This window comes from Thunnus maccoyii, chromosome 18 (genome assembly GCF_910596095.1).
Source record: "Thunnus maccoyii chromosome 18, fThuMac1.1, whole genome shotgun sequence".
In the NCBI taxonomy this organism is placed as follows: domain Eukaryota; kingdom Metazoa; phylum Chordata; class Actinopteri; order Scombriformes; family Scombridae; genus Thunnus; species Thunnus maccoyii.
In genome coordinates, this window is record NC_056550.1 from 302,454 (window position 1) to 374,542 (window position 72,089).

At 39.7% G+C, this 72,089-nt stretch overlaps 2 protein-coding genes across 3 annotated transcripts; both read right to left on the bottom strand.

The window, feature by feature from the left end:
- Positions 1-3,872: 3,872 nt before the first annotated feature.
- On the bottom strand, positions 3,873-32,339 carry si:ch211-195b15.7 (synembryn-A). Its single transcript, XM_042393498.1, has 14 exons — positions 32,250-32,339; positions 30,883-30,930; positions 28,687-28,704; positions 28,236-28,325; positions 27,592-27,873; positions 27,335-27,540; positions 26,250-26,385; positions 23,804-23,992; positions 17,869-17,963; positions 17,503-17,653; positions 15,816-15,911; positions 5,090-5,234; positions 4,367-4,649; positions 3,873-4,273 (listed from the first exon to the last, which is right to left on the bottom strand). Exons 1-14 carry the CDS (start codon positions 32,337-32,339, stop codon positions 4,114-4,116), a joined length of 1,989 nt encoding a protein of 662 aa, XP_042249432.1. The 3' UTR covers positions 3,873-4,113.
- A 4,693-nt stretch (positions 32,340-37,032) lies between these two features.
- Positions 37,033-44,406, bottom strand: LOC121884840 (fructose-bisphosphate aldolase A-like). Of its 2 annotated transcripts, none has more exons than XM_042393875.1 (8): positions 44,299-44,406; positions 42,105-42,221; positions 40,809-41,075; positions 40,020-40,180; positions 39,586-39,669; positions 38,810-38,984; positions 38,513-38,712; positions 37,033-37,622 (listed from the first exon to the last, which is right to left on the bottom strand). In XM_042393875.1, exons 2-8 carry the CDS (start codon positions 42,214-42,216, stop codon positions 37,527-37,529), a joined length of 1,095 nt encoding a protein of 364 aa, XP_042249809.1. In that variant the 5' UTR covers positions 42,217-42,221; positions 44,299-44,406; the 3' UTR covers positions 37,033-37,526. The 2 variants fall into 2 exon arrangements, with proteins under 2 accessions (XP_042249809.1, XP_042249808.1); XM_042393874.1 differs by lacking the exon at positions 44,299-44,406 and adding an exon at positions 43,898-43,996.
- Positions 44,407-72,089: the final 27,683 nt, after the last annotated feature.

Below are 72,089 nucleotides of genomic sequence, written 5' to 3' on the forward strand. Positions count from 1 at the left end.
GTGTAAATAGTAGCTGATGCATAATGTCAAAAGCCTACTGGATATGCTCATATGCCTGGGCATTTTTGCAGCCTGGTTTCTTCCCTAAATGATAATTAAATCAAATAATTAAATTAATAATAATAAAAGTGATCATAACGCCTTATACGCTGATACTGTTTCATATTTGATAACATTTTGTAGACAAGTGGCCATTGTATAGGCAGAGTGGGATAATTAAGTTCATAATAATAAAAAATAATAAAAGTAAAGTTCATGCACAAATCATTCAGTGATACTGCCTGCTTTAGTTTATTCAGACACAATTATCAGTTACACACAAATCGTACATAAATATGGCCGTGGATCCTCGTGCTGCAGGATAACAGATAAATGTAGTATGTTGCTTATGAAAAAAGATGTAAGAAGTACGTATCTTAATTGCACATATTGTGTTCTTCTAGATGTTTATAAAAGTGTAGCCCCATAACTGAAGTTCCTCAGCCAATAAAGTAATGGCAGGTACTTCAGTTGTTTGTAATTTGTTTGCTCTGTGAGGTCACCTGAGCCAGACGGTCAAAGGAGCTTCCACGCATGCAGTATCCTGACATAACCAGAAATGATTTGGGTCATATGCATATTGCATGGCATTATTATTGTCATTACACATAAGGCTGACTTCTTGTTGCCAATAGGTAGTGCTACACAAGTGGGTCATTAATGCAGCAAAGTGGAGGTCACCCGACATTCATATGCATTTTCATGAATATCGGACGTTGCACAGTTAAATATCACTTCCTATGTCCACTAGAGAACACCCACTAATTATACATCATGTCGCCGTTTATCATGTATAGACCACACCATGTAAATTTCATGTAAACTGGATGATGTTTGTCACATAAGGCTGACTCTTATCGAAATACATCTCTTATAAAAGTACAGCACCTGTACCTTCCTGTTGTCAGTATGTGGCGCTATGACTATGAGTCAATATTGACATGTAGATGTGTGCAGACCTGGGCTCTTATCAAGCATGTGAAATTTGGGGCACATTGGACAAAGTTCAGTGGCATCGCAACTTCCTGTCTCTTGGTGAAACATGCAAATTGACTGGCAAGCCATGTCAAGGGCGTTCCATGAAAACCCAAGATTTTGATAATTTTGCATTGCAAAGGTCTTTAATTTGAAGTTTAATTTGAAGTTACTCTGGTTAATTCTCTAGGAGGAGTTTATTCATTTACAGGGCCTGCAAATGGCAAAACCCGTGCAAAAATTGCACAGTGAATTCAAAATGGCTGACTTCCTGTTGGGCTAATGATATGGCTCCAAGAGGCCTTTTTTAAGTTTGGAGATTAACATCTGCCTACCAAATTTTGTATGTCTAGGTCTACCTCGAGGGCTCCTCTGCTGAAATTTTTAGGGGGCACTATTGAGTCCCCTTGCGACACCCAACCAAGATTGTTAGTGAACATGTGAAATTTGGGAAATCTCTGATGTTGTGGAGTTGAGTTGTAATAGTTTCTTTTTTCATGTCAAAACATTGAAATTTGCTGTGTTGCCAGGGCAATGGCATTCAACTAAAACTCACAAGTTTCACAATATAACATCATGAAGGTCTTAAGGCTTCTCTAACCAAAAATTGATGTGGATCTGGTCAACCCGCTAGGCAGAGGTCGTAAAAGTACAGCACTTGTAACTTCCTGTTGCCAGTAGATGGTTCTATGCCAGTGACTCATTATTGACATGTAAATGTGTTCAAGATGTGACTCTTATCAAGCAAGAGATATTTGGGGCAGATTGGATGATGTACATTCGAGTTACATCAACGTCCTCTTTCATGGTGAAACATAAAAATTTGCACATTGCTGTGGCAAAGGCATTCCATGAAAAGTCACAACTTTAATAACTTTCATTGTAAAGGTCTTTAGATGACACTGACCAAATTTGAAGTTGTTCTGGTTCTAGGCTCTATGGCTCTATGAGTTTGTTTAAGTGCAACATCTCCAAATGGCAAAAACTGCACAAAAATTGCACAGTAAATTCAAAATGGTTGACTTCCTGTTGGGCTTAGGGTATGGCTCCAAGAGGCTTTTTTGTACATCTGCACATGATACATGTGCCTGCCAAATTTTGTACACATCGATGAAACCTAATCAAATTTTGCAAGGGCGCTATCAAGCCATTTTGCCACAGTCATGCCCAAGACCAATAAAACATATCACATCATTTTTACCACTTCTGATGCATGTGCAAAGTTTCTTGAGTTTTTGAGCACCTTTAACCCCTCAAAAATGAGATTTGTTTACAAGAAAAATAATAATTAAAGCTGCAAGCAGCGATGAATGGGCCCTCACACCTTTATGTATGTCAGGGTGCGCCACAGTTGAAGGTCTTTTATTGCAGGCATGTAAATGTCTTCAGGCCTGGACACTTATCGAATGTTTCATGGAGGAGTTAAATATCTCTTCCTGTTTTCATTATATGGCGCTAAAGAACACCCACTAATTATATGTCATGTAGCTATGTATTATGTGTAGACCACACCATGTAAATCTCCCGTTTGCCTAGAACAATGTTTAGTGAACTGTCCATCTTTTCTGCCCTTTCTGCTATATCTGACTGAATATTTGGCACTAGTATGAGAGACGGTTGTGGACTGAAAGGGCAGGCCAAGTTATGCCAATAAGTTTTTGATTATGGTCTCAACAGTTGTCTATTAGTGAGGGATTGATTATCTGATATACCCTAGTGTGAACCAGTGTAAGCAGCTCTTTTGTCCCACATTTACTGCCTAAATTATGGCAATATGTTGCAATTCTGCGTGTGCATGTCACAATTTATGGCATGTAAAATAGGATTTAAGAAGTTGCAATGCTGAATTTGAGTTTGATTTTTATTTGTGTTTGCATGTGAAAGAAGAATCTACACATATTTTTCTGACTCCAAATTCATTGATACATTAAAACTTAACAATGTAACTTTTAAATATGCAAAATGTACATTCTTTCTCACACAAAGAAAACAACAGCAATAAAAATAATTTTCCTCACCTACCATAACTTCTGTTTTTGCCCATTACAGCCTATTTTTCTATAGTGTTTGGATACAAGCACTTTCAAGGTATACTGGCTGAAAGAAGTCATATATGTGTTCCCAAGCAGCCAGGTGTAAGAGCAGAGGGAAAGAGGGAAAAGTAAAGACACATTCTATAGCAGTGGGTGGCAGTACTGAGTCACTTCATAGGTAATAGCACAATGGAAAGTTGCAACAGCAGACTCAGAGATGCAGTTTTCTCTAACATCTGCGATGCATTTGTTACTTTGTTTTGTGTCAGTTTTGTGTGGGAACTACATTTTTCTCTCATCATAGATTGTTCCTATGATTCAATATCTTAACGCAAATGTTCGGAGGCTGACTGCTAATGATAGAATTGGTTTTATCTCGTGGAGACATAGGTAACACTATGTTACACGAACCACATCTTAGTGTAGCATAACTGAGTGTATTTTTGTCATAATGACCACTAATAATAATTGCATTTGTGATATGTGGTTTCCTGTAATTATCACTTGTGGTGGCTGAGGCCACTGTTGCCGCTGCTTAGCCAAAGAAGTCTCACTTTAACACATTCTACAAATAAAAATTCCTTTGCAAAGGTGCTAAGGGGTTTTGTTACAAAAATGCCATAAATAACATAAATTCCGCTCACTGACAAAATAGTGTTTAAATATTTTGTCTTGACTGGCTCAGCCTCTCCCACCTTCCCACTCACACTCCTTCACATACCTCTCTCTTTGACATTACTCTTAACAAGTTAAATTAATTAAAATAATTGTTTTTTTACTCTTTTACAGTAAGCTGCAGTCGTTGGCTAATTTCTCTAAGGTCAATGCAAAGTGTATTCAAAGCTCAAACTTATTTGAACTTTGGTGTGACAGACAGTACAGGATGAGCATTCATGATAACAATAATAATAATGTCCATTTAAAACAATGTAACTGTGTCTCACTGTTGCTGTGTGAATATAGCAGGGAAAATTAAACGCACTACAATAAAGTAGTAAAAGAAGACTACTTTTCACCATATGACAAACAGGGAACAGTTATTGTACTGCTCCCTGTTTACATCATTCTATTCCATCTGTTTGTCTTTCCTCCCTTCTGGCATCAGATCCATATCCTCCTCCTCATCTTCCTCTTCCTCCTCCTCCAGTGTGCAGCCCCTCATTTGGCTCCAGAGTGGAGCCAGTCTCCCCTCTGCTGTCACACCCATTGGCTGAATGATCTGGTCTCTAGGTACAAGACAGGGAGGAAGAGTAGCAGTTCATTTGATTCTCCAGAGTATTTCTCACTAATTATGGGCAATACAATATTGACACACTTACTGTGATAGTCTGTTTATCATGCTGATTAGGCGGAAGGCCTCCACCTCCTTTTCTTCTTCTGTCATGCCCTCCATTGGATCAGGCTGCTCTGCTTCCACCCGGCCAGTCACCAGGTTAATCCTAGCTTTGGCCTCCCGGTATTCCTCTGTGTCTGAGTCTGAGTCACTTGAGTACTGGCAGGCATATTGGCTGTTGTCTGGTTTCCTTCTGCCATTCAGCAGTCCCCGAGCTGCCAGCAGCCCAGCGGCGTTGCCATAACCCGTATATTTGACAAAGCGGCTAACTGTGAAGGAACACAAGATGCAAACTTTTCTGTTTGGTACAGTGATTCCATTGTAATGCATTGATTTTACTCAGACATTTCACAGTTATAAATGCTGGTATGATCATGGGCCCCTCATAGAGTCCTTAAATATGCACTCACCTATCTGTTGTCATGGCGATGATATGACAATAGATCAGTGATAGTAGCAGTCTACTTGTTTATTTTATTAGATTTCATATTACGAAATCAAAGCAGTAGTCTGTCAGACATATCTTTTAAAACTGCAGTACTAGTCATAGTTGTCACAGTCTCCATGCCTTCCTTTGTTCATCTTTGTGTATTCATGTTTACAATGAATCCCCTCCAACACTAAGCACTTTAATCTGTCATCTATCATCTCTGCAGCACTCCATCACTTAGACCTTTTTGCTTCAGTCTGCGATGAACTGTGACAATACCATTCTCTTTGCAGAGCACGAACAGCAGCTCAGCAGCACAGTGCTTCACATCTGTGTCAACATGGGTCATCAGGCGGACCAGCTGGCCTCTCAGTGTGGTGTCCTGTTCGGGTCGGATGGCAACGTCCCTCAGCGGAGGTAAGATCTGGACCAGAAGTTGGGGTCAGATGAAAGGTAGTAGTCAGTGCTGTGTTAAGGGACTAGTAATTAGGCCATTATGACTGCATAGGGATCTACATCCGAGACAACTTGCCAGCCGACCTAACCACCTGCATATTCATCTGCTCATACTGGTTTGTTTACATGTGTGAGGCTGACTTTGTGGACTGTTATGAGGACGATAACGAGTCATTGCACTTACTATTTATTTGATCTGGAGTACAGAGACAAGGAGTACAAGGAAAAACTAATGATGAAGGCAGAGGCAGAGAGGCAACAAGACCATCATGAAAACCCTCTACCTCAGGAAATTGGTGGCATTCCTTCAGTCACCGCTCTCCTATGCTGACTGAGGAGGAGCACATTTGCTGCAGGATGGGATCTGTTGATGGTAGCCATGGGAAATCAAGATGTGAGAGCTATCTTAGCTGTGTTATTGCAACAAATGCAGTGCTTATCAAATGTTCATCCTGGTGACTGTGTCTCACCTATCCAAAATCAACTGGAAGAAAAGACAGAGGCCAGCTGGACCAAAGGCTCAGCTCTCCGCATGGTGAGAAAAAGCCATTTTATGTGGGGCTTTGCAATATTTATGACCCACCAGCAATAAACACTAGCATCTGGTGATACATTTTCCTTGACCCACTATGATCTGAAATTACAGTAGTAGCTGAGAGAAAAAGTCACAGTTGTGTTGGATAAGGAGCACCAGTTTAAAAAAAATGCAAATAATGTGACATCTTAGAGTTCATTGATATTATGAGTTCATGATTATAATACATTACAAAACAGTTTGGGTCAATTTACAGAGCAATTATAACTGGAGCCTCTCTTTATAGTCCAGCAGTAGTCAATAAAATCTGCAGTGTGCATCTTGTCATTTTATTCTTGCAGATCAGAAACTTTTCCAAACCATCTTATTTTCTCTAACACGAACACATGCAAAATAGGACAGTGGTCCACAGCCTCACACAAATGCAAACTGTTGTACAAGTTGCCCCAGATGTATATGCCAATGCAGTTAGCCATAATGGCCATTTCAGACTTTACTTTAGCTCAGAGTCAAAGACAAGCATTACAGTATATGTAAACATCCTGTTTTTTTTTTTGGAAAGCTGTAGGAGGCTTGCGTAGCTTGCCCCATATGTTGTATGTTGTCTTGCGTGATTTCTCATTTCCCTGGAATCTCTACAATGGAGGTGGTGAGTGCAAAGTTAGCATGGTAAATGTGCCAGGTTGAAATATACCAGAATTTTTCATTCATTTCCATTAGCTTTTATATATACTGATTGCACCTCCTGCTTTTCATGCATTAAACAGTATGTACAGCAGAACATTCTGTCCCCCTCTTTGACTGAACTGAACTGTTGTACAAGCTCACTTGTACTTCCACAGTTTGACAGGAACTGACCTTAGCCCACAAACTCCAAACTGAAATCCTGTGTCATTACTGGGTTTGGAGAAAGAGAACTATTTTGTACAAGCTTCACCCTCTACTAGGCTTCTCTGTTGGTTTACCATATTGAGGCTCCTCCTCAGCACCCAAAGACAGAACTTTGCAGTCACCACCTAATCAGGTAGAAGTATGCATGCCCTATAAAACAGTGGTACATCCACCACTTGGCTCTCTTTTTTCACTTTGCCATCTTGAGTAAGCACAGCCCACAGCAAAACCTAAGTGACCCTCAGGTGTTGCTGAGATGTTCTCTACAAGCTAGTCCTGTTGTAATTTCTTGTTACCTATATTAAGCCTGCTCACTCCCTCCACATTGCCCAGTGCTTGGGAGGGAGGCAGCGGTGGCTAACTAGCTGTTATACCACTACTATGAGGAAGATGCAAGGATCATCTGTGAGGGAGTTGCAATCCTACTGCCCCCTCAACAAATTACCACTACTTGATAACCTTTCCAGTTTGTTCCAGTTAGATGACACTTGGTTGATATACACTGCTGGCTTTGTTGCATCCAAAGCAGTGTCCTCATGTCGCCAGTGCCCAGATGTCAGAGCACACTTCTGCTGACTGATAGGCTATTTCTGCTCACTGTTAGGGTAGAGTTTATTTGCCTCCATCCGTGTGTGTTGTCCAAGTATTCGCAGGATGGTAACTGAGGGCAGCCCTGCTCTATCTCATCACTGGGGCAGCTGTGGCTCAGGAGGTAGAGTGGGTTGTCCACTAATTGGAAGATCAATCAATCAGTCATTCAATCCCTGGCTCCTCCAGTCCACAAGTGTTCTTGAGCAAGATGCTGAACCCCTAATTGCTCCCGAAGACTGTGCCATTGGTGTGTGAGTGTGTGTGTGAATGAGATATTAGCAAATCCTCCTGATGAGCTGGTTGGCATCTTGCATGGCAGCCTCTGTCATCAGTGTGTGAATGGGTTAATGTTTGCATGTTGTGTAAAGCACTTTGAATGGTCACTATATAAATGCAGCCCATTTACCATTTATTCAACAAGGTAATGAACATGGGCATGGATACAATTCAGCCTCTCCTTGGCTGGGCAGGACCATGAAGAGGGCATATGGTCTATTCTGCTGCCAACTTCCTTCATTCTGGGGCATCTAAGCTGGCTTAAAACTTGAAGGCATGTGGTTAGACTGTGGGACTCCAGGTAGGTGGTGCTCAGTGGTGTGGTCACTTTACTTCTTTTCTCCCAGTCAAAAGGGTTTGAGTTGGTTGTATGCATAGATTTGGACTCAGCTGGGAGTGCATCATATCCCTAATGGCCTTCACATCCAGTGTTTACTAATTGTGAAGCCTGTACAAAATAGAAATCATAGTTACGTGGATGTAACTTCAGTTCTGTGAGAGTGTGCGTAACCCTGTAACTGCATGCCCAACTGGCCCTTGTTGTCAGTTGCTGAGCGGATGTGCCAATACTGAAAATAACCAATACTAAACAAATACTGAAGCCTGCTAGTCTAGCCTTTAGGTGTCCTAAAGTGGTGGTATTGCTCAATTTGAACTGGACAAGCTTTTGTATCTCTACTAATAATAACAATAATAATTTTATTTATAGAGCATGTTTTAAGCAATAAGCACAGAGTTCTTTCCAAAGGTGAGGAAATTCAAAACAAGCAACGTTAAGGAAATTTGCAAGAGGAAAATAATGAAACATATGCATAAACATACAAACATACAGATTAAAGGAAAAACTAACATAAGGTGTCTTAGTAAGGTGTTGGGCCACCACGTACTGCCAGAACAGCTTCAACGTGTTTCGGCTTCAAAATTGAAAGCTTTGAAGAAATAGTGTCTACTTTAAGAGTTTGAATAATGCACTAATGTCTTTTTCTAAATCTGGTGGAAGTTTATACTGCCTGCCAGTTGGTGTAAGTGGGGCATCAATGATCAATAAACCTGACACTATAGGTGTCAATATTATTTTTTGCAGAATTTTTATAATTAAGAAAACTACAAGAGGAGAAATTGTGCTAATATTTCTTGGCACTAATACTAGGTCTAAATCAGTCATCTAAAACTGCTAAAAATTACAATATTTAAAGTCCTACAAAATCAGTATATAATGATAACAGGTGAAAAGGCTCTATGAAAAGTTAACTATATGTGTGATGTATTAGGTTGGGTGTTCTAGGCCACTTCCCCCGGGTGCCGCTGGAGGGTGACAGTGTTATTTTGGTTGTATTCGCTCGCTTGCTCTGGTCTGATTAAACAGTACAATGCAGCATGTTGAATTATTGTCTCACTTAGTTTTTCTCAGTGTGATCAGGCCGAAAACTTACGGTCTGTTGCGCAGCTTAATTGCCACAGATAAACCGGGAGAGAAAACTTGTGATTAGACTGTGGAAGTACTACAAGCCCATTTCTTCCCGAAGCCCATTGTGATTGCTGGAAGATATTGCTTCCACAAAAATAATCAAGCAGAGGGGGAGACAATAGTACAGTATATGGCGGACCTGAAAAAACTGTCAGAGCACTGTGAGTTTGGGGCTTACTTACAGGATGCACTGAGGGACAGGTTTGAACAGCAAGTCCAACCAGAAGAGACTACTAACAGAAGCTGCCCTCACCTACCAGAAAGTGGCGGAAATTGCCATCTCTATGGAGACGGTGGCAAGGAGTCCCAGCAGCTCCTTGAAGGTGAATGCTATTTCCCTCTTATCAACTCCGGGGAGGAAATGCACCCGGTGTGGTAGGACAAATCATAGTGAAAGTGACTGCTTCCACAAAGATTAGATCTGCCACCGCTGTAGTAGGAAAGGCCACATTTCACGCAACATGCAAAGAGAAGCAGGGAAATAAAGCAGGAAATACAGTGAGGGAGAAAAAAAGGAAAGAAATGGAAGAAAAATTCAAGGAGACAGGTTAATGAGCTGGACACTAGTGCTAAGCCAAGTGACACTGAAATGACTCAGACGCTGAATTAGCCCTGTACATGGTAGATGTAGCTAACGATGGGACACGGAGAGAAAATGTCATATAGCAGGACAATCTAGTTTCTTTAGTAATCTGGGTTAGGCCAAAAGAAGAGGGGCAAACAAAAGAGATGGAACTAGACACTAGTGCAGCAGTCTCCCTTATTTCAGAGAAGCTGTAGAAGGCAAGGTTCACCCACATTCATCTGCGCCACACCCACATCCTGCTGAAAACATATAGCGATCTCCGCAGTAGGTGTCATGAAGGTTAGGGTCCAGATAAACAAACAAAGAGCATGCCCCCACCCCCCATATGTGGTTAAAGGCAATGCACTCCCCTGTGTGGTTGTGAGTCTGAGAAAAGTGAGACTGAACTGGAGAGCAATAAACATTGTCAGATTCATACATCACATGCAGGGAGACACTTTGGAAACAGTGATTAACAGGCATGCAGATGTGTTCAAAGATGAAATGGGAACGCTGAAGGGCTTTGAGGTAGCACTGACATTCAAGCCAGGACAAGCCCTGTGAGGCTTGTGTGGTCCCCTATGCGCTCAGGCCCAAGGTGGAGGCAGAGCTGGAGTGCCTACAACAACTAGGGGTAATTTCCCCAGTTCAGTTCGGTGAATGGGCCACCCCCATTGTGCTAATCGCAAAGAAAAAGGGGGGTGTACATATTTGCACGAATTTTAAAGTAACCATCAACCCCACCCTCTGTACTGAACATTATCCCATCCCTCAGATAGAAGACCTGTTTGTGTTTCTAGTGGGGTCCAGCAAACTTGATATATCACATGCTTACCTGCAGGTGCCAGTCCAGGAGAGCTCCCACAAATACCTCACCATCACAACACACAAGGGAATGTTCTGTTACAACCGGCTACCTTTTGGAACAATGTCAGTGCCCTCTATCTTCCAGCAAGTCATGGACCAAGTTCTCAAGGGGCTCCCCAATGTACACTGTTTTCTGGGTGACATCTGTGGTGGAAAATTGTCTTTCTATGATCTAACGGATATGCCAGTGAGAGTGCAAAGATAGCCTTATGCCAATAAGAGACAGTTCCCATGGGCGTTAGCAATAAGGCTAATATGTGATATGGCAATTTGATTTTCTGTGTGAAATGATCAAAGGCCGTCAGGTCCATTTTTAGTGTGAGAAAAGGTGGAAGATGTTGAGACAGTAATTGCTAAGATAAGTCACACTTGTATTACCACCAAAGCATCAAGGTGATTTATGAATCTCAGAAATAATGACCAGATGGCTGAATTTAATTAGAAATGAGGTGGAGACTAGAAACTAAGCCCCACAAAAGGAGGAGTTGTGAAAAGTATATAATATGGGGTTTTATGATTTTGCATTAGGTTTTTTCTTTTGCCCCTGGACAAAAAGGCCTCGGTTTGCTCTGTATCTTTTCATATGCACAGTAAACCTATTCACATTGAACTTTACCAGCCTCCAGTGTATTTTTGAGTCTCTCTTTCTTTTTGAGTTTTGTGTTGAGTCGTGAGTAATCTGAAGAGTTATTGGCCCATCTGAGGATTCTCCACATCTGGCGAGCCGTGCCAGGAGGGTGTCAGAGGCTCATGACGCTCACATAGGGCATCTGTTGACCAGAACCAACAGGCCCACTAAGAGTAGTAAGCAGAACCTTTTACCAAATCTGCTAAATTGTTGTTTCTGGCTTCAGATTCTGGCTTCAGATTGTGTCTGCAATATATACACTCTTAACTGAGCTCAAGCAGGTCAGTATGTAGTGGGAGAGACAGCAGACAGTTTAGAGGGAATGTTAGATATCTGAGGGGAGTTAACAGGACAGATAAAAATACAAGTGACCAACAGAGAGGAACATTTATTAAGTGAACACCAGGCATCGCCTGCATCACCACTGAATGAACCAACAGTCTCTAGACAACAAACACCACAAACAATGTATGCAAATGCTGAGATTGCACCAGGAGCATCACAATGTATTTCAGCACCCTATGCAACACTGTTGGAGGAAGCCAGAAGAGTGGGAAGACTGACAGCTGAAAAGGGTAGTGTGACTTGAGGGAGCAAGTGGAGAGAGAAAAAGAAAAAGGAGCACATGGCAAAGGATTAACACATGCACTTGACCCTGCACACACACCTACACTTGGAGCAACGGGGATGAATGAAAAAGGGAGAAATAAGGAAAGCAAAGATCTTATGGCGTTTGATAACAGTGAAACAAGCAGCAGTGATGACACTGATGACATCGATGACACAGAAGCAAGCATAGAATTTGATGAAAGATTGGTTTCAGGTATGATGAGGATAAAAACCAAGAAAAAAGCCAGAAAAAGATGACAAGAAAATAAAGAAAGAAATAGAAGGGAACTGGCTGAAACACAAAGGATGTTGGATGAAACAGAGGCATGACTAAAAGAGTCTGCGAGGCAAGCTGAAAGAGCGTTGCAGGACTCAATGTTTGAAGAGGAGTTGGAGGAGTCAAGAAAGAAAATGACTGAAACAAAAGGGATAATGTTAAGAACAAAACAAAAGAAAGAATTACTCCAAAAAGAAGTTGACAAAGTGGAAAAAGAAAAGCAGGAAGCACACAAGCAACTGCAAGAGTTGCAGAGGTGCAAAGAAATGATGCCGGAGGGTCATGGCATTTATAAAGGGAGAACAAGAAGCCAGACTACAAGTGAGCGAAGAAGATGTCCGAGTCTATGTGAAATGGAAGGAGATCAAGAAGTGGAGGAGTTGACAAGACAAAAAGTCTGCAAAATCTGCATGAGCACCAAAAAGATGATAGGGTGACCAGAGCACCACAGATGCCCCTGATAGCAAGACATGGTATAGAACAATATATGCCATGGACTTTCATGGACATGGTAGGATTGGCAAACAGGTTGCCAGAACTCACTGAAGGAACTAATAAATGGATTTTAGCATTGGAAGAAAGCACAGTGGGGTACAAGCAAGCCCTTGGAGATATTAAAGCTCTGTTAATGCATGTGGTGGGAAAGCATGTTGCAGAGGACATTTTCAGAGCAGCAGGAATACAGGTAGTGTCTGATGGGAATGCAGCTGATCATTTGCCATTCGGACACTGGCAGAGCGATGTTTGGAGGGAACTCAGAAAACAATTTCCAGAAAAGATGGATGCATCAAAACTAGAAGGAGAAAAGCTGGAGAGCAATGAGTGCCCAGCCAAGTTCCTACGCAGCTTCCAGCGCAAATGGAGAGAAGAAACAGGAAGTGTCTGGGATGCTAATACAACAACAAAAAATTTCTTCAAAATTATGGTAAAAAAGGCCATGCCTCTGAAGGTGCAAAAGCGTCTGGACTCTGTGGTGGGATTCATGAAAATGGATTGGGGGCTGTTCTCAGAGTACATAGTACACTATATAGAGCAGTACAGAAAAGAGAATAAGCAGCAAGAAGAACAAAGCAAATAAGTGTCCCTGAAATTAGCCAGCTGCAATTAGGAGAATTGACTGACAAGAAAAAGAACAAAAACAAAATCCAAGCTCCTGTAATTGCAGCAGCAACACTTCCACAAGTGGATGAACCAACATACAACCAAATGATGCCTTTGCAGGCAGTTGCACCACAAATAACAGCACCTAATTATGGTGGTCAACCGCAAACTTACAGTCCACAGCTTGCTAATCCAGCAACACAAATGCTACCTATAAATGTGTATCTCAATCATCCAGGTGCAGCTAATCCTGCACCCCAAGGGGGTTATTACAGACAACAGCAGCAACCACAGGGGCGTGGAGAAGAAGCACGAAGAGGAGGCCAAGGTCCCATGAGGGGAGGAGGAGGCAGAGCGCGGAATGCCCAACACAGTGGACCACCCTGGACACTGCCTGAGCACCAGAGATGCTTTGGATGTGATCAGCTGGGACAAAGACGCAGGGATTGTCCAGTCAATCCCTGGGTTGGACCTGCTGTTGATTTTCAACAATAGGGGTGCCCAAAAGAGCCAAATAATGAGTCTCCTGCCTGCGTGTGGACCATTAGACTATTAAGTACACAACTATTCTATGTACACAACTCCTGTCTTTAAGTGGGTACTCATGCGACACATCTTTGGAAAGCAAAGATTCTTGTTTTTCAATTGATGCAAACCATTGTAAGATATAGTCACAACAGCAGGTACAATCAACGCCTCTGTCAGACGACCAGCAAACAAGCAATTACAAAATTCACACTGTGAGGCCTCATATTACTCCACTGACTGATACAACTCCAACAAAAATGGTCTTGTTACATTGGCAGAGGTCCAGTCGATCCAATCCAGTAAAATATTTAGTTCAAAACACATTATTGCATTATTATTAAATATCCACGAATTAGCCAGCAGATGTCCTACTCTGCCATGTATTTATACTCGAGTTAGCATGTAAATGTAGATGTAAAGGGGTGGCTGTGGCTCAGGAGGTAGAGCAGGTTGTCCACTAATCGGAAGAACGGTGGTTCGATTCTCAGCTCCTCCAGTCCACATGTTGATGTGGACTGGATGTCCCTAATTGCTCCTGATGGCTGTGCCATCAGTGTGAGAATATGTGTGAATGATTAGATGTCCTCTGATGGGCATGGTAGCCCCTGTACCCATTCAGCGTGTGAGTGTGATTTTTAGTGTAAAATCGCTTTCAGTGGTCGGAAGACTAGAAAGGTGCTATACAAGTACAGTCCATTTACCATTTAAATATTAGCCACATGTCAGTATCAAAATAGCGGCTGCACTGAACAGATTCTGCTGATGACTGGCACTTCAAAGCAAGAAAGATCTCTAATGGAGAAACTGTCTAGATTTAAACCAAGTATAAACACTAGGTCTAGTGTGTGTCCACAGTTGTTGGTCAGAACATGCACATGTTGAACAAAATTTTAGGCCTCAGTATTCAGCATGAAAAATGTTTGCAGGTAGGACATGAGTGCCCTGTGGACTGGGACGAATGCCATCTCTCTTAAAAAAAAATGCACACTCCTGGAATAGATTAAAATGATCAGTTAAAACTAAGTTGTGTGAGGAGCATTCTGACTGTAGCTATGTGTAGAGAGTGAGCAGCCTGCTAAAACCTACATGGGTAATAACATTTCTGGCGTGAGGTTGTTTACTTTAAAGAGATGGGATCTGTTGAACTATGTCCAAAACCTTGGCAGATGGATAGAAGATGGAGGTCTGAACCGGAGAGGGGATTACAGCTGCACACAGCTGGGTTGTGAAGAAGGGGTGTGTTGTTAGGTGCAACAGTCAACAGGAGAGACTGACTGCTGAAACATAGTTGTGGAGAGTGGAGGTGGTGACAGGGGGCCATCAGACTCCAGAAACAAAGTTGGGATGTTTACCCTTACGTGCAGCAGTCCATGGCTCCTTCTGGCTAGGAGTGGAGCTAAGCGGGGCCTATGGCTTAACTCCCAGTGGTCTGCAGCCTGGGCAGCAGGGACATCCAGATACGGGACAGTCCAGTTCTCTGGCAGTTTTGGTGGGGACAGTGCGGCCTATGATGATCAAAGAGTCAAGGATCCGTTCTTCATCTTTTATCTAGTGCAGGATGGATATTCTTCCTTCCATCTCTAAGATTTTCTGGGTCAGGCGGATTTGCATCCAGATGGTGAGGTGAGGCAAAAACCTGCGGAAGCGCTGCAATGCCTGATAATGGTGCCACAGCTGCTAAGTACATATCATATGTGTATCATGGGAGTAAGGTGTAAAAAAAAATTACTGTAGTTTTTGTAATTTTTTTCCCATATGTTTTCATGTATGAAAAGACCCAAATGAACACTGTAAGCGTACTACTCGATTACAATAAGCAAATGATTTAAACAGTATTTGTATAGGAATGATTCTGTCCCAAGCTTTTTGATCCATATTGGCGGTTGATCACTGTAACCGTGATCACGATAAGCGGTTTCCACTGTATTTTAAAACATATAGATAAAACAACCAGGATCTAAAAGTATAGCATAAAAATTTGGCTTAAAACTGGATAGAAGTCATATTTTGACAGAGCTTCTGATGGCCAAACAAAATCACTGATGCATCAATGTTATAACCACACCTATTTGTCAAGCAGCATAAAAATCACTGTGAAGTGCACACTGTTGCAGATAGAAGGGGATTCTTTCTGATGTTGATCTGAGTTGCAACACTGACTATAAAAATATTTGGCGCACTTTTGCCAAATAAAATTTGAAAAAATACATTACCTTCTGCCGTAAATAGTGACGAGTCTCTCTGTGTACCCGAGAACTCTCAGTCAGCAAATTCAGTACAGGGATTAGTTTCTCCTTTAGCTTCTGAGCCTGTAAAACATCACATTAAACCCCAGTTTCAGCATCAGTGCTTCCTTAAGACTGATATTTAGAAAGAATTTGTGTTACCACTTCAGTGTTTGGTTTGACATTGCCTTCTTTTTTGTCAGGAGGATTTGATTTTGTCGCTAATGACAATGATGATCCAAATCCCCTGATATCATTCCAGGTCCACAATTGTTGGATGTTGTTGCATAAACAACATTCAATATGTACTTATGTGTCTTAAAATGGCTCTAGGGGATATTTTTAGTGCTGATTAGAGATAATTATTGTGTGCAATTACATGAAGGAACAACCTGTGGCATGCATCAATTTCGGCAATACTTTTATCCAGGTATTTTGACATTTTAAAGTATGCAAGCTTTGTTCTAGGGTATTGTTGTAACCTTATTTGCTGTATCTTTTGCCTCGATGCTTCACCTGTTAAATGTCGCTCTGCACTCTGATTTGGGAGGCTAATCTAATTAAGCCAGTTATTGAACTGAACTGCCTGCTTGTATTTCACCTTTTTCCACACCACTGACATTTATTCTAAGACAACATTTGGTGTGGCCAGGAAAATTCTAATTTGAAAAGAGAGTACTATATGATTTGAGTCTATCCTAAAATTAATTAGTTAATTTAGATTGTAGGTACTGCTTTCAAGATCAGTTTTATTTAAATCAAATGGTCATGAGGTAGGCAGAAGTTATTATGGTCTATACTTTCATCTATCCTTAAATTGCTGGAAATTGGATTGAAGTTATTTATGTAATTTTGTTGTGTTTTGCTGCACGGAGCCAGTCTATGCTCTCCTTTAGCTGAGTTTCCCAAGGCAATGCCATGATAGCAGGCCAGCCACTCTGCCTCAGGGTCTGGCCAAAATATAAATTGTTAAGTTAAATCATCTCTGTTCTTGTGAACTAAATGCATGTCTTACGCTCTTTTTGAATTTATGAGTTATGGCAGGTAATCTGTAGTTGAAACTGATTTTCCACTGTATTAGGGTCACAAAAAATAAATAAGATTTGGAACCTCAATTCTGGTAGTCTTCAAAACACAATCACATAGACACATAGCAGATACCGTTTTGTTGGTCGGTGGGAAATTCTATTCTATTCTATTTTAATTTTCATGTCATAAAAATGTGTTATCAAAGAAAGAAAATGTGTGTAAAAATGTGAAAATGTGTATTTTTCATATCATACTGGGACAAATGACAGGACCTTTTATTCACATCACTACAAACTTGTATTTACCATATCTTTAATAAGCTTTTTAAAAATGCTTGAATGCCTACTCTGTCAGTCTTAGTTTGGGGGTTTAAAAATGGTGTGATTATTTTAATTAAGAGTGGTGAAAGTTATTTTGGTGATGGTGTTGATCATAATTTTGCTTTCCTATCTGTCAACAACAGCACAGGTTCACAAAGTGCACATTTCACAAGACACATTTCATACATCAGACAAAAAGTGGGATATTACTGGCATTTCACATACGTTGATACAATACAACAATACAATAATACAATGTGGCCTACTGTATAATACAGATTACATCAACCAGATGATAAGGCCAAGTAGTCACAACACACACTTGCCCTGTTCAGACGTCTGTCCATGAACAGCAGCAATGTGTGGACACAGTCCATGTTGACTCCCTCCCACTTGTGAGATGCCTTGTCCACACAAACAGATAGCAGGACATCCAGACATGTCAGCGGCAGTGCTGACAGGATGTTCACTGTATGTCTATGGAAAGAAGTCATACATAAACGTTACCATGTTCTGTAGTTAAGGTGTCAACTTTGGCTCCCTCATCTATTTTGTAGGCTCATTTAGTTACACCTAACTAACACTAACTAACTAGTCACCTCCTACTTCAGAATAACATAGATTACATCATCCAAAAATTAGATTTATGAATTTGTCAAATAAATGTAGATGTTTATAGCTGCACAACTGACCCTTGGAGTTCCTCCAATGCACCCTCTCCATCACATGACAGCAGCAGGCAGTGGCGCAGCACAGCTGCTAAGTGGCGGTACAGAGCAGCATCCTCCTAAAAGAGACAAACCATGGATGTATTAAGGGAGCTGGATATGGCTCCACCACTCAGCCTTTCTGCCAATATTTCCCAGTGCTGTGAAAAATTCCCCTGAAGCCTGAAAAGCATTTTCACCATAGACCACCATTATATCGTGTATATACACAAACACAAACAAGGTCATTCATGACTCTTTTCTATCATGAATTTTTAAACCATCGTTGGATCTGGTCGGAGTGCATTTGGTTATTAGTAATAATTCATAATTATCAGAGATAATTATGAATTATGCAATCAAGAAATTATTACTATTAATTAATAATATAGGGCACCAACTGTTAGGGAGCCTCACAGGGGCACCCCACTGTTAGATCTGTGAGGAGCACGGTTGGCTTTTAAGCAAGTTGGCTTTTATCTCTTTTCAGAGATAATTATTGATTATAAATTAATCAAATTATCAATATTAATTAATAGTTACGGGGCACAACCCAGAAACCGGGACCAATAACCAAACAATAAGGTAGGCTCATAAAAGAGTTCACCTAGAATGCTAATATCTGAGGGATATAAACATTCACAGGTGACCGAAGGTTTTCATTTGAGCTCTGACTCTCTCAATCAGCCACATTTCACAATATATAAAACACAATAATGACAAAAGACTTCTCTTTAAGATGTAACAGTGTTTATTAACCTTAGTAGAATTAACAAAGTTACCAAATGCTTTGATCAATAAACCACTGTCCTAAAATCTAATTCTACCTAAGCAATAACACATAAAACAGTTATGTACAGTGAAAACACAAACAGGAGTGTGTGTGTGTGTGTGTGTGTGTGTGTGTGTGTATGTGTGTGTGTGTTTGTGTGTTTGTGTGGCCGGCAAGATGGCGATTTGATCTGGTTTGATGACGTCACGTGAGAGTTTAGATGCGGATGTGACTATGGGAGGAAGTCACCTCACGTGAGGACCAAATGACAGAAGTGACCGCGGTGTCTTGGACAATAACAAGATGACTCTAAACCTCGAAATCTCTAAACTCACCCAAAATTCGTGTCTGATGGCAGATAAGGAGGGACAGAATGGCACTGTGTCCCATGTTATCTGACCATCAGACGTGTAAGAAGATGTGTGTGCATGTGTATGTGTGTGTGCGTGTATGTGGGTTAGTACGAGAGAGGGAGATTCTTCCAGTCCGCGTGCACTGGGTTACTTCCTTTAGTAAACTGGCTCATGGAAAGACAGAGCTTCCCCCCAGGGCAGTTCCAATGGACAGGCAGGGATTTCTGGATGCACCCAGTACTTAAAGGGGCAGTGACGTCACGGCTGTGTAGCTGTGACTTCCTCTGGTGTTGGAGAGTCTCCGCCAATGAGAGACGAGAGTGTCCGGATTTAACACTAAAGTGTGAACTGAGCAGAGCATGTTGGGAGATTGAGTCCGTTTTGGTCTCCCTTTGTTTCACTGGTGCTGTTGCTTGTTATCAGGCTTTGTTACTGCATGCAGGCCTGCCTTTGACTCATGTACATGTACTATGAGGCCCAACACCGTGAAGTTTTTAAATTTGTAAAACTTTCCCAGAGCCTGGAAAAAAATCCCAATGAAATGTGACATTACCCAATGAAAAATCTGAATCAATGAAAAAATTGGGTGAGCAGGAGTGCGAGGGCAGGGCCAGTGGGAAAAGACTACTGTACATATTCAGTGGGCTGCACAACGTAGAAGCAAACCCGAAGAGAATGGCTGGAGTCAGTTAGGGTGTCTGGGTATCTGGATGTTTCCTGCACGCCTTCCTATCGTGGTATTCCACACACATCCAAATGGGAGGAGAGCCCAGGGCAGATCAAGAACACACTGGAGAGATTACATATTCTATCTGTTTACACCTGGCATTAACATGTGTCTTCGGTGATCCGATCACAAGTGGACAGCTATAAGTACGGTGTAGGTGTGCACGCATCCAAGACGCATTGAGGAAACATTGAGATCCGATCACATTCGAAGGTCGTCTGGGCCGCATGTAGCTGCAGTATAAACGCAATGCTCCTGGCCCACACTGAAGGACCGCCTACTCAACTAACCTCCTCTATTTTCCTGCAGACTAGGCACGGGAAGTGCATTGCAAAGCTGTGTTCGACTTGTTTGATAACGCTCGTCTGTCTAAAAAAGTATTTCAGAAGCTAAACATAGCTGAATAGTTTTCTCTGTTCTGTCAAGATGATAACTACAGTTTTTAGTTTTGCTGCACTGCCTTACATAACGGAGCTCAGATTTATCTGGAGGACAGCTGCTTCACTCCAAACAGTTTCACTGTATGAATCTGGACTGTGTGTATGTAACAGCTGACCTTTTGTGTAGAAGAACACAGAACATTAATTAACATTAGATCCTGACCAATCCTGTCGGCATGTCGGAGATTTAAATAATTTAGGCTGCTGTGCCTCATACCTAAATGTGTACGGCGTCTCTCTATGAGGAGACACAGCTGCGGGGAGATCGCTGCATATAACTCAATATTTGTTATATATATCTATATATATCTATATATATAGATATATATGTGTGTGTTCAGACGCAGTGCTATAGCCAATCAATAGGACAGCCATTTGATTTTCATGAGGGGGCACACAATGCATTGTATATTTGTTTATCCTGTTATCAAACAAGTTGAACACAGCTTTGGACAGAGGGCACACAGACCCCCAGTCCTCCCACCGGTTAAAAACAAATGAATTTGGTCTTTCCAAACAGAAATGATGTACGTGTTTATTTGCATATAGAGTGGGGAAGTGAGATCCAATCACAAGTGGTCACTCAAGACGCATGTGGAGATGCATGTTAATACCAGGTGTGAACAGACATACTTAGAGCTGTCCACTTGTGATCGGATCACCCAAGACGCATGTTAACGCATGTTCAAAGGAGACTAGAAATCTGATCTGGACGTGCTGACGTGCTATGGTAAGTGTATTGTGTCATTTCCGGTTTTACTACTACTTTTGCATTGCTGTGCTTATTGTTTCTGCCACAGACCTTAGAACTTTGTCGTGCCAGTGGTATCATCTTTCCCTCAATGCCTTCGGGCAGCAACTCAGGATGTGCTCCAAAGTACCCCTCTTCTGGCAGTTGACATGTTGGAGTGCTTGCCATGCCCCAGCTATGCAGGTTGGTCAGGCTTGGGAGAGCGTCATACAGTGATTGGATGAGAAACTTGATGTGTAATGGTTCGGCTCTCCAGAGCTCTGTCCAGGTCATCTTTCGAGGTTCTGCCTGCTCCCACCTGGTCCAGGCACCTTGTTTGTACATGCTGACCATTTTGCTAAGGTGTTCTTCCTCCACCTCAGCTGGTATCTCATCCTGAACCAGTTGACGCTTCTGCTTTCCACGGGCTTCGTCATAGCGTGGTTTAGAAAAACTGCCTAGAACTGCCTGCCCCACTGCCACAGTGCCCACCAAGATCTTGTGCCACAGCCATGCCCGGCTCTGTCGACAGCTTCCTGTGCCTGCCACTTCCTTCTGGTCTTTACAAGGACTCCTGCTGAAGCGACTTTAACATCAGAGGAGTCTCGGTACAATATAACCTCCCTGGCTCAAGTGATAGGCCTCTGATGGGGAGCTGCAGCTTGGTGGAATGCCCGTACAGGGCAATGCTGCTTATGGACCGAGGGAGCCTCAACCACCTTCGGAGAAACTGACTGATGGTCTTCTCTAGTGCCTCCACTGTTGTCATTGGCACCTCGCAGACTAGAAGGGGCCAGAGTAGTCTTGGTGGGACTCCATGTTGGTACATACAGGCTTTGAATTTTCCTGGAAGCACCGATTTGTCAATCGCAGTGAGTCAGGTTGTCAAGTTGCTCCTGGTTTGTTGAAGTGCCGCAGTGTCTTTCAGGGAACTGTTGAAGGTCTTGCACAGGCTCTTGGCCGATTTTTCTGTCACTGTTGGAATCTAGGTCCCTTTGAGTGTATAGCAGAACTGGTTGACCACTCTTCCCTTCTTCTTGTTAGCGGCAGGCCACTTCACCCAACGCTGTTCCGACTTCCTGCTTTGTGAGGGCACTGTGGGGTGACTCCAGGTCTGGCTCCTCTTCTGTCTGACCAGGTTCTGTAGCCAACACAACTGAATGTGTAGTGCTGGCCACTGCTCCTGCACATTGCTTCACTTGTTCCCCCCTTAGGCAGGCCATCTTGGTCTGGTGGATCTTCAGACCTCTCAGGTTTTTGCACACCTTGCCGCAGATACAGACTGTCAATTGTCCATTTGCTTGGGTCATTGCCAATAGGTCTGTCTGATTGGGATGCTCATCCTCCCCCCCTCGGGCATCCCTGGGGGTATGTTTCAGAAGGGTTCTTCGTAGCTTGCTTGGGTGCTCCATCACAGGAGCTGCAGTTTGGGGTGCTAGCCCTTGCTGCCCCGTTTGCCGTCTTTCCGTGCTGTCTGCTGTCTCTCCAGCCATCACCATTCTGTTCATGGATGTCATCCAGTCTTTCCTGGAGGTCACTGGCTGAGCCAGATGCGATAGTTCTAGAATATACCTTCTAGTGCTACTTGGACATGTCATCAGTGATGAACTCGGGGTCATAGGGTGTTTTGGGTCTTTAATCATCAGTCACCCTCACCCAAGCACCCCAGGGTGATCAGTCCCCGACCTGTGTCCAAGTGGTGCACTACTCCACAGATCCACCTCCGGATCCACAGCCACTGCAAGGCCTTTTCGGTAGCCTCCAGAATGTTCTTTGTAGCTCTATGTAATTCGCCTATAGTAGTAGTCCACTTACAGGGTTCATTTTGGGTCTCATACATGACAACATATAGAAAAACATTTTAAACTATGGTAAATCTATTTTTTGTACTTTACTCCTATGATAAGCAGCTGTGGCAACATTATTGCCCACCTGAGTCTGCTGTTCCATGTACACTGAAATCATGACGGAGACAGAAAGTAATTTTCTCTCAATGACAAACGTAGTCTCCATGAAGCTTATGACAATAAAGGAGGGAAAGAAATCTAAGGAAAAGATCACAGCTCTCTTTGCCTGTTCTGCCGCTGGGGAAAAGAAGGAACTTGTCCCTGGCAGAAGTGAGAACCTGCTGCTTCAAAAATGCACACACTGCATTTGAAACAGCTGCACTGTATTTTGGAACAGTCAATAAAATTCAGGAAAAAGTGAAGCTGTCCGTTTCATTACTTTATGTAGGCTAATAAATATATAAATGCCAATTAGATGGTATTTTGCATGAGAAATGAAGAAAAAGAAATCGGTTATAATAATCATCCGCTTATAGTGATATTTGACCCAGACAGATGTGATCGCTATGAGCAGTTTCCACTGTTCTTATATCCTTCTCCAATTTCTTCATTTTCAACTACAACTTCTTATTTTTAATTTTCATTGATGCTTGTAAATGGACATGTTGCGACAGAGAAAATGTGTCAAAGAGTAGATGATAATGTTGGTAATGGTAAGTTGGTTCTCTTAAGTTAATATTGAAAATGGCATGGATAATCCTCACTAGCCATGACGTTTCTGGTGAAGGATGCTCTTTATCCTAGTTTTAGATTGTCTCTCAGAAATCACCAAAATAGACAGATTTCAGTGGTCATCATATCGGACTCACTATCATCACAATTTAATAAATTGTCAAATCTAACAATAGTGTGTGTTCAATTAGTTTCTTTGATCCATCTAAGGACATTGCACGAAAGAGGTGAAACTCTTTACTAAAATGCCGTACAAAAGAGTTGAATGACTGTTTGGCTCCTTATGGGCAGCTGATATGAATGACATGAATGCAAATATGAATGAATGAATTAGTTTAACTAAAATAGTTTGATGGATTTGTGTGTTTTGGGGGGTTACCTCATCTGGTTCCTGCCTGTGGAGCCTGTGAGTGATGTTAAAGAGTGTCTTGAGGATCTCGATGACCTCTTGGTACATCTTCTTTGAGATGGGAGGAGCTGTGCTATCATTGAGCACCTCATACCCCTCACCCCACCTCACAGCCAGGCACTGTTCTAGGGCTTTGGTCAGTACTGCCACTCCTCGCTCCTGAGAGGGGCAAATAAACCACTGAGTGCTATGTAAAAAATGTACACAAACTGATCTATGAAAAAAGTTAAATTTAACTGGGAAAAAAGTTGCATACAACATTGTAAAGACCTTCTTATGTATGTTTCATTATTTATTGAGGCTTCACTATATGCACTGAATTTCTTTGGAGATAACTTTTGTGACTTCTCTTGTTTTTCAAGACCAGAACTGTTCACTGTTTGGTAGAATGTATAATTTTTCGAGATTAGATTATGAAACTTTTCTTGTGAAACTAGTCTAATCTACGGTGTAATTATCCAAATGTTTTATCTTGATCACAGAATGATGATGATTTGAGTTATTGCATGACTACATAATAATGATATTGTAGGCTTTGTCTTACTGTGATCAAGAAATAAATAGTAATTCTTTAAGGCTTCTTGTAATCATTGGGTTCTTTAAGATTGTAATGTGGTAATAATCTATGATCTGTGGAGGCTAGGAAGTGGCACAGAGAAAAAAAAGTAATTTGTGAGCATGGTTTATTCATTTGTGTGTACAAAATACTAATTTTTGCTCTGATCATATTGTATATTTTGCCACCTCTACTCTTGTAGAGTGTAGTAAACAACATGCATTCAGTCAACCTTCTCAGAAGAAGATGACAAGGAAGACATTTATCTGGGTTGCCAACTCTTAGGATTTGGTGTGAGGCACCGGCCTTTAGGTTGTCCCTCGCTCTCACACTGCCCAAACAAACCTCACACCAAAGAAGTGGAAGCCACAAAGCCACCCCTAGAAATATATATTTGTACCACTTTCTGATAAGGAGCCATCTATAAACGGTTTATAAGCTGTAATTAATAGCTTTACCAATGGTTAATAAATCACTTACTAATGCCACTTTACATTTTTTTCAACTTTTGGGTTACCAGGTTGTAGAAAATCCTCGTCCAGCATGAAACATAGCTTACCTCTTAGCTAGCTATTTAATTCATCAGGGACACCCCTCCAAGTGGACTGTTCAACCACATACCCTCTGGAAAAGAGCTGCTGGGTATTTGGACCAAAATCCATTTATAAACAGCAACATTAACAGGTTCATTAGTCATGCATAGAGTTCTCCTTTAATGTCATAGTCAACCATGCTGCAGTTATCATGCTGGAGGGGTTTTTACCTAACCTGGCAACCCAAAAGTTGTTCTTAAATGCCTTATTACAGATGAAATGATAACTAAAAAGCGTTAATAAATGATTCATTAAGTCAATTTTAGTTTTATTTTGTATAGCCCAATATCACAAATCACAAATCTGCTTCAGGGGGCTTTACAGTCCGTAAAGCAATACAACATCCACTGTCCTTAGACCCCCGATTCGAATAAGGAAAAACTGCTTAAAAAAACCTTTGGAAGGGAAAAATATGGAGAAAACCTCAGGAAGAGCAATAGAGGAGGGATCCCTCTCTAAGACGGACAGACATACAATAGATGTGCAATAGATGTTGCGAGTAAAGAATAGAACACAATCATTGATAAAACAGTTCATAAATTGTGCCTTTTCAGAAACGGAACCATAATATTAAATCGAGAGCAGCAACTAGTGATTTTTGAGCACAAATTGTTAAATTGTAAGTAAGTAATTTGTTCACATGAATGATTAAATTGTGTAAACAAACTATTATTTTGAGAGCACAAATTATGGACCTTAATTATTAAGTTGAAGGTGAATATAATATTTTGTGCACACAAATTATTAATTTGAGAGCATTAAATCATGTACACAAATTATCTTTTTTTTATGACACCTCTGTAATCAGCTAAGAGGCATCATGTCTATTTTAAGGTTACTATATTATGGACTAACTGTTGACAACCACAAGCAGAACTGACGCGAATGGAGGACTGAGGCTGCTGCTGATTTGCTAAGGTGCAGCTCTCACTATGCCTCCTGTGTAGACACTGTTGTAGGCCCTATAGTCCTGTAACAAGATCATAGGGATATTACAGGAACTTTTCATTTGGTTGCAGCTGAAATAGACTATGATAATCATCTTTTGTTGTCAAACGTGAGTGATGACAAACCTGCCAGAGATTGCTATGTATCTGGTGATCATAGATGACTATCATATCAAAACCTGACACATTTTCTATCTATTGATCACAACAAAGTTAGGGAGATCACATAATCACAAAAAGAAAAATGTTTGTTTCACAGGATCACAAAATGCTCATTATGACAACACAAGAAAATATGATAGATATGGAAAGCATTTTACCTGCTGTAGCTGCAGCCTGAGCTCAGGCCTCAGAGCTGTCAGTAAGAAGAGTAGTCTCAACTTGTAAAACTGGCCACTGGACAGCTCCCCGCTCCTGATCCCTTGTTTCAGACTCTCCCACAGACCTTGCAGAAGTCTTCCAAGGAATCAGGGATGAAAAAAAGTGAGTCCACACTTTGGTCAGCAGTTGTAGAGCATCATTCATATATCATTTTTTTGTGTTATTATGAAAGGAATACTTAAGGTGAACATTACAAAAACATTGTGAGTGAACTATTGGGTAAACAATCATTCTTTACTCATCCTAGTATCAGTCAAAATACAGTGGTGAGATCCATGTATCACACTGCCACTGTTTAAGAAGTGTCCAGGAACTGGTTCTTCACAATTCTAATAAGGGCTTTGAAGTGTATTGTCTATATGTTGTTGTTCATATGCGATGCCTAAATGCTAGCATGTAGCAATGTCACTTGGCATCATGTATACTGTACGCTGTCTCACTGACTGCTGGAGTATTTATTAGTTTACAACATTTCGTCTGCTCAACCTTCATCAGGTATAATTGCCATTATTACCCCTGGCCATGCACTGTTGCTCTAAAAAACAAAAACAAAACACAGTCCACTTGCAATTGCACAATGGTGTTAAAGAGTGACCTTTCTTTCCCTCACAAATAATCTTTGCCTGAGTAAAGACACAGCCCTGCAGAGAGGACATTAACCAAACAGTAGCCAGAGATTTTATTCCAACTATTACAGTCACCAATAAATAGCTACTGCTAATATAATCTGCAATGTGTCACTTTACTGATCAAAGGCAGTGTAGGCTGAAAATGGTGAAGTTACCCAAAAGTTTTGTACACAAATAATAAAAAGAGATAAAAGAGACACTTCTTAACATCTGAGCTCTAGGTATTTAACCCACCTAGAACTGGATCCAACATGGAGCCAGCTATCTGAACTCAACGCTTGTGGCAATTGCAGACATGGAGCTGCAAAAACTGCCAGGCTTTGTGTTATGTAACAACTCCAGTGTCAACTTTTACTCTCATGATTTTACGTTTTATGGCTAAACCCATTTGTCACCTTAGTGTGCTGGCCGTCTCCTGTGCCCTGGGGCTGTTGTAGATGACATTACACAAGACCTTAATGGCCTCATTTCTACACACATCCCCATCCTCCTCAATCTCTTCCTCATGAATGTTCTCTTCCTGGATGTCCCTCTTCCCATGGGCAGGCATCACATGACCATCATCTGTCCACTTACACCATTGATGAACTAAGTCATTATTCTTGGCAGCACAGGCTACCACAGGACAAGAAGGGGAAACCACAGAGCTAACAGCTAATAGTGTGGCATCAGCATCTGCAGCCTCCTCACGGCCACTTGCTGCTCTGTGAATCTGGCTGTGTGACTGATCTTCAGCTCTTTCCTCCTGTTGTGGGTATGCCTGAAGTAAGCTGATGCCTCCCAGGTGTGCCAAGGTTAGAAGGGAGCTATCAGTGACCATGGGCCCTAGGGCCCGCCGGTCACGGGACAGGATACGCAGCGTCTGCAGGCAAACCCGTAACACTGCTGGCTGTAGCTGACTACTGATGAAGCACAGCAGGGCTGTGGCCAGGCGCTGTAGGAACATTTAGTCAAGAGGGAAAAGTCACAGTCATGAAGGCTGAGAGGGAATAATTTTGAAGAAAAGGAACAAAATGAAAGAGTAAGAAGTTAAAAAATGTAGGGATATACAGTATGCATATGCGGTACATGGATTAGTGATTTTAGTGACTCGTCAACAAGAAAACATGAACACACACAGGGACATAGATGGATGCATGCAATTTTTTAATGCTACAAAATGCCTATCATGTGCATGTGCTGCTGTGCTCATCTACCATATCTACTGCAAACACCAGTGACTAGTAACTATAAGTGGTGAACTTTCTAATGCAGGTGCACACACAATACAGTCATTATATACAATCATTGGCCTACCTCTCGGAGAAGAAGATCGAGTTCAACTTCATCTGAGTCACAGTCAGAATCAGAGTCAGGAGCATCATCTCTCACTTTGTTCTTCCTGAACTAATCAACCAAGAGGAAGAGTTAGCACTAGTAACTGCAAATGATTTTAGCTGCAAAGATTTTATAGTGTAGCATGTGGATATCTATCTGCAAGGTGAAGGTTAACAAGATGGTGTGCTGAGTCATGAAGTATCCAAGCTGCTTTAGGAGATATGGCTGGGCATGATTACACAATCAGTTTTGAGACACACACACATACATGCACACACTGGACTGTTGGACTATGCGCTCTAAACACTAAGAGATTATTATAATACAGAGGGAACTCTTAGTCAGCTCATCTCTCTCTCTCTCTCTCTCTCTCTCTCTCTCTCTCTCTCTCTCTCTCTCTCTCTCTCTCTCTCTCTCATAAATTATTTACCTCTTCTAGTTCTTGTTCCTGCAGTCATTTTTATCCATGAACAATGACAGAAATGCATGTGTAAAAAATGAATTTGAGATCCAAGCATTTGAGAAAAATGAAGTTCTGGATGGAGGAGGGGTGTTAGAAGAGCCAGAGCAGAGGAGCTAGAAGCAGGTTATAGTTATAATTATTATTATTAAAATCATAGTTATGTAGATTTCTATGTCTCTTTAATGTGTTGATTTGAAAAGCAATTGTTCACTAACCTGTAAGGTAAACTATAGATATTTTCACATTCTGTGCCAGGACTGACTGAGTGCCAACTTGTTAGACAAAAAAAGATAGTTAGGTGGTATGTATCCTTTGTCTCTCAGAAAAATGATGCATTGTTCTTCTGATTGTATTATTTGATTACATTATTTCATAACCTGACAGTGCTCTCTTTGTGTGTTTATTGAGTGATCAAGCAATTCTCTACTACACTGCTCAGACATAAGATGATTACTGGGCTTCATTAAATATTCCAAAAATAGCATTATAATTAATTGATATTAGCTGATGCAGAGAAAATGTTTGGCCACATTGATTGGGAATTATTGTTCAGCAGCAGCAGTTACAGGTGCCCTCTCTGGGTTTTTCCCTTTGCTTCCTTACATTGTTACCTTTACCTTGTTATTCACTCTTGCAATGGAACCACCAACAGATGCAATGAGGTCCAAACTAAACTTCAAGGATGCAAAAAAATCTGCACAGGGCATATTAAATTTTACTGCATAGAGACAATGTCTTGTTATAATCTTCACTGAACCTTCATGAATTTGGTGTAGGTGTTTTACTGAAATGTGTTTATGCAGTGCTTGTCTATGTAGGACAGGATACAATGAACATATTGCATAATGGATTGGCTATCCAAAGTCATGCTTTTATATGAGTTCTGTATACCTGAGTAAAAAGTGCGATGAGTCTGGACACAGTTTTTGTTTTTTGTTTTTTTGTTTTATCTGCATAATTTCATAATGGTTACATACTGATTTGTGACGATGATGTCTTACAAATCTGCTCACATGATGATCCATATTTTCAATAAAGTGAAAGCTTGATTCAGTTATATTGATATGGGATGATATGGGTGTGTATTAGGGACACAAATTTTAAGCATTTTCCTCATTCAATAGTCGGGCACGTTAACAATTAGGTAAACACCAAGTTACTTGAATTATAAATTAAATAAAACGTTTAAAATTCTATTCTATTCACTGGCCAACAAAATCCAAAGTATTAAACACAACTTCCAGCTTCATTAAAGGATATAAATTAGATCAGACTAGATGTGTTGGACATATTTAACAAAACTAACAAAATCGGACCCATTTTTCCTTAATCAAAAGAGCTGCAGCCTTTAACAGTAAGTAACCTGTAACATCGTTGAATAAACATTAAACAGGTTACCCTTATCTCCCCACAACAGACTTCAGTCTGACAAGTTTTATATAAAATGATATGACACATATTTAAACTACATGATGGGAGTGACTTGTGCATTGCTAGTCCAGCTGCTGGACACAGCTGCTCAGCTGGAACAAATTTCCCAAGGACGCATAAATACTGTCGCTCCAACTTTATCAATCCAGGAAATCTTTAATATTTGCTACTTAGTTACAGCTGTTTTTCAATTTGTGCAGCCATTACAGGCAGTCAGCAAACACACTGTATCCTCATTTAATTAAACAGTAAGAGGCTCCACCTAGTGGTGCAATCAGGTACTACATTAAAACCCCTCATCATCTGCATTGTTGGTTAATATATTTTTAATTGATTACAATGTTAATGGAAATTACTCAATAACCTATTAATCACTGACATCCCTAGTGTATATAAAAGGAAAGAATAGGAATCTTGTAGGGGAGCAGGTATGTCCTGCCATAGAGATAGCCTCAGACTGAACAGGTGGTTCTAATCAAAGCTGGAGCACAGTAAGAGCATCAGGATCAGTGGATGCAGGCTGGGACTCAGAAAGGATGGACCTTGAAAAAGCTCAGAGGAAAGGAGTAAGGTTGGGCAGGGGTGAAGGTTGTAGTACAAAATAGCAAGAGAAGAATACAGGAAGGCAATAATGGAAAATTACAAAAGAAGTGATGGAACTGATGAAGAGAAAGTGATGGAGAGAAAGGCATACAGTACTGGCTGAAACTAAAATATTCTTTGTGTACAGACCTTTTTTCTCTCCTGCACCTCAGTGTTGAAAAAGAAGCACTCTGCATACTACGGAGAAACAGAAGGGTTAAGGAAACTGGAGGACAAATGAATAAATGTACTTTACGCATTTTACCATTTCCTTTGGTGTGGGACTATTACACAAAAACCATGCAGATATACCATTTTCTCACTTTTCTACTGGTGACACACTACATTTTCAAAACCTTAAACTTTGCACGCAGTACAGACTTGGAACACACACAGTGACCAAGAAGGTAAAAGGAGGGATGTGCAGAGAGCCCAGTATTTGTATTTGTATCTAAATTTGTTGAGGCAGCAAAATTATTTGTATTTGTATTTGAATAAAAGTGGAAAGAGGCTTAAGAATCCTGTTTTGTTTTTATTGCGCTTTTAATTTTAGAAAATTAAAGTGTTACAAGTGTTCATGAATAAACTACCTTACGAAGGAGGTCCCCACACCAAGTCTTGAACTTGAGTCTCCCAGATCATAGACGACTGCGCTGACTGCTGAGCTAAAACTTTACTCATCGCCTCATTGCAGACAGACCTCTACTTATTTATACACCCAAAACACAGACAGCACACCGCGTAACATGTAGGGAGGAACATCAAAGGTGATTCTTGCTTTTCACTTTTCATTTATTGTCTATTTTTTACAACCTAACTTTGAGGAAAGGAGAAAGGGAACAACGAGTTATAGAGAGTTCCTTGAGAACACTTCACGTGTGTCAGTAGCTCAGCTTTATCTCTAGGGAACACCCCCAACTCCAGGAGTGATGTCCAAATTAGGAAATGTGCATCATTTAGCAGGTGGATGCGACTCCCTTCGTTGAAACCTGCTGATAGACGTAACAGTGGCGCAGAGAGAGACTGAGATAATGATGGGTTTTTTTTCTTCCCGAAAACAAATAATATTAAAAATATTTGTATGAAACAAATATTCGTATAAAAATCCTCACTATTTGTGCTTTGCCGAATATTTGTATTTGGGCACACCCCTAAGGGATAGTGGAGTGGCAGTGCCTCTTGAATTGGACAAGTTTTAGACAAGGACACAGTAAAATAGCTCTATTAGTTGCAAACTATGTATCTCACCGGCACAACCTAAGAGAAAAGCCATGAGTCTCCTTCATTTTACTTAGTTCTTTGTTCTATTTTGCAATAGTGTAATACTGCATGTTCTAATGAACGTTGTTGTCTTGTGATTATGTTGTGTTGAGATGTAATAGTTCAATAATATGCTATTGAGCTTTGGCAATTCATCCAATAAAGTGTATTTGAATATTGCAGATTGTTTCCATGGTTACAAAAAATAATTTTTCCAGTTACAGACTGATACAATAGTCACAGCAACAATCAATGACCTGGGTGGTGTAGCCGTCCAGTAGGACCTGGACAGTGTCCTGGTCTCCTTGGATGATGCTCTCAATGATCCTCTCCATATCTGGCACCATGCCTGAAGCCAACCTAGTGACCAAACATTCTAGTAATTATACTACTACCTAGTTCCATTTTATAAAAAGTCAAATAATTGTAATGATCTATATCAAATTAACCATCATTTGAAAAATTATCTTTACACAAAATAGCTTGCGTTGACTATGAAAAAGTAATATCACTTGAAATAATGAAATAACAGATGTTACCAATTAATGTACATAAATTGACAGATTTTACACAATTTTATAGTGAAAACAAAAAATGGCAAGAAGGCATAATGAGATAAGCATTATTCAAAGTGTCCATAGAAACAAATACATACACACAGTACAATACAGTATAACTTTGGATAAAAACTTACCACAATGCAACTGAAAAGATTTTAAAAATGTCTAATTAGGTGTTAGAGAATGACATTATCATCAAATAAATTTGTTTTCAAGTTGTTGCTTAATTGACACTAATAGTTTTCAAGAGGTTTTTACAACATCCACATGAACCAGTGTTGGAACTGACAGGTAGTGAAATCAAAGCTTTTACTGTAGTACTGCACAGCGTTACAGCAGTATTGCAATGAGCATGAATTCTGCACTCACCTGTTGGCGATGTAAAAAGAAGACACACACACCGCCTCTGACAGCTTCTCCCTTGTCTCTCCGATGAAACAATGGCTGTGTAAGCTACTTCTCTTCTTACTCCACACCTTCCATCCCTCCTTTACTCTCTAAGCCCTGGATTTACTCTGGCCACCTACATTACAACCTGCTCTCTTCGGTGAAGAGTGGAGAATTTCCCCACATGCTTTCAGTAGGAGGCAAGGAAACATCCCAGACTGGTCACCAGGCTCAGATCTCTACCAGATTTCAGATGAAATCAATCCAAATTCAATGGGCTGACTGCCATGGCATTTACTGAGCAGGTCCATGTTGCCACCCTAAGGCTAAAACATTTTTTGTAAACATGATATACAAACCTGTTGCAGAGTTTCCACAAATTTTTTGTAAATATTAATGGTCCACAGAGGATGAATATTAATTTCTCTGGTGATCCCCAGACTGTATTATTATTATTATCAGGGCCCAAGCACTGAAGTGCGAAGGCCCTCTTGTTCTTGAAGGGATTATTATTATTAAGGCCAAAGCACCTAGTGGTGCGAAAGCCTTATTGTATCTGAAGGGACTATTATTATTATTATTCTTATTAGGGCCCGAACGCTGAAGTGCGAAGGCCCTCTTGTTCCTGAAGGAATTATTATTATTATTATTATTATTATTATTATTATTATTATTATTATTATTATTATTATTATTATTATTATTATTATTATTATTATTATTATTATTATTAGGGTCCAAGGACCGAAGTGCGAAGGCCCTCTTGTTCTACATGTCATACATCATCAGATTCACATGAAATTTACAAGGTGTGGTCTACACTTGATATACAGCAACATATATAATATATATTATATATATATATATATATATATATATATATATATATATATATATATATATAATAAGTGGGTGTTTTCTACTGCCACATGGTGCACACAGGAAGTGATATTTAACTTGTTTGTGCAATGTCCAATAAGAATCTGGTCCTGAACACATCTGCATGCCTGCAATAAAAGTCCTTCGACTGCAGCACATTCTGACATGCGTGAAGGTGCAAAGGCCCAATCATCGCTGCTTGCAGCTTTAATTATCATTGGGGCCCAGGAACCGAATGGTGCATAGGCCCTCTTGTAACTGAAGGAATGATTATTATTATTAATTTATGATTATTGCTGATAGAGGAAGCATATTAGAACATGCTCCTTTGTGTCATTCTGGAAACACTCCTATGAGTTGTTCTGGAGTGTGTGAGTGTGGTCGTTTCATTATGAGGATGTGTTGGGTCACCAAAGGTGCGAAGTTGCCTTGGCCAATTCATGCTTTCTGCATCCACGTGGCCTCAGGGGCCCACATTAGACTGTGTGACTTAATTTCATCCATTCATGTCCACGAGGGTCTGTGCAAACCCCTCCGCGGACTGTACGTATAGCAAGTGCACCAACTGCCAACTGTGCTAAAAAAGCAAACAGGAATGCTTGTCTTGTCTCCTGTATGTATGTACTATATTTTTTTATTTTGGCTTGTTCTTGTTGTTCAACAACATACAGGAACTCCTCAGCTGCATTCAGACTGACAACAGCCCTGTGCAAACAATACAAGGGGATGATCAGAAAAACACTGTACAGTGGTTTGTAATATTCACAGACTGGATCTTACAACTCTGGAAAGTTATCATGCTGCAGCCCTGTGTTTGTGTCTGCAGACCCAAAGTATGAATGGAACCACGTGTGCATCCGTGGTCTGCATGCAAGTACATAGCTGTCAGACGCAGAACATGGAAAGCATGAGACATGTAAACATGTTTACCGTCTTTTCTGCAAGGGTGCAGAGTGGTGAGGGGATAAAAATGTGCTCTGAGACAAGACTAAAAACCAGGTTTATGCTGTGTGCAGACATGTGGAAGGAACTGAGGCGCGCATCGGCCAGTTATATTCCCCATCCAGACGTCTCTCTGCACGTAAGGGATGGACTGACCATCTCCCCTTGCATTGCCTTTGTAGTATTAATAGCCATAAGAAGATAAATTCTTCCTCAGCAACGACGAGCTCCATGCATGTAGCCATGTTGGATAATGACTTTCTTCCAGTAACACTCGTTGACTTATTGCTTATTCACAGAATTTTTTTTTTGTATGCCCCTGTTGTTTCGGAGAATACTGCAATGAACAACGCATTGAGCATAAACGCCTCTGTGCATGCTTGTATCCACAAACCATCTGTGGAGGCCCACACCACAGTGTCTCACATGAGTATAAACAAAGCTTAAGACCTAAAATGGAGATGGATTGAAATCCTGACCCTTAAACTAATTTCAAAGTGTTTTTCTGAATCAATGGTTTGATTTTTGCAAATTATGCATGAAATGTCCAGGTCTGCTGCTTTACAGCAGTTCAGTGAGATTTTCTCTTTACATGAACTGCTAAACACTGCTAATGTTAGGTTTTATTCAGATTAAATTCTCAACTGAGTAACTAACCCTAACCTTCACATTGTAGATGGACAAAGATGATGAACAACAGACAAATCCAAAAATCCAAATCTACATTATTAAGCCTATACATTAACACAACAAAAATTTAAAAAACAGGTGTCATCAAAAGTAAATATGTTGAATAGCCTATTATTATTACGATAATTATTGTTTATGTTAATAATAATGAGACTGGTGATAATAATAATAATAATAATAATAATAATAATAATAATAATAATAATAATAATAATAATAACAACAACAACAATAATAATAATAATAATCATCATAATCATAATCATAATCATAATCATAATCATAATCATAATCTTCAAATCATAAATTTTTTCTTTCAGGCTACATCGTCACTTCTATATTGCTGTGGATCATGGGTAGGCCAATACTTCTGAGCGAAATCTGGTGAAGTCTACACCCCAAGCAGACTCTCTGGAAGTCTGCAGAAAGTCTGCTTGAGGCCTCTTGTGGACTTGATGAATTGTGGATTTGAACAGCCCTCTGCACCCGTAGACTTCCCCGGGATGCACTCTTAAGTCTGCAAGTATGCAAGTGCTGTGGAGTCCAAACAACTGTATTCAGCCATAGACATTATAATGAGAGCCATCTTTTTGCTCTAAATACTGGTTGTTTTTTGTTTAAGAAAAGCTGAATTAAGTATACAATTGGGCCAAGAAAACTAAATCTAACAAAAAAGGCTACTCTCGCCTCAGCAAAAAAGGGTGTTTTAAAGAATGGATAATCATGGCTTGTTAATCTGTTATAGTTGCAGTAATATTAAATTATATAGTATACTCCAGCACTGTAAGTATGTTAAAAATGTAACCAGATGTTTAGGATTTGCATCATATGAGTTCGACACAAAATTATTGGAAGACAAAAATAGCATAGAATATTAAATCTTTTTAGACTCAGTGACATAAAGAGTTCCAGAGACAAGCCAAAACCATGATCCTCCCAACTGCTGTGCTGCACAATCAGATTCACGTGAAGATAAAAAAAAAGTTAATAACAGCTTATACTGACTTGATTTATTTTAGCAGTAGTTAAAAATGAAAGAATGCCTTGCAGATTGCAGTAGTCTGTCAAGAGCAGAATCACCACTGCAGGACTCGTGCTCTGATGGCAGGTTTGACTGATGACAGGGTGCACAGCACACATCAAATAAACCACCACATCTAACAACCAATGTGACAGCAATAAATCATGATGAACCACCTCAAATAATGGAATTATAACATCTAGTGGTGAAAGCTAGACATAGACCTTAAAATGAAAAAGGATAGAGTTGAATTTAATTTGTGTGGAGGTTCTTTTTTGGACTGTCTTTATTTATTTAATGACTGACTATTCTGCCCCTGCATTCATTTATTGATGGGTGACTCTTCATTGTTTGACTGGTCACACCAGAATGTCATCCACTGTATCAGCTGATGTGAGGCCCCCAAAGCACACAGCTGTATTTTGAATCCCTGCAAGTTACAGTTTAGCTGAAGCTATTCTGAAGTGCAGCTATGATAGTCGGCAGTGACTGCTCATTAGTATGGAACACAATCAGAATAAATGAGAAATCAATAAATGCACACAAAAACAACACAGCAAATTATTAGTTGTGGGATATTTTAATTTAAAGATCTTTCCAGTGCATACACTCTAATACTGTACATGCATTATGACGTCCTCTTCAAAGTCTCCCTCTTGCTGTTGGTTCAGTTTAGAAATGAAGGCACGTGTAGTTAAGAATCATTATGACAATTTCAGAAACCAGAGATGGAATACAAACTGAGGAAGACTGTAGTGGAACTCTTAACTCTTTCTTTCTGTGGGATTTAAATGTACAAACACAAAATGAAGTGACACAACACAAACTGTTAGGCGGTACAGTAACACTGACTTTACAAGTCAAAAGTCAAACTTGACAGGAGGATAAAACTGGAGTGTCACCTTTTTCAAATCATAGCCAGGAACGCTTTTAGGCTCTCAACACTAATGAAAATGTAGAACTGTTGGTTAATATGGGAGAAGCTCTATCAAAGTGAGGGAGTGACTGGGTGGAATGAGGATGAAGTGTGCTGAGGAGGAGCAGCCTGGCTGACTTCAGTAAGCGTGATTGGCCACAAACAGAGACTCCTGACCTGCTGCCCCCTTATCTCCAGAGGACACGTACTTCCCAAGAGCTGCCTGGCTGTTATTCTGTGGAGAAACACCAAGCAAAGAGGCAATAAAAGAAAAACTGGGTTAGTGTGGTTTTTTATTACATTCGTAAAATTCATTACAATTTTCATGACTGGAAAATTGTATGCAGAATGAGCTGTGGGTCCTCATGAGCTCCTTAGTTCCTCATGGGCCTCATGCAAGAAGCACTTATACAAACAGGTTTGTTGTTAGGTGGCAAGTAAGAGTTTGTGACATTTCGCCAATTTTCTCGTACTTCAAATTTCATCTGAGGTACCAATGAAATTCATGAGTGGTCCTGACCTGTTGTACAAGTCATGAACAGACTGTGACATCACAACTAGTTTGCAGTGTGATGTCGAAACTTGAAGTCAGCGCACAACAATATTTACATTTTCATATATTCTGGATATATCAATAAAGGAAGGAGGAGATTTCTTTTTAAGAATTTCTAACTAGGTAAATCTTTTTTGTGAAACAATCAGAAACAAATTATCCAAAGCAGAATATTTTTATATATCTTAAAACACATCTGCAGGGAACCATTAATAAAATTATTTACCACTTATCAACCCCTTATTTAGTATGCTGCATATTAGAAAGTATACAATTACACGTGAATGCACTGATAATAATAATAACCCAATAATACTACATGAAGGAAACTCTGAAAGGCATTAATAATAATGAGTACTTTTACTTTTGATAACTCAGAATATTTTGCTATTAATGCTTCTGTACCTTTAGGACTTTTTTTTTTTACTGAAATACTGCTTTTGTTTCTCATGTAAAAGATCTCAATACTTCACACACAAATTGTGCTGTATCAAGCTGAGAATAAGGAATGGTTTATGTAGTCGTAGTATACAAGGTTTGTCCTACTGTATCTGGATAAACAAACTTCTCACCAGGGCTCTTTTGATGTACTCTTCCTGGCAGGCCTTGCCGTTCTCCTTCTTGCCTCCCCAAGCCTTGAGTGCAGAGGCCTGCAGGGCCCGGCCGTAGGAGAAAGTGAGGGCCCAGGGTCGGTGCAGAGGACACTGGTTGATGGCGTTCAGGTTGATGGTGGCCTCCTCCTCACTCTGGCCACCCGATAAGAAGGTCACACCTGAGTGAGGTGAACACAAAGGAATAGTGGGTCAGGTGGGAATAGTTATTTGTCATAAACATATGTAGACACAGTATATCTATCTGTGCAGGCTCACCCGGCACAGCGGGGGGCACAGCGCGACGCAGGGCAGTGACAGTTGCCATGGCGATCTCCTGAGGGCTGTACTTTTTGGGGCAGGAGTGTCCAGCAGTCACCATGTTGGGCTTGAGCAGCGTGCCTTCCAGATAAACATGGTGATCAGACAGAGCCTTGTAGACAGCTGCCAACACCTGCAGCAGCAGGGAGAACAAGGAATCAGATTCAGTTATGAAATATTAGAAAAAGGCACTCTGATTTCCATTCACTTGGCAATGAAGTAAATTAGGATGATATTGATAACTGTGCTTTCCAGAATAGGGGTATTAACAAAAAATAAATTCTGTGTAATTAAGGATTAAACCTCATTAAAATGACATTTGGTTTCGTTGAGACCTGATAGATAATCTTGTCAAGTCTTAAAGTCTGTAATACTGTAGAGGTGGCAGGCATGGGTGTGGCAGAATGGTTCAACAGCACCACCTACGATATTTCAACGAAGCAGCCCCCACCGCACGTTAAACCTACATGTATGAAAATCGGTACACACATGTATCATGCCAGGGCACACAAAAAAAGTCTCTCTTCAGCTCTGGAGGTTGCTGCATGGTGGTGAATTATGCTGTGTGAACATTACCTACCTTACCTACATTTTTTTTGAGAGCATGATTCAGGGAGATTACTACATTTTCCTGCATTCATCAGAGTTAGATTGCAATACAATACCTATCATATCAGAGATGGAGCACAATGGCAGGGATAATATCCCGTCCATGTGTTCCCAGCATCACTCACCTTCTCAGTCACATACTGGCAACGCTGCAGGTCATGGTCACCGTCTGGGAGAATCTCAGGCTCCACGATGGGCACAATGCCATGCTAAGGGGGACAGCGGGGGAGGGCATTTAGAGGTGGATTGTAAAGAGCACAGCAACCAGCGTCATGGCAACAGACAATAGCATATCCTCTCTTGTGTACTAATTGGTACACAGTAATAAGAGAAGCTGATGGGCCAACAGTGTGCTGAGTTGTGTAACAGCTGTTTGAAAGCTGTTTGTGTTACATCACTGCACTGCAGAAATAGTGTTTAGGTGAGCTCAGCTCAATGAGTTCTTCACAGCTGTAGAGCTGGGAATGTAAATGTGTATGTGTGTGTGTGTGTGTGTGTGTGTGTGTGTGTGTGTGTGTGTGTGTGTGTGTGTGTGTGTGTGTGTGTGTGTGGGGCTAACCATCTGGCAGATGCTGGCGTAGCGGGCCAGCACATTGGCGTTCTCCATGATGGCCAGGTTGGATGGGGTGGTGGAGGTGATCTTTAACACACAGCGCCACTTGGCGAAGTCAGCACCGTCCTTCTTGTACTGAGCACAGCGCTCATAGAGCCCATCAAGACCTGACAGAGACACAGCAGAGAAGGCAGTTTGAGTGATGAAAGAGGGTGTGAACGAGGAATGAATCAAGAAGCAAGAGAAGGAAGCTGAGAGCAAACACTTTCTGCTCAAGGAGCACTACCAGTGAGACTTCTCTTACTTGAATGAATTTTCGATGCCTAGCATCTGCTCAAACTGTTGGTGGTAGAGCTGCATTGTGGGTAATGTAGGCAGAAGGTTTTGACAAGGAAGAAGAATATGTAAAATAAAAAAAGACTATCTCTGGTTCTCCTGCATCCAATTTGATCCATTTAAAAAAAACTCTGATAAGAGTGTAATGCTAAATTGGTGGAGTACTTTCACATACATGAGACTGATATTGATATTTTAATTTCACTCTAAAAAAAAACAAAGCAAATAAGCATGAATTTATGCTCAAGTATATATAAAGTGTGCATTTTTCATTGTCATGATGTCTCATTTTAAACTTGCAGCATCCCTCCACTTCACATCCTGATGACAGTAAATCCCATCAGTTGACAATACCATTGTCAATAATTGCTTAGGGCACAAATGTTCCAGAACAACACATGTATCTTGTCATGCCCTCATTGTGAAACTGCAATTGTATAACAAAGAGCACCTCTCTACCTTGAGTGGTGGTTTCTCCATTGGTGCCGGCGAGGGGAACCACACCTTTGTCCACCTTGATGCCCACCACCATTCCCTTTTCTTTGACGAGCTGGGGGAAGAGCTTGCCGTTGTCTGTCTTTTGGTAGAGTGTCTCGTGGAAGAAGATGACGCCACCAATGCAAGGTTTGACCCGGTCGTCAGCAGTGAAGAGAAGCTGGCGGTAAAGCCTCCTGTTCTCCTCTGTGTTCTCAGCGTTAATGCTCTGGAAGCGCTTGGCCACACTGCCTTGAAGTGCCAGGTAAAAACAGGTTGGGTGGGTGGAGTTAGAGACTCAACAATTTTTTAAAGAAAATCTGCATTACAAACTGGAGTTTGAAAGTCATTAGAATTTACCTGACAGAGGGAGTCTAATTAAAAATCAACTAACACTATGTGATGTGTAGGATCCTGTGTTTTTGGAGCTTGAGGGATACTATGGCCTTAAAATCAGGATATCTCCACCTCTGCTGTTTTGAGTTTGAAAATCCTTTTTAGTTTGTCTCTCATGAGTCCCCAAACTTTGTAGAAAGCTTCTGACCCTTTATAGGTAAATCATACCTACCCCTCAGATTTATCTGGTGATAACTTGGGGAGTCCCGAGGCCAGGTCAGGAGTTTCTGCTATTTTGTCCACAACATATAATGTGCAATTGCAAAGAATGTGTGTTTGTTGTCTCTAACTTTTCAGCCCACAACTGGAGATATGACCAGGTAACAGAGGGGAGTAAACATGCAGTTTGTAAATGTTACCTACAATACAGTAGGTACAAATTAGAAGACAACTACAGTGTAAGTGATTTTACACCAGGAGTAAATTACATTAACTCAGCAGTTAAGGTTAAATAATGTAGTAGTATCCAAATTTTATTGTAATATTGTAACTGTTTCTAATCTGATCACTGTGTTGCTGAACTGGACTGTGGTCAGTCATTGTGGTTGATAAGGCAGGGCAATATATCAGTATAATATCATTATCGTGATATGAAACTAGATCATCTTAGATCATCATCATCTTAGATTTTGGATATCGTTATATCATGATGTTACAATGTTACGATGCGGATATAATGACTAAGTGCTTTTACCCACTTAGTCATTATATCCACATTACTGATGATTATTTATCAAAAATTTCATTGTGTTAATATTTTTTGAAAGCATCAATAGCCATCCCTACAATACTGTCACAATATCGATAATGAGTTATTCATCAAAAATACTGCCATTCATTACTGCCTCCTTCTTCTCTGCAAGTCACACAGTGAGTCTGTGGTACCTGTGGATTCATCGGCTGCCAGGATGCCTTTCCCAGCAGCTACGATCCTCTGAGCGATTTCACTGAGCTCCTTCTTCTGCTCAGAAGTCAGGAAGGGATACGCGTGAGTCATGTTGACTGTAAAAGAGACAAGAAGAGAAAGAAAGGTAGAGACCAATATTGGGTCATTTCTAAAGGACACAGAAGTAGATTGTGCAGTCTTACAAAATCAAACCACAAGATGTTTACACAAAATTCACCACATCTGAAAAGGAAATCTTGTGAAGGAAATGTTATGAGAGAGCCTACTTTCCCTAAAAAACTCAATTCCCCAAGGACCCCTATGTAAGACCCCAATGACCTATGGAACCTCTTCAAGGTCTCTGGGATGCCATCAGAGCCCCTGGAATTTCTATGAACAACAGAGCCCTATCAAAGAAAACCTTGGATCCCCTGAAAGAGCAGCAATTACTTCAGGAGATCCTGGAACCTTCCAAAGGACACTTGGAATTCACTCAAGAACTCTTACAACTCATCCAGGAAGCTAAAAACCCCATAAAGGACCTCTGGAAACCCAGGTCAAAACTACTTTTAGGAGACCTGAAACAATCTGTAAAAGTTTCTATTAATTTGGATATTTTTATAGTTTATTTCATTCAACTGATGTATTTTATTTTTTTAAATTTTCACTAATTTAAAAACAGTTTTATGTCCCAAAGATTTGCCTACACAGTCTAAAAGCAATTTAATAAGAGTTTTCTCCACTCCATCAGAAATTCAGTTGAGCAAATTGTTGTATTTAATTCCTTCATACAGTATATTTCTTTATTTTTGAGGTTTTTGAGTTTTCACTCTGGTTCTTTTATGAATTGGTTATATTTCACCTTCCATATATCAAGAGATATGAAATGAAAACAGTAGCAATAACAGTAACAATGATGAAAATATATTTAAAAACTTAAATTGTACCTAAGTACAATTTTGAGTATTTCTATTTCTTTCTTACTTTATACTCCACTACATGTAGATGTACATGATCAGCTCATAAAATTTGATGCATTATTATAAATTCAACTACCCAACAGTATACAGTGGGTACAATGAGTTTCACCTCCACCAGCTACAACATCAAAATACTCACACTGATGCAACCCTCATAATCAAATATTATACATTATAATATATAAAGCTGCAACAATTAGTTGATTAATCGATCAGTTGCCAACTATTAAATTAATTGACAACAATTTTGATAATCATTTCTCTAATTCTCTAATTCCGGCTTCTAAAATGAGAATATTTCCGGTTTCTTTAGTCTGTCACACTGCACTTTATCTTTGGTTTGAGGACTGTTGGTTACAGACCAAACAACTAATCAATTGATCAAGAAAATAATAGACAGATTATTGATGATGAAAATAGTCGTTAGTTGCAGCCCTAATGCATCACAGGAGCAATTATTCTGTAGAACGAGTTTTTTCTTTTGATACTTTACATTTTGCTCATCATACTTTTATACGTTTATTTAAGTGGGATTTTGAGGGCTTTTACTTGTAATCGAGGACTTTGTTGTACTGATGTTTTCACTCAAGTGAAGGATCTAAGTACTGCGTTTCAGGATCCCTGAAACTCACTTAAATCTATTTAAACCTGAGACGCTCTCCTACTGGTGAAAACTGCGTCATGACGAATAACTGTGACTTTAACTGTCATAACCTTCTCATAGGAGCACTCCTGCCGAACACCGACAAACAGCCGTTACAAAATATTACCAGTTTTGGCAGCGATATGTTTTGTTTCCTGCTTGTACTTACATTTACACCGCATTAATATCCTACTGTAGTAATACAATAATTTAGCAGCCTCTCGCGACGGCACTTCCGCATCCTTGCCAAGCCTTCTGAATGACTTAATTGTACTGGGAGTTGCCAAATACTGGGCCTCCAAAAACACTTCGGGAGAAACAAGATCATTTTTATGATGCCACTCTATTCCGTTGTGAATTGATATGTGGCTTTAAGAAAACATCATTCTTAGAAATAGGCCTACTAAAATAATAACAACAATGTACAAAGCGCTTGGAAAATGCATTAATAAAGACGTAACGAGCTAGACTAATAAACTCTATGAAGTGAATATGAAAAAGTGTCATGCTCTCATCTACTGATCTAAACCCTTGAATGCATTAGTATTGAAAGTAGAAATTAAAACTCACCAGGATGTTGCTGTATACGTGCAGTGACAGGGGTAACAGACAAATGCAGGAAGTTGCAGCTGTGACATGAGGGACATGAAGGATGAAGGACAGAGTACAGCAGAGTAGAGGGGGCACCCCCAGGCAGAGACTGTCCAATCAGAACGCAGCTTTCAACAAACTCCAGCCAATAAGAGGATGTTGTGGAGGCTGAAATGATAGGAATGTATAAACCCTCATTATTGTCTTACAGGCAACTATTCATGCGTTGATCAAAAAACCTGCCACAGTTCTATTGATATTTTGTCACAAATATTCCAGAGATCTTTATCAAATGTAACCTATTCTAATTTCAAATTCACTCATTTTAAGTCTTTGGGGATTCAAATATGAATATTTATTGCTTTTTAGGAAGATATACAGTTTGAAGAGGGGCTTTGCTTTATTTGGAGGCATCTCAAAATATCTCACACTCAGATGTGGTCATCTGTCTTTGTCTATGAAAGCAGTTAAGAATAAGAGTTGAAAGCAGATGAACTTTCAGTCGAAGGTGAAACCCTGAAGATAGTTTAAGTGTCCAATCAGTGTTAGCTGAAAAACAAAAACTCTTTTAGTTTCAAGTTGATAAATAACTGATAAACATAGTTTCTAATAAAAACCAAGAGAGAAAGCTCTCAGCTGTTACGGCTTTTTGAGGCGAAAGTGTCCAACATGGACAGACTGATCTAGTCAGCTGTACAGGCGTATACATGTTTTATCATATTGTGATAGAAGATGCATTGATTTTACACACCAATGTGAAAGGCTTCACAATGAACAAACTGCTTGCTTTGTTTTATGTTTTTTCCTCTTTTAGTATGTGTTGGCATGTGGTGACTACTGTAGTTTCCCCTTTGGTGATATCTATCTATCTATCTATCTATCTATCTATCCATCTATCTAATCTGTGTTCATCATCTCTTTGCCTGTAAGACAGAGCTGAGGGCGTAGGCCTCGAGCCATACAGCTCTAGGCCTACGTGAGGATCCTCACATGCGCGATGCGTAGGTCATACGTGCCAAGAGCATCATTACACCAAAGAAAACCCGCTGCTGCACGTCAGCCATCAGCCCTTGCCATCCATCTGCCTGTAGGCGAGGCTCCATCTCCCTCACAGATTTCTTCAAACATGAATAACATTATTCACTCCTTACCATACCGATGAGGCATGTGTTCAGCTTCCTCCTTATAATCTGACAAAATCTCCTAGCATTGATCATATGAGTTATCATTACTGTCTGAAAAAGGAATTAGTTACAGTCTGTGACCCTCAGTGACTCAGATAGTGTTATGTAACACAACCTCAGAGGGACCAGTGCTTTTTCCAGTGAGGGTATGGAGATCAGGGTGAGAGCTCAGTATATCAAATCAATGATACAGTGTATTCTAAGGGGCTCTTTTATTGAAGAGGTAGAGGTGGTATTAAATTTCCTGGATTTCACTGCAGAAAACTATTAAATGATAGGTTCACAAATTTTCAAGTCTGTCTTAAAACAACAGTCAGGTGCCATATGAACACAGTCCATTAACATTCCCCTCAAATGTGCTTTCAATGTAAGTGATGGGGGCCAAAATCCACAGTGTGTCCATACAGTCATTTTGTGGAAAAATGCATTTAAAAGTTGATCTGAAGCTTACATGAGGCTTCAGCAGTCTGAGTTAGTCATATCAAGTGGATATCTGCAATGTCGGTGGGTCAGAACTGAGTTCAGTTTTGACCCTTGCCCGTTTCTGCTCTTGCTTGCCTGCTCCCTACCTGCTTTGTTTGCCTCACTGACTACCTGTTGCTTGACCTTGCCTTTGCCCTGAGAACTTTTATCTGCTGTGTCTTTGGCCCAATCCCAAACCAGCTATCCACTATCCATGCTATCCACTCCCTCTCTGTTTGTGCATTCACATGGAGGTTCACCATATTGAGGGTCATCCCAATTAAATTAGCGCAGAGTGTGATTGGACTGTGAAACCCTTAAAATTCTGCATTGGTGCAGGCTTACAGTCATCCTAATAGGAAGTGCACATGCAACAGGAGAATGGAGGAAACAACATACAAATGTAAGAGTTCCATCTTTCTACTTTCTCAAGTATTTAGGTCAAGCACACGCACCTTTGTTTTCACCACAATAATTTTACAGTCTCAAACAAAATCTCAGAATGTGTGGTGTGAAAAGATAAAACTAAAATGAGGAGAATATCACTTTGTCTCTAAGGACGCTTGACTTGTAGCAAACCCACAAATGCCTGTATGCATACATAGCCTACAGAAAAATAAATTGAAATATGTCAAATTTACCTCATATCTCATTGTCATGGTTTTAGATGTTATGTGTTCACAGGGACAGTGGAAAAGACAAGGCAGAATAAGGCTGTGAATGGAAAATGAACACGTATTTACCAAAAAGAGAAATGCTGCCAAACAGGCATGGGAGTAAGTAGTTGCCTTAGCCTAATTAATTAATGAAGTTGATCTGTCACCGTGTAAGCCTTGTTTTTCAAAAATATAAATATATGTACATGAAGCAGCATAACAGTGGTGCAAGTACGGCTTCTATCCATTGCCATGGTGACAGCTGCTTCCTTGTTCTGGCAGAGTGGCAAGGGCATCCCATAATTTGGTTATCCATTTATACTCTCCACCTTCATTAGAAGTGTCCTCCACAGCTGCAAGTGTAACTTCATTTGGAATGACACTTGGTGGTGGAGTGGAAGTGGGTAGGGCCTAGTTTGGGATTGGGCCTTTGAGTTGTGCATTTGATTCTAATTTTCTGTGTTCAGAGTTGTTACACACAGGACGATGCAGCTGGCCTGCTCTAAAAGGCCCAAGACCCCGACTGCCACAGACTCTTATCCTGCTCTATGCACACTCCACGTTATATTAATGTAAAATCTCATTATTTGCACATCTGTGAATCCAGCACATCTAACATGATGCGTTAAATCAATGCAAATTTTGTATTATTTTACACATTGCATATACTGTTTATACCATAAATTTGCACATTCCTGGTCAATATTTTGTATATTCTATTCATTTTATTTTAAATTCTGTACAGCTCCTCTCACTTTAGAATATATTCAATGTAAATGTATAGCCCTGTATAGTATTGCTATTTAATTTATATTATTTATGATTACTTGACTTTTGTGACACTTGTATTTTCTATTTTCTTTTCTATATTTTGATCATCATGCAACTCAACACTAAGGCAAATTATGGTATGTTATTGGTATAGTATGTCAATTAAAACCTACGTGTCTGATTCTCATATAAGCATAAATCTTATAAACCCAGTATAATATTCCCATAATACCCCTGTTAACAGTTTGAATTTATGTGGGAAGGTGTACTTACATACAATGACCCAAACATACTTTACATAATTATATGTAACTTTAATCAATAACTACAATAACTAATGATATTTCTCTATTATCAGATTTACTAACCTGGGGCCAGATGCATTAATGATATGTAAGCACAAATACCATGCATACACCATTTCCCGTACATAAACTGGTATTTATAAACACAGAATGTGCGATGAGAATGTGCGCACCTACTTTACACCAGGCATACACATGTTTTTCTAAAGCAATCTGAGGGTGTGATGAGGTGGACATTAAATATAAGGTGAGATATGGAATCTTTGTTTGTTTGTTTGTTTAGGTTCATAACCAGCTGCACTGATTGTGTGATTCATTTTTTTATTTGTATTTTCTTTGGCGTTTACACAGGTATTTTTAAGATGCCAATCAAAGGCACATCTGTGAAGTTAACATTGATTAATTGCTTTTGTGTTTAATTTTATCATTCTTTTAATTTACATAGGAATCAACATTTTATTTTGCTCTTATTGTTCTTTTTATTTTATCCTTTGTTGTGGCACATCTTGTAAAGTCAGTTTAGATATGAGCATTGCAAACTAATCGCTGATCACATTTTTTTGAGATATCACTGCCGACGATGGTTTACAGGTTCATGTGATGAATTAAGGATATAGACCATATAAAGAGCTGCACAGCCGCAAGTGATGGTCGCACATAAGGACAGCTGTTCTGCTGTTGGAGAATCTTGTCGGTGCAACAAAATCGGTGAAACTGCACTTTTTCTTTTCCATTGCGATTAATTGCGGGAGTGGAAATGAGGCTCGTGCACATGCGCCCAGTACCCTAATGACTGACATTTATAAAACAGAACCATGAGTACACGTAGCTTTATTAATGTGGTTTTGAGCATACACACAGTTTTTGTCATGAATCTACACAGAGTTTTATGCATCTGGCCCCAGGTCTTTAAGATTTGATTTACTATACAGATATATTCTGTTGCAAGCACTCAACAATATGTTGATATTTTTCTCATATCAGTATAATATTATAGGGTTTGTCAACCTGTCTGTCTACCATCCATCTTCAAGCAAAGGGTAAGAGTAGGCGCAATATTTATAAACCACATCAAGTTCACCGCACCTAACTCTGTGGTGGGAATTAAGAGACCTTCAAGTAAAAATGGCTATTTGTAATAGAAAATTTATTCAAATAACACTACAAGAATCCCAATACTTTCAAAGGCCTCTAAGGAAGAATATTTTTTGTACAACTCCGTGAAGTATCTTCCTCTGTGGTTTTTTGAATCAAAGAGACAAAATTGATGTCATAAGATTCTTTAGAACCGCCTCGTCAACACTTGTCACAAACATTATTGATATTCTACTTTGATTGCTGGGCACACAACTTTGCACACAACTAACTTTGTTAACTTTACCATATTTGCTTTGCATATCCAGATTCAGATTCAGATTCAACTGTGTGACATAGTGGGTGAGCCCACACCATTTGCCCCCATTACTTTGTATTTGTCTCCATACTTGTGATTTGTTTCTTTAGCCAGTTTAACATCTATATTTGTAGCATTACTCTCACATGCTATCCCAGGCATTGTTTGTGTTTAGTGTTGTTTTGTTATATTTACATCTGCATTTATGGTAGTGATGTTACACTTAAAACAGACTACTCAACACATTATCTTTCTAAGCAAAAATATTGCGACAAGATATTTTGATGCCTTGCTTCACCACTCCAAAAATCACGTGACCACCCCAAATGTGTCCTTGTGATGTCACACTTGTATCAGAGAGGTGTAGCACTGGTCTTGGATACAGGGTGTGCTTCTCAATCTGCCATGATATCTAAAAACAGAGCCGTAGACTGTTTAAAAGTGATCCATTTTAATAATTTAGACTTTCTTAAACAAAATAACAGCAAAGAAAACAGTAAGACCACTTATATTCTGACTGTTTCATCTCAGTCTCAGATTTTATTCAACCATAGAAGTGCTATTCCAGTAGTTGCCCAGGAGATGTCGCCATTTTGACTGTATCAGTGAACCATTTTCAATGCAACTGCATCATATTGATTCAGTGCTATAGAAATCTTTGTTTCCGCAATCACTAATTTATAGTTTAATCAAGTATTTAAGTTTACTTATTTTTTATTCATTTAAGTATTCATTTACTTATTGTTTCTTAAATTATACCTTTGCTTGCGTTGTAACTTTCCTTACCCACCATGCCTTCTGGAGACAAAAGGGGGAATAGTCGAATAGTCTTTTTTGCTTAGGAAGGTTCCTAACTGAGTGGCAGCCATGATAAGAGCGGATCAAATTCTCTAATTGCTAAGGAAAGATGCGTCAGTGCTTCCTGTCTAATCTCCTTTAGCACAGGGTACACTTGACCATCCTTTACAAAAGGAAAGGAGATAAGTCCGTCCCACAATTCCTTGCGGCAGCAAGTGACGCACCATTCACAAACGATTAAACCCACATTACACATCCACAGTGGTCTGTGTATCCTCTGTCCAAAGCTGTGTTCAGCTTGTTTGATAACAGAATAAACAAATATACAATGCATTATACGTTTTTCCTGTGAATTAAAAAACAGATTCACATGCTTTTCCCGTTTTCGTCTTCAAATTGGCAATTGGAATAGAAATTAAACCAAAACCAGAGAACAACTTTTTTGCTTTTAGTGCTATATGTATATTATCTGCCCCTACTGCATATCTACAAAAACACTGTTATTGACCATGCTTGCTATAGCATAGATAGATCAATAGATAGATAATCAATGAAGTTACTGTTTCTGTGCCTTGTGTGTCAATGCGCACAGCATCTGTCTTCATGGGGAAATGCACTTATTGTTTCCGCTGTGAGTTGTAGACCCCCCATCGCTGCAGATATTTAATAATCCTTCAACTGTAGCCCAACCAAGAAACATTGTCAATAAACATTCATTAATATTAGATCCTATCCGGTCCTGTCGGCATGTCTGGAGATTTGTAGGGCTATAGTCAACCAAATAAAAAAAAGTGAACTCAGCAGTCACACATTTTTCCGTTCTCTATTTCTCTGTTTAGCATCTTCAGGTTAGGTTAACCCATTGTCGCTAACTTTGGAGCTAACCCCCTTCACTTTTCCAGCAGTTGGGGAAACAACAGATATGATTTTCTTGGTCTTTAGAAACTGCAGAATTACAGCATTAGAGTGTAGTCTGTACTGTACATTTACTGCCAGACTGACAATTTACTGCTAACATTTTCCTCTGTTCCGCTCACATTCACTGTCATTTTTCTGCCGCTCACTCTTTCCACTCGCTACGCAAACATATTACGCAATGTTGTATTCCTTAACGGAGCTACGTTACCAAGAGTTACCCAGGCAACAACACAGAGGTTGACTCACGTTTCGGAACAGCGCTGCACAGAGACTCCCAAATACTATTGATTTCCGAATGAAGGGATATTTGGCGTTATTTTTGGCACCAAAAAATATTTTTTTGGCCTGGCGGGGGTTCTCATTACAATTATAGGAGAAACACTGATTCAGTAAACATTGAGTACAGTTAGACCTAGCAGTCTCCATTAGGTTGGGTGAGTTCAAAGTTGTGAAAACAACGGGGATGTTTTGAATACACCCCGGTTTACACAGGTAATTTGTTAGTCTGTCCCTTCTGCCACAGCAAATGGATTAATCCTGGAGGGCTATTGATGTAGCACATTTTTCCTTATGAAAGTAACACAGTAATTATTCAACCAATGAAAATTTGGTCGGACAAGAGCATATCGATCAACTAACCAACCAGGAGACTACAGCCCTAGAGGTTTGAATAATCAATGAAGTTACGCTGCTTCCCACTTTTTCTTTCCCTGTACAGTGTTTCCCTGTTGAGCTGCAGTGGAAGGGTCATAACAAAATGAGGGAATTTGGCATTAAAACAACTGTAACGTTGCTTGAGTTTATTAAATACCTGCAGGCATCACCCATATTAAGAGAGACGCTGTGCACATTTACGCACCAGGCACCGCAGTGTAACTTTATTATCTAAATCACAAGACATGCTGTCTCTTCACATGAAAAATGGCAAAAAAATAATGCTAAGAATGTTTGTTTATCCTGTTATCAAACGAGCTGAACAGAGCTTTGGATGGAGGGGAAACGGATCCACAGCCTGTATCAACCATAACAATTTTAAAGCACAATCAAGTCAACATTTCAAGGTGTTTACTGAGTTGTGTGGTGGTTCTTGCACTGTTGTATGCACAGGCTAATAACAGATCATAGTCAGCTTATTAACCATAACACAGAAGTCTGTCTTTCAAGAGAAAGGGATATGAGATGTTTTTAGTCAGATGATGTTTTTAATTCATCATGTTAGAAACTTAAGAATGATATGTACAGGAGTAACATGTGCTGCCTATCTTTCATACATTTAACTTTTATTTTCATACAGTAATTGGGATTCAGGAGGGTGAGCGTGAGCATTCTCAATGTGATAATGTCACTTGAGTTTTGTGACTGGTAGCCTATATTCCTTTTTTAAATTCAATTCTGACCTTGGTAATGAAGTGATATTTTTCACTGAGTTGTCCACGTTTATATAACATGCATGAAACAACACAGTTAGAACAACCGGGGCGTAGTATCTAAGATGCGCTTTTTGTAGTCCATCTTCAGAACATTACAGTTTCACCACGGCAGACCCACGTTTATAACATCTGCCATCACATAATTACGTAGCCCAGTGTAAGTGAAGTCGGATTTTCTCAGCACTGCAGTTGTCTTTTCTTAAGTCCTTATTAATTCTTTCCTTGACCTTGTGACGTTTTCCATCGAGGTCAAGGAAAAGTGGTTAGGAAAAGACGATAGGAGGGACTTTTTGACCGGTGCCACTGAGTACATTCCAAGTCTCTTAAATTGCATCCACGTTTCCGTCACTTACGTCTTTTCCTTGCATCTTAGTCCCTCCCACCATGGATGCATGGAGAGATGCCTTCCTTTGAAGCATCTCATAAGGCGACATCAGTTTCTGATGATGGCGGCAGCTGATCACAGCTGGATCAGCTGTCAGTCGGCTCTAACAGCTATAGTGACTTTTAATGGAGTTTGTGTCTGCACACATTTGCACTGTGATAATACTAATAAAGGTGCACAGTTATTACTGTCAGAGCAGCTGTTTTCTCTCTGCAGCCTGTTACCTGTTCAACAAACACCTGCACATGAATTAAAAACCTGCATTCTGTATTTATACTGTGCACTGTGTCCTGCTCAGTATTTATAACATGCACTGTCCCTGTGTCCTGCTCTGAGGCACATGAACCATTTCTACTGGCAGGGTGCATTCATATTATTCATTAATTATTTGAGTCTGTATCTATTGACATTCTGATTGTGAATTCATAGTTTAATAAAAATTGTGAAATTATGTAACTCATACCCGATGCTCAGGAATTTTCAGCCTCACATGTGACTGAATGGATATGACCACAAATGATGTAAAATATGTGTTTAAACTGTGTTTCTTGCTGACAGACTCTCCCTGACTTTAATTTTATCCATAATAAAAGTTAACATGGGAAATAACAGTTCATGAAAAGAAAAATCTTTCTAATAAATGAAGAAAGTTGTTTATGGTTCTTTTGTTGATCAGACCAACAATTAACACAGATTTTTAACTAGATGGTGAATCAGAAAACACATACAATTATGAAAATTTGGGAGTGATGCACTTGAGTTTAATCTGTAATTTGTCTCCACTTCGGTATGAAACTGCAGGGATGTGATGTATCAGAGCAGTCCGATCAGCTGCAGCGTCCAATCAATAACTGCTTTCCAATAAGGGGGGGGGGTGTCGTCTGGTAAAAGACTTCCATGAAGCCTGCTCTCATGTTTCCTTGTTCATAGCTCCTCAGACATCCCTCCTTGCTCCTCAGAGCAGAAATCAGAGACTTGGGATGGCCTTCAAAATGGTGGTCCAGAACAACTTCTGGCTCAAGCGGGGAGCGACGAGCGAGAAAATATCAAATACGAGGCCTGGGATGTACCCAATTAACTACTTCCTGGTTTTAAGCTCTCACTGACATCACCAGTAATGTCATGGGTTGGACCAAGTATGGGGGGATTTATTGTAGTAGAGTTAAATGTTTGGGTTTAGTCTTTATGTGATTTGTTCTTAATTAGGTTTATGGTGAGGATTATAGTATGGATGATATGTGTGTAATCAATGTTAACTGATACTAGTAACAATATTGTTAGAGGTGTGGGAGACTGAATCACCCCTGTGAGAAATATGGTTTTGCCTAGATAGATTGGAGGGCCTATTTAAGTGGAAAGTTGTTGGTTTAGAGGAGAGCAGAGAGAAACAAGAGGATGTCCGTGTAGCACATGATCATGCTTACGTTTGTCGTTTTCCTGAATGAAACCACTTAAGATGAGTTTGATTTGTTCATTTTTGTTTCTTTTTTTTTTGAGACACTTGCTTTTTGTTACACTGGTTGGAATAAATCACATTTTTTAAATCACTGAAAAAGTGTCTGAGTCTGCCCCCTATCACCTCTCTTGATACTCTGGCTAGGCTCCCCCACACTGTGGCACAATGATAAGAGGTCTTAAAATATGACAAGTTTTTTGAGATGTGATGCTGCTCTCTGGTGAAGTCTTTCTCTCTTTTTTGGGAGGTCAATGCAGCCCACCATCTCCACTAGGGAGCAGCATGACACTGTTTGAAATAGCATCAACCTAAATCAACTATTTAGATTTAGTGACGTCACACTACTCTATTACTATTACTACTACTTTATGTTGCGTCTCTTTTGGTCAATACATTCATCCATAATGCCACACTAGCAAACTGGTAGAGAGCAGAAGCTACTAGTATGCCACTACAGGTCCTGAATCTAAGGACCACTATCTATTTGCCTACCAAGGACTGCACTGCACTCCATGAGGACAGTGGGATAAAGAGGAGTCAGAGGTGGAAAACCCAACAGAGGAAAGTCAGACAAAGAATCTCTTTTAGCAGACATTTGGCCTTTTCAACAGTGTTTTCAATGCTCTTGTACTAACATAAAGAGCGCAAGATGGTGATGTGGGACCACACAAAGGAAATTTGAAAGCATTTAAGTATTAAACAATATTATGTGATTAAAAAAAACAGCTTGTAAATCTTTGTAATTTGAGGAAAAATAACGTTTTGTAACCATAAGAATTTTGTAGAGGCTCCCATGTGTCCTTTTTTCTAGTAAGTGTGGATTTGTTGTAGTAGTAAAGATTTCAGTGGTTATATAATAGACAGTTTGGCTGGCTAAATTGATGGCTCATTAGAGTTCTGAGTCCTGATTGCCTGAGGCATACACAGACCTGCTAGAGGTTAGTTGGACCGCAGATCACACAGGCAGCACTTAGACCTCAGCAGTGTTCAATCCATCTCCAGTCCACTGGATATATTTTGTTCCTTTTATATTTAAATGTTACAATTGTGTGTTATCAGTTGTATAGAGTTTAAGGACAAGCTTGGATGCTAACTTTCCTCCTAACTCAAGTGTGTTCATTCTTGTTTATTAGCATGCTGCTATGTTGTTACTAAATTGGAGATTTATGCTACATTATGCTAACAGTGCTGCATCTAATTGTTATGCTTGGTTTTGCCAGTAGATGACAACATAACACCGCAAATAGTTCAGTAACTGTTTGAGTCAGATGGTATGGAGTGGATATAGCTTAATTGAATTGATATGGTGCAGGAAAAGTGTGCAATATTTAGAGTTAATGTACTCAAAATATATCTCATCAGTTGAAATGTATCTCATCAGTTGAAATTTGCTGCTGGATAAGCAGCAAATTTCAACTTAAAATAATTACATTAAAATAGTTGTATCTTATGTTGGATGTGATTAAATTTTTTTATAGCAAAAATATCACAGTGACATTGAAGTGATGCACTTGTGTGCTTGTTCTGTCCGACCAATAGTCCAAAACATATTCAGTTTATAATGATATAAAACAAACCGCAAATTGTCACATATGCATTCATCAATCTTCTCGTACTTAGAATTTTCTCTTAGGTATGACCGAAATTTACGAGATCCAGAACTGTACTATGAGTCATGACGAAATCATCTCTGCTTTTCTTCAAAGAGGAGAAACACTTGTTTGATTTACAGTTATAATGCCCTAATCTGAATTAATTTGGAATTTAAATATGACACTGAAATTAACAAAAATTAAATATATAACTAAAATAATCTTAATGCAAATTAATTTTCTGTTTACCATATTATCATGATAGGTACCAATTTATGGATTTTTTTTTTTTTTTTTTTTTTGCAGGTCTCTGTCCAGTATCATTCTGTGTTGCTGCAGACAGTATAACATCACCTGTAGACTATTATATTCCCTTCTTTAATATCTCTGTGACTGTCACATTACCGCCTCCCATCATGGAGCACTTTGCTTTAGAAATATGTTTTTTAGCATCCAACTTCATATAAAAAAATTCCCTCTTTATTTCTGTCACAGCGCAGAGCTGCTCTGATTATATGTAGTTGGCAGCTGGATTCATATTTTCTAATTGTTTGAAAACTGTTCCATTACTGTAGCTTATATCATTCCCTGCTCAGTAACCAAGGCAACTTACAGAGCTCAACAGGTTCTGGAAGCGAAAATCTCATTCATATTCTGAATAGAGGATTTTGATTATTAGCCATAATGTCGTAAGCATCCATGGTAGACTTACCACAAGCTATGAGATTGTGAAGCAATCCTGTAGCTTGTTGTAGAACCCTTGTGCTCCTGTAGAACCCAAAAATCTGTATATCAATCTTGTTTTAAGAAAGACGTTTTATTCACATCATGGAGAAATACTACACTACCCACAATCCTAAAGTGTAACAATGATGTCTCTGATTGGTGGCGCTCGCTGTTACCATGGAAATGTATAAAACCTGTGAACGTCATGCTGGCTAGTGAGTTACTGCAACCACTGAACTGTATGATTGTTTTTTATTACGTTACATTACCACAGAGCAACCATGATGTCCCTTTCTGACATGCAGCGTTTTTTTTAGAGATGAGAACAAGAGTGTCCAAAGGGGTAAAAATCACTACAAGTCAAGCCATGTCAAGCCAGTGTAGTGTTTGTGGGGGCTAGTTTGTGGGTTCTGTCAGGGCCAGTGACTTTTGTAGGCTGGCTAGTTTGGTAGCTAACATGAGTCTACTTGAAACTATGAGTCATACTAATCATGTTGCAGTGAATATAAAAAAATACAATTATATAACAAGGCAAGTTACATGTCTAGCTACCAAGTTAATGCTGATAAAGACTTATTCGAAGTTAGAGAACTGTAACTAAGTTTAGTGAGCATTAGATGAAATAAGCTGTAAATGGTGAAAAAGATGAAATGGTGTAAGAAGACAGATACATTAGCTAATTTAGGTGTTTAAAAAAGTGAGTGAAGAATAATAAAAAGTATAAATAATATGAAAACTATTATAGTATACTATTATAATGGTATAATTATTTATTATTGTAAAAGTGATGAAAGACCAAAGGATTGTCTTATCATTTTAATATACAGATGTGAAGTGAGATCATTACATTTTCTCTGACTCTCTGTGTGTGCCTTTGGACAGACATGTTCTTTTGTTATTGTTTAGAGACCCACTGGCCTTTTCCATCCTGTTTCATGCCCAAGAAAGTAATATTCTGGGTCTTGGAGTAAAAAGGACATGTTTAGGGGCCACATGGTTTGTGGCTCTTCCCTTTCTGTGTCTTTAGGTGATGTGGCTCTTATCTAACAGACATGTGCATGTAAATGCATATCTCGTGGCTGTAATCCATAAGTTTGTATGATTTGACCAGTCACAGATCATGTATTTGTTCCTTCTCCAACTATAAAAGAACAGGGTTGCTTTTTGTTCGCTGAGACGAACTGATGCAAATCTTTGTGTGTTCTGTCTACTTATTGTACAATAAAAATTTTTAATCTTCAACCCAGCAGTGTTTTGTGTATAATTTCGTATGTGTGTTAAGTGTTTTCAGACAATTGGATGACAGCATTATAATAAACAATAAGAGAAGTAATTAGGAAGAACAGTGTGCCCCTTCCCAATATTCATGTTCACACTACATACACAAATAAGATCACTTTGGTTATGTTGTCTTTTCAATCAAGAGTCAACTTTAGGTATGTAAAATTTATTGATTATGTATCGATCATTGGATTCTTTTGTAAGTCCAATCACATCAAATGTGTGTTTTGATTGTATTAAGCGGGCTGTGAGTGGCATTTTTTAAAAATTATTGCTCTTCCTCTTTACAGGTTTCCACTGGTGACTCTGGAGTCATCCACTCTACCCCCTGCAAGTGTCCCTGTGGAGAGTACAATTGCAGCCACTCGGCCGCTTCAATGATCTGGACCATCCACAACTTCAGCTCCACAGATGTTGAGTGCCAGTGGAAAAAGCCCAATGTGCCATCAGCACGGGAGTACAAGGCTCTGACTCATGCAATAACCCCCGATGACTGAAAGTGGCTGCTCAGTCAATTCCAGGGCCAGTTTACTGGGATTTCCTAGCTGCTCACTCCTGAGCCTGAAATCCAGTAGGAACCTCTGCTTTACCTCTCCACTGACTGCATCATAGCCACCCACAAATACTAGGTCAGTGTTGGCATCCTTGCAGCTGTGAAGATGTCAATGGAGCAGATAATGGCCATATAGACAACAGTAACAGTGGGGCAGAAGGACAGTGACCTCTGGAATGCTCTGAGGAAAGGTCAGCAGACAGCAAGCGACTTTGGAAGTGTGCTGATGGTGAAGCGTGTCACCCCTTCTCTCATTTTTAAGCTCTGTGGGAATCAGGACCTGCATGGAGCACTGGCTGTACAGATGAGCAGGAAGGGATCAAGGCATTTGAAGAAGCCATGGGCATGAAGGTCAGTGGGTCTGGTTTGTCCATTATTTTGATTTGATTTATTGAACAGGACAGTGTGCGGTATTAAGCATAAATGATGCACTGCACCGGAGTTAGCTTGAAGGTAAGCTTGTGGCTGGCTGACTCTGGTATCCTGGGTGCCTTCCCCAGTGATCTGGTTGGACAGACAGGCATCATTGAGGTTAAGCGCGAGTTCCAGTGAAGGGACCATATTGTTGAGGAAGCAGTGCAGGAGAAGTTCTTCTATCTTCATCAGGAGGAAGGTGGCACCTACCACCTGAAGGAGGATCACTACTACTGGCACAGATCAGTTCATCTTTGTATATCCTTAAGGATTTCTACAGTGTTCAATTTGTTATTTTTACTACAGCTGTTCTAATGATTCTATTTGATATTTTATTTATGTATTTTTTTATTTATCTTTTGGGAGGCAATGGATCAGTGTTCTCGCCACGCCACCTGTCAGTACCTGGTAATAGGGAAGCTAATGATCCAAAACATTAAGGAAATCGAAACAATCATTTCATTAAGGTATAAAAAGTAATGCAATTTGTTACTGTCTAACTCTTTATTTTACAGTCTGCTGAAAGCCAGTCACATAACACCACCTACCTCAATCATCCAATCAGAGACCACAGAGACTAGTCTGGCCGATGAGCACCTTGAACTAACACAAATAATATGCATCAGCAGTCAGAAAACAGCATTAAAAAGATTAGAAAGATACAAAATGGACACAATAGCTATAATGCCAGTATACCTAAAACAACATCCATATAGCCTCAAAACTCTCTAAAGTTCAAAAGATGGGAAAGAACAAGTGAATTAAGGACAAACATATTGATATATCTTGAATCTTACAGTATCATCAAACATATTAAATCCATTCTATAAAAAGTCAAATGAGAGTAAATAAGGGACAAAAATGTAATGCAATTGAAATAAAAAGACTCAAGTGTTCCTGTTGCACTATGGTGGGCTCTGCAAAATGAAAATTACTACATCCAAATTAACCGCTACTTCTTTGATCGAGGGATGCTTAAATTCACCAAAGTACAGCACACCACATCAGCGTGGCTTCACAAGATGTAAGGAATGAAACGCAAGATTTTATATTCTTTCAAACAGCTATTTTCCCTTTCAACATAGATTCTGGTCTGTCCAATGTCTTTAGTAAGTTTAATCTCCTCTTTGTCAACCTACCATGATGCAGAAATGGTGGGATGTTCACACTGACTCCTTCTGGCACAATGTCTCAGATAAGAAATCCTTTATCAGTAAGTATAAGATAACCTGACTTGAAGACCTCTAGGATTCCACTCTTAGCCACAATGTCCTTGTCAGAGACCAATCCAGGATACAGTTTGCTGCTGTATGTTATCACAGCATTTGGTGCCACGCCTGCCAAGATTTTAAATGTATGCATGCGTCTGTATGATCAGTAGGTGTGCTTCTGAAGGTCCATGGAGGCTGCAGTAGCAAATTCAATGTGTGTGCAATCTATAACCATCCTGCAGTATGATAAATCTGGAATGAAGAGGGTAAGCTTGACAGGTTTTTCCCCCAACTTAGAACAGTGGTCATGATGTCTTTGAACCACAACACGTGGAGAATGTTGATGAATGTAAGTACTACATTTGTCACACAAGTGGTGCTACACTGGAAGAGCTGAGCAAGATGCAAGTTGGTATAGTTATGATGGAGTTTCTTGAGAGTCATGAAGATCTGGTAATCAAGTGACAGAGATTCTACCCTCCAGCCAGCATAATAAACAATAGACTCTTTAAATCTCCTTGTATAGCCAACAAAGATTTTGATGATGCTTCTGTCTGGGAGGCCAGTTTCCATTCTAAGGACCTTTTCATCGATGGTTGGTGCAGAGTACCAGAAACGTTGATGTTTCGGTGTTCGCACACAATCAACAGGCACACTCTCCTCCATGGGCGGACTGCCCTCCACGGGCGGACTCTTCTCCAAGGGTGAACTCTCCTCTATGGGTGGATTGCCCTCCACAGGCAGACTTTTCCCATGCCCGGAGAACCATATTGGACCCCTCTGAAGTCCCTCTATAAAATGGCAGCTGCACATTCTAGAACTGTCAATGGGCCTCCTGTCTGCACATCTGAAATAATAAAATAATAATTATACATACTTTGTTATATACACAGGGTAGGCATGATAAAGTAAACATATATAAAAACAACACAACAATACAATTATATAGTATAGCAAATTACATGTCTAGCTACTGTTGGGCCTTGGCTACAAGTTTGGCTATCTCTGCATGTTGAAAAATATGACTAGTAGTGCTATATAGTATTTTGGGTAGTATTTTATATGGACATATAGTGTAATTGATTAATTTAAAATGGTGCAGGGAGAAAATCATGATCTTCAAGATTATTTTGTTCAGCTCATTCATTAAAAAAAAAGACTTCATGCGTGTAGGCGCTTTCCTTTACTGTTACACTGAGTATTGATCAATGTGAATGGAATCTGAGAATCTGAGAAGTGATTTTTGTGAGGAAAATATATAGAAATATGTATACTTCAGCATTTAGTGGCCAGTGGCTTTGATTTATAGTAAAAGAGAGTAAATATTTATAAAAAGCCATGTGAGACAAAGTGGAAAGCGACTCTGACACCACCCAAATGCTGTTAATCACTTAAGAAAGTAACTCGCCATCATTTTTAGATTTTTACTCAAAAAAGTAAAAACAGATGCTAAGATTCAGGAAAAAGAAATAGCCCTGTTCTACTAAAATCTCCTGCAACATAAGAGCTTTAAAATGTGTGGTGTACATTTTGTCTTACGAGGAACATTTGAACTGTTTTCATTGACGTCATTGTTTTCAAGACTGTTGAGAAATCAAGGAGAAAGGGATGGTTGCTTCCAAAAAGGAAAAAAAGAGAAAGAAAACCTGTTCCCAGGCAGATGAAATGATACAGTGATCAACCTGGTTCATTGTAGAGAAATTGGAAATGTTTTTAATGGTGAAATAAAATATTTTTTGTTTTAATATACTGTTTATTTATTTGGGACCATGTACAGTGTTAAACATAAATGTTACCATTTGATGTTTTGTGTCAACTTATCTTATAGCTAATTTTCATCTGCAGTCCCTTTGGCAGGTCACAATTAAAACATATGACAACACAACAATAACAAACAGTACAAAGCAAAAAACACACAGGACAGGATTAAAAGCAAGATTATTTGTGTTCAAGAGACGACCATGAGATAAAATGTAGGGTCAGTGGTTACAGAGCTGAGTAACTTTTACCAGACTTTTTAATTTGGTTTTAAACATAGCTCTTTATATTGTCAAGTAGGGCATTCCACTGAGTTGTGGCTTTTACAGAGAATGATGACTGCCCAAATGCAGTGCGATGAAATGGTATGGTACAATCTCTTATAGAGGATATTCTGGAAGATCTAATGAACTTAATGAGCAAGTATACACAAAGCCACATAGTGGAGGAGGGGCCAAACCATTTAAAATTTTTTAAACTAGGCACAAATTTGAAAATAATCTAAAATTCTCAAAGCTCCGTAAATTGTATTTCTCCAGTACCCAACAGTGATGGAAATGCATTGGCTTTTTGTCTAGAGTTTTTGTTTTTGTTTGTGTAAGGACTCAAGAGGTTTTATGACTGTTTCTCCAGCCTGTAATGCAATAAGACATATGGGAAAGAATAATAGCATGCATAAATATTTTGGCTGCGTCCAAAGAGAGACGGTTTCTAATATGTCTAAAATTTGATAAGTTGTAATTTACGCTTTTAACCATTTTTTAAACATGTTTCTTAAAGTCCAAATTTGGATTAAGTGTCAGAACAAGATATTTAAAATCAGTGACTATGTCAATCCTTTTGTAGTGGTAATCCTATGAAACAAACTTGCCTTGATGCCCCAGGTATGACGTGTACAGTTAGACATGATCAGAATTCCGGTCCAAACAAAGAATAAGGGGATCCAACGGGATTTATAAAACTAAACAATATATATCTTTAGACCAAAGTATATTCTGTCAAAATAGCCCCAGTAGCTTGTTATAACTAGAAAAACAAATTAAAAAAGGTTCTATCAGCCTTCAAAATAAGCTGATAAACTGACAATTATAAACTGACAATTAAGTTTATTTGCAGTGCTGGAGACGAGGCTCAGTGAATTGGAAGCGCAGCTCCGCACCATGGAAAACACTAATGTAGTTAGCCAGCCCCCAGTAGCCGGTGCGGGCCGACCTAGCGTAGCTCCCACTCCCCCAGTAGTTCCTGTGCAGCTGGGAAGCCCACAGTTCACCACCAACCAGTTTGCATTTCAGGTTCTCCCCACTAAGTGACACAACGCAGAGAAACAAACTGATTATTGGCAGCTACCCACCCAAAACCACATAGAAACTGTGTCCGTCCCCCGACCACTTAAATCAATTAAATCTAAAATAAATAAAAGAGGAGTCATACATAAAAATCTAAAACAAATTAACACCACGACTGCAACTGTACAACAAAATAGGAGAATTAAATGTGGACTCCTAAACATTAGATCACCATCATCTAAGCTGTATTAGTAAATGATCTAATCTCAGATCATCATATTGATTTATTTTATCTTACTGAAACCTGGCTGTGTCAAACTGGCTGAGGAGGTGTAGTCGCAGCCATCATCAACTCAAGCCTTATCATCAACCCTAGACCTAAATTTAATTATAACTCATTTGAAAGCCTTGTTCTTAATATCTCTCACCCAACCTAGAAAACTTTACAGCCAATTCTATTTGTTATAGTGTACTGTCCTCCTGGCCCGTACTCTGAATTCTTATCTGAATTCTCAGAGTTGTTTTTATCAAACTTAGTCCTTAGTACAGATAAAGTAATTATAGTGGGTGATTTCAATAGTTATGTGGATGTCGATAATGGTAGTCTTAGCACTGCGTTTATCTCATTATTAGACTCAATTGGCTTCTCTCAGTCTGTAAATAAACCCACTCACTGTCTTAATCACACCCTCGATCTTGTGCTGACTTACAGCATTGAAATTGAACATTTGATAGTTTGTCCACAAAATCCTATTTTATCAGACCATTACTTGATAACTTTTGAATTCCTATTACTGGATTACACGCCATTAAACAAAAATGTCTTCACTAGATGTCTATCCGACAGTGCTGTAGCTAAATTTAAGGAAGCAATTCCATCAGTATTGAACTCAGTGCTATGTCTCAATACTACAGAGGACTCCTATGCTAATTTTAGTCCCTCCCAAATTGATCATCTTGTTGATAGTGCCGCAAGCTCACTGCAAATTACACTTTACTCCATCGTCCCGTTAAAAAGGAAAATAATAAAACATAAGAGGTTAGCTCCATGGTTTAACTCCAAACCTGCAAATTAAAGCAAACATCACGAAAATTGGAAAGGACTTGGTGTTCCACCAAACTAGAAGAATCTCGCTTAGCCTGGCAAGATAGTCTTAAAAGATATAGGAAAGCCCTCTGTAATGCCAAAGCTACCTATTACTCAGCATTAATAGAGGAGAATAAAGACAGCCCTAGGTTTATTTTCAATACTTTGGCCAAGCTGACAAAGAGTCATAACTCTATTGATCCATGTATTCCAATGGCTCTCAGTAGTAATGACTTCATTGGCCCCTCTTCCACTATGTGACTTTGTGTATACTTGCTCAGTAAGTTCTATTAGATCCTCCAGAATATCCTCTATACAAGATTGTACCATACTATTTCATCGCACTGCATTGGGGCAGATATGAAGAGCTGCAGTTCCATCAGTACATACAAAACCAAATTAAAAAATCTGCTAAAAACTACTCAGCTCTGTAACCACTGACTCTAAATTTCATCTCACGGTCTTCTCATGAGTGTAAATAATCTTGCTTTTAATTTGACAAGCTTACATTATTGATTTCTAGCTGACATTGTGGGTGTATGTGATGTGCTATTGTGTGTAATTTTGTATTTTGTATTATGTGTCCTGTGTGTTTTTTGCTTTGTACTGTTTGCTATTGTGCTGTTATATGTTTTAATTGTGACCTGCCTCAGGGACTGCAGATGAAAATGAGCTCTAAGCTAACTCTGGTACAATATATCAAATGGTAACATTTATGTTTAACATTGTACATGGTCCCAATAAATACATAAATACAAACACAAATAACAACTTAATGAAAAGAGCAATGGGGGTATTTCAAATATCTTTGTGTGATTTAACAAACATGGTTTCAAATTGGAAAGCATCTCTACTTTTTGAGCTTTTCAAGGGGCTGATGATTTTGTTTACTTGTAACTCATTAGTCTTTAAGAGCTCGAAAACCTGGCTTGTAGCATCTATAGGAAGAATATCCAGTTTCCTTTGTGTAAATTTTTTCCTAGCTCATATATAGACTAAAGAAAAAAAATATCAACAACAGAAGCAACAGCAGGTTTAAAATCTAAAATTTTTGGGTCCCTCCTTATGAGATTATCAATGTTTTTCCGGATCAATTTACTGTTGCCTTTTGCCTCATTCAATATATTGAGATAAAAACGAGATTTAGCTTCTCTTAGCTCTTGGAAAACTTTGTTCCTTAAACCTTTATAAATGACCTTGTCAGTGTCTCTTCTAGTTTTAATTGCCTTCCTTAGTGCAGAATCTCTAGATTTCATTAGTTTCCACAAATTTTCATTAAACCACAGTAAATTGTTTTTATTTTTTTTAAATCTTTCCCTCACAGAGTTAATTCTGTGAGTAAAAGTATCACAGCTATAGTCCAGATCATCAGAGGATAGTACGGCTGGGGCTTTGAGTGATCGGAAGACTAGAAAGGCGCTATACAAGTACAGTCCATTTACATCATCCCAGTTCAAGCTGTTCATTTCACTGACAGATTCTTCTTGCTTAGGTCTGGGTATGTACTTGAGGATCATTGTCTTAGTTGCTGTGGTCCTAAATCTATTTTTAGTCAGTTTTCTTGCACACTGGATTAGGTTATGATCTGATCAGCCAGTTATTAAATTATAACTTTTAGTTATTCTTTCTGGTTTCTTAGAAAATATCAGATCAATTTGTGTACTGTAGCATTTTGCAATCCCAGTTGGGCCTTTTACTGGTTTCTTCTAGGTGGAATTTCTCTTTGATCAGTTTTAGTTTTTTCCTCTTTTCCTCTCTATTTATCCTCCCAGTTCACATCAAAATCACCCATAAGTAATAATTCTATGTTGAGATTGCACTCTTTCAAGACTTCTGCGAGTTGATCATAGAAAGTGACATCTGCAGAGGGGGGCCTATAGACACCTAGCAGTGAGAAGCAACAGTAGTCCAAAAAGCACTCCATGAAACACAGCCAGGGTTTTTTTGCTGATGAAAAACTTGCTTTGCGCTTGATGCACTTTTTGACAAGAATGCAGTGCCAGTCTCTCAGGATGCTGGTCACTTTAGCCAGTAAGCGTGTTTGGGCCAGATCCTCTATGGGTGGCAGTGTGACCTCATCTCCTTGGTTTTTTCAACATTCAGTACAAGGTTGTTGTTCCTGCACCAGTTTGCAAAGAGCTGCACCTCCTCTCTGTAAGTGTTCTCCTCATTGTTCTGGACCAGGCCCACCACTGTTGTGTCATCTGCATACTTGATGATGTGATGCGTACTCCACTTTCCACAACAGTCATGAGTCATCAGGGTGAACAATAGGGGGCTCAGGACACATCCCTGCGGAGATCCAGTGCTCAGTGAGATGGTGGATGAAGCGTTGTTGCCTGCTCGCACGAATTGAGTCCTGTCTGAGAGAAAGTCCAAGATCCAGTTGCACAGTGGAGTTTTTAGCCCAACTGGTAAAGAAAAATGGTAAAGATTTGTTCACTTAGACATTGAACTCTGACTGTTCCCTGGCTTTTGTGGACAAGACTCAGTTGATTTCAGTCATCTCATTAGAAATCAAAAGGCACAAGCAAAGATAGAGACAACTTGCTGGCCAAGATGCTTACAGCTGACAAACACAGTAATATTTTTTAAAGAAAGTTTTCACAGTCAATTCCAGAGTAACTAACTCCTGTCTTTTTCATATCCTTTGTCTATTATTTGCTACCTTTTCTCTTTCTCTGGTTTTCCTTTCTTCTCGTTTCTCATCTCTTTCCCTACCTCTCTACATCTCTCTCTACACTCCTTTCTATTTTCACTTACTCTGCCTCTCTCATGTCATGGTGTTTTATGGTGTGTCATTGCTGATCGGGCGTCTCAGACTCTCTCAATCCTCTGGACAAACTGTTCCAGCTGTCCTTCATACACACACACACACACGCACACACACACACACACACACACACACACACATACACACACACACGTGCACACCTTGGAGAACATTACGCTGACTACATTGATTTCCTTCTTCAACCTTAAACCAAATCTTCACCCTCAAAATGTAATGTTTTACGTTATAGGGACTTGCTTTTTGTCCCCAAAAGGGAGGCAAATCCCCACAACATGAGGAACATGCACACACACATACACATATCACATACAGATCATGGTCACTTTTGGGGACATTACATAGACTTACATTCATGCCTAACCCTAACTCTTACCCTAACCTTAACCTTCACCACTAAAAATCATATTCAATCATATATCTCACGTGCACACACACACACACTGTCCTTGCTTTCTCCAAACTTTTTCTTCCCTTCCTCCTTTCTCTTTCTCCCCTCTTCTTTTCCTACCTGTCCTCTTCCCTCTCCTCACCTCTCCTATTTCTTTTCGATGTGTTTTGACATTCATATTATTCCAGCTCAGTGCTCCTCATCCAGGCTGAGCTGGGATGTGAGGCATTTAAGGTTAGCAGCAAGTGAAAACACCACATGTACTTCAAAAGCAGTCAAAGCATCTCTTGGAGTATGTGGGTCTGTGGTTTGTTTGATCAGCAAGCAGGCTGTTCATGGCAATCAATAATTGAACACTAAGCACAGAGCCTGAACAGCAAACAGCTTGGCTTGACATTGAATTAGAGGAGGCATTTTGTTCTTAACTCATTAGGAAATGTAGAAGTTGAGTTGTTATCATGCCAATAATGTGAAAATAGACACTGCTGGCCATATGATCTGTGCAGAAGGTCAGTGGGAGATTATACAGCGGTGCCGGAGCTGCCTTTTGCTCTGGAAAGACAGAGAAAAACACAGTTTTAAAACTAGATTTGACTACCCTATGGATAATTTTATCCTTGAACTGTAAAGCAAAATAAATCAAATATATTATTCTCTTATCTCAAACAAGTATTTCAAGTGACACCACAGTGTGAAACCATACAGTGGGGTTTTCTAACTTGACTTTTCTTGATTTACATTAATGACACTCAATAAATACACACTGTGCACACTCTATTATTAGCCAACAAAATGAAAAAATACAAATAAGATTGATTGGTTCAGTGCTTGTGATTGTAGAGACTAAAATTCTTGCCATCACAGCTCATTTGCACTGCACCACACTTCTGCTGCCAATCTGATGACCCTGATGACACTGGCTCTTACCTGACATCCGGTTCCTCTAACTCCTCTAAGTGACTACATACAAACCAGGATTGGATGTTAAAAAGCATAAAGGCTGGCTGGAGCAAGGTTAGATCAGATAGCTGCTGTCGCAGATCCAAGACAAAGAAGAAAAGTCTTTCAGTCTCTGAGGGCTGCAGATAAAAGGAATAAAGAATGGAGATGGAGACCAGGGAGGAAATAGCCTTAAGCCTGGACACGCACACATGCAAGCATAAGCATATTACACAGAGTCACAAGTGTGCAGCCATGCAGGCGAGGGACATACACACGCAAATAGAAGAGATTGATAGTAGTAAGATCAGGCAATAAGGAGGCTTTATGGGGCATGGAGTAGAGTGAGATGCCATGCCAACACACATATAAAGGCACACACACACACACACACACACACACACACACACAGGCATGCTAGAGGTCAGTTCCCTGTGTGCTGACCCTTGAAGGGCAGCATCCATATCTCTCTTTCACAGTGTCTCTTTACTTCTTTTCTGCAGGAAGTTACATACTGTGAGACTGCCGTCAGTCACACAGATAAGGTTACATGTACCCTGACGTGTCAAACATGGCTTTGGGCTGCAGCTATTTCACCTGAATGACGAGTATTAATTCCATCGCTAGAAGATGGCATCTTCTGTGAAGCTCTGTGAAGCACAGCAGAGAGGAGGAGGAGGAGGGTACCATGATCTATTTTTGTTTTCCCAATTAAAACACTTCTCAGCAACAACTTTGCCTCATTAACCACCAATTGATCCAAACTGCAGTTCCCCAGATGGCCACTAGATGTTAACTGCCAGGATTTCTTTTTTTTTTTTTTTTTTTTTTTTACAGTTTTCAATTTTACAATGACAAAATATATTGAAAAGACATACAAAACCATACAAAGAAAAATAAAGCAAGCAATAAAACAAAACAAAGTGATTCCCAAACAATTTAAAAGATTACATAAATAAACCACCTTTCAAAATGTTATCATTACAATGGCAACATTTTGGAGCAAGGTAAAATAACACAAATAAGTGAATCATGTTAAAAACCTCTTCCATGTAGTGAAACAGATCAGAGTTCCTATGGAATAGGGATACTATGGCATTGTGCTAAAAGGCCCCCATATTCTCTCAAATCTATTCTGTTTGTGCAGACCATAAACTGTATTTAGAGACGTAACGAGGTGTGGCATCACCCTTTAGTTTCATTGGAGCCGGTTTGAAGCTTATAGTCAGCATCATATTTTTGGAGCCTTCCAAATAAGGAGTGTTGCCTCTCATGCTCTGGAAACACGACCTACCTTGGACTGAAGCTAATGCTAGCTTACTGGGAGCACCGAGCACTGCACACTTGTGCTAATGTTAGCTACTTTAGCTAAATTGTGCTCACAGGGCAGGTACCATAATTAAGTAACATTAAAGTTTGTGTAAAGTAAATTCATAGATTTGTTTGTAAATACATTATACATGTTTGAAAATAATTGCTGAAAAGATGTGAAAAGACTGAGAACTATGTAGTGCTGAATTGTGGAGATATAGCGTTAAACTGTTTTTCACCATTTCTGTGTTCCTGATTTGTTGGGCGTGGCTAAAACGGCTATACCGTTACGTAGTGGCATGACCAGCATGACCCCCCTCCCCCACTATATAATAAGGACAGCACCTTCGCATCAGTGGTTATCCTGCTCAATTGCAAGTTATTATTACTATTTCTACTACGACAACGTACAGTTTGCTGGCTAGCTATTCCTGCACCCCAAAAATGTATCTTCCCTGGATGCCACAATTTAAATAACATCTCGGTGTTGTTATTTAAATTTCAAAAAAATGAGGAGATGAAGAAAAGGTGGATTGACTTTGTGAAGAGCCACGTTGATGGAGAGCTGAGGATCACCAACAACATCCACCTCTGCAGTGACCATTTTACACTGGATAGTTTTAACTTCCATCAGAGACAGCTGGGCTTCACTGATAAACCGCTGTAACTGGTGAATGGGGCTGAGCCAACTGTCTCCCTCCCTGGGCTTCATCCTCCCATCCTGCTGTCATCAGGTGCCATGGCGGTTTTAACTTTGCTACGAATGGGAGTGGGTGGTCAAAAAATAAACTGCGGGTCGGGAGATTTAGCCAGCACTGCAGTCCGACTCTCACAGAGCGGGGCTGAGTGCTCAGTCAGCGCTCCTCCTGGTGCTCCCTGATACGGCTACCTGCTGCCGCTCCTCCACACACACACACACCACACACACTAATATTATTTACAGTGTGCGTTGTCTCACTGATGTATTTTGCTCATGTAAATTGAGACATAAAGAGAGTCTTATTTGGCCCTACATTTTGGCATTATATCTGACCACTGTGATTTTATTTGTGATTGTATATATAGGTATACATACTATTATTTTTGTTGTTGTAACTATTGTCATTATTAGTTATTTATAACTAACGTGGTTATTACTATTATTACTATTAACATATGTATATAGTGAGATTGATTCAACTTGCCCAGAGTGGGTTCAAAATTTGAGTTGTCATGTAATTTTATGCACATATGCAGCATACATGTTTCAGTCATGTCTAAACTAAAGCTTCTCCTCACTTTTTATATTATCCCCCTAAGTGGAATGGGTGAGGACAATTTGGAAAGCTTGCAGTCCATGCTTTGGTATCCAGTTTTACCAGGGTGTCATTGGCCAGGATATACAAACATTAGTTTATATGCATCAGTATGTTTGACTCCTTGGACAAGTACTTTCAGCTGTTATCCGTTTTCATAAAGCAGTCCCTTCCAACCACAAGAGAGATGGCATGCCAGTGTGACGACATGCAGATAGTCACAAGAGAAGCTGGTTGTCAGACGGACCACTTTGTGGGGAAAAGGACTGTGGCCACACAACTGTCCAAAAGAACACTGAGCAACAGAAAGACTACAGGTATGTTGAGATGTCATGTTCTTAGTTTTTCTTTGTGAATGTCTATGATGTTAGACAGATTCCAGGTATACACAATATAGTTTGAAATTTATTAGATATAACTAACATATAACATTACAATATTATATATATATATATATATATATATATATATATATATATATATGCCATTGATAAAAAAGCACTGTACAAACAATGGGTAGAAGAGAAGACCAGGAGCACAAGATCCCTCAGTTATTGACCTGTAGTTATAGGTTATTGTATGTGTTGAAATATATTTGTGGATAAAGATTTGTTGAATTGGCTTGTCTAAACATGCAGAATTGGGAAACATAAGAGCAGGAAGTATATAATTTTCACCAGCAGAAGCTTCCAACTGTAATGTATCAGTGGGATCTCCACATTTCAAATAGGTGAGAGCCCTAGAATTAGCTGCCAGCAGGTAATGTTTCAAAATCATTAGACCAAGTACACCCTCCATAATAGATTTGTATATATAGGTGAACCTTGGATGTCCAACAGTATGTGATTTATATCCCCAATCAGTTAACTAAACTCCTTAAGTGTGCCTTAAGGACATAAAGACCTGGATGACCGGCAATTTTCTGCTACTAAACTCAGACAAAACTGAAGTTATTGTGCTTGGCCCTAAACACCTTAGAAACACATTATCTAATGATATAACTACCCTAGATGGCATTACCCAGGCCTCTAGCACCACTGTAAGGAATCTGGGAGTTATTTTTGACCAGGATATGTCCTTTAACTCCCACATAAAACAAATTTCAAGGACTGCCTTTTTTCACTAACGTAATATTGCAAAAATCAGGCACATCCTTTCTCAAAAAGATGCAGAAAAAATAGTCCACACATTTGTTACTTCCAGGCTAGATTACTGCAATTCCTTATTATCAGGCTGCCCTACCAAGTCTCTAAAGACTCTCCAGCTGGTCCAGAATGCTGCTGCACGTGTACTGACAAAACCTAGAAAAAGAGATCATATTTCTCCCATCTGAGCTTCACTGCATTGGCTTCCAGTAAAATCCAGAATTGATATTAA

Bases quoted from the DNA above. Each gene is read 5' to 3' on its own strand.
- si:ch211-195b15.7 (XM_042393498.1), bottom strand. From the start codon at position 32,339: ATGGTGCCAGATATGGAGAGGATCATTGAGAGCATCATCCAAGGAGAC. The intron at 23,993-26,249 runs GTAAAATGCTTT...TGCCCCTCTCAG, and splicing joins TCAGGCTGCAGCTACAGCAG to GAGCGAGGAGTGGCAGTACT. The intron at 4,274-4,366 runs GTAAGTGTGTCA...TCTTGTACCTAG, and splicing joins ATGATAAACAGACTATCACA to AGACCAGATCATTCAGCCAA.
- LOC121884840 (XM_042393874.1), bottom strand. The intron at 38,713-38,809 runs GTGAGCCTGCAC...CACCTCACTCAG, and splicing joins TGTGCCCCCCGCTGTGCCGG to GTGTGACCTTCTTATCGGGT. The intron at 37,623-38,512 runs GTGAGAAGTTTG...GTTTCTCCACAG, and splicing joins AGTACATCAAAAGAGCCCTG to AATAACAGCCAGGCAGCTCT.